The 72089-nt window shown below is 37.9% G+C and overlaps 1 protein-coding gene, 1 long non-coding RNA gene and 1 pseudogene across 2 annotated transcripts; 1 reads left to right on the top strand and 2 right to left on the bottom strand.

Annotated features, from left to right (window-relative positions):
- The first annotated feature begins 1477 nt into the window (after nucleotides 1-1477).
- Nucleotides 1478-3984, top strand: LOC110876338 (annotated as a pseudogene).
- A 14402-nt stretch (nucleotides 3985-18386) lies between these two features.
- Nucleotides 18387-28207, bottom strand: LOC110874663 (auxin efflux carrier component 5). The gene is made up of 5 exons (XM_022123177.2): nucleotides 27499-28207; nucleotides 24557-24642; nucleotides 24289-24446; nucleotides 19239-19315; nucleotides 18387-18601 (listed from the first exon to the last, which is right to left on the bottom strand). Exons 1-5 carry the CDS (start codon nucleotides 28155-28157, stop codon nucleotides 18526-18528), a joined length of 1056 nt encoding a protein of 351 aa, XP_021978869.2. The 5' UTR covers nucleotides 28158-28207; the 3' UTR covers nucleotides 18387-18525.
- A 16221-nt stretch (nucleotides 28208-44428) lies between these two features.
- LOC118482100 lies at nucleotides 44429-46062 on the bottom strand. The gene is made up of 4 exons (XR_004867229.1): nucleotides 45751-46062; nucleotides 45483-45518; nucleotides 45266-45334; nucleotides 44429-45012 (listed from the first exon to the last, which is right to left on the bottom strand). It is a non-coding gene; the product is annotated as an uncharacterized LOC118482100 (long non-coding RNA).
- Between the last annotated feature and the right edge of the window lie 26027 nt (nucleotides 46063-72089).

The following is a 72089-nucleotide window of genomic DNA, read 5'->3' on the forward strand; positions in this document are numbered from 1 at the left end:
CACACCGTCCATTTTAGCACCACACCACATTCTTACGGCAAGCAATGCCACATGGGGCACGGGCTCCAACCCACCATGGGCGGACCCAAGCCCAGCCCAAGGTGGGCGGGCGTACCCCCGGGGAAAAAAAATTTAGTGCTAAGTTCCGTCGAAAATCCCGTCCGCACCCCTTGGAATTTTTCGTCCGCACCCCTTGAAATTTTTCGACCACACCCTTGAAATTTTTCGTCCGCACCCCTTTGGTAAAAAGTGTTATCAATTTATATTTTAATTTTTTTTAGTAAACTTCTATTTAAAAAAAATACTACCTAAATTATATAACTTTTAATACCTAACTAACTAAACCCAAATACCCATACCTTTACCCACTTATAATTCCTAACTAGTAGCCCACTAAGTTTTAGCCCATTAACCAAACCCAAGTACCCAACAATATTTCAGACTATAATAAAATAATTAAAGCCCAAAACCTTTAGAAATTCTCTCCCGCTCTCTCTCTCTCTCTCGCGTCCCTGCTCTGCCAACGAACAACATCACCCAGCGACAACAGTCTAGCAGCCGGCGACCACCGTAATCAGCCACCATACCACCGTCGTTTGACACCAAATCTAACCGGAATCCGAACACGGGTAAGTTTCTTTGTTATTTTGATGATTTTGGTTGATATTATAGGAGAAAAAAGGGTAATAAAGTTGTTAAATATGTTTGAAATTTTGTGTGTTTTGACGTTGTTTATGGTTGTTTAGATGATTTTTAGGGTGATTATGTTGTTTATATATTTCTAGGGTGATTACAACTTACGCTATGATTTCTAGGGCTTGAATAGTTGAAAATAATTAAATTTGAAACATTATGTTATGGAGCGATGAACTTATGTTATATAGAGAAAGAATTGCTTAAGAAATTAGTTTTAGATGATGTTTTGGATAGATTTCAAAAAATGAAAACCCGTAGGGCGTCGATGTTTTAATTATGTTTGTAACAAGGTTTGACATGTTTTTGAAGATTATATAAATTTAGTTTGTTGTTCGTTTGTTTTACATGACCCGACCCGACCCGAAACGAACCGATTTTTTTACTTATATACCTAGGGGCCTAAAATTTTTAAAAATGTTCCGCACCCCCATGGAAAATTTCCTGGGTCCGCCACTGCAACCCACTAGCAGGGTTGGAGATATTCTTAGAGTGTTGGTAATCAGGCCCTAAGGATCAAACACAACTCACGTAATGCAACTCAAATTTACTGCTGGAACTTTCTTAATTGCAATTTTGAAAAGGGTACAAAAAAAGAACCTATCTACTGCCCTATTTATAATAAAACAAAACAAACACATGCTAAATTAAAACTCACTTTCTCCTACTTTCATGGAACAAACCCACGTATACTTTTCCACAGTCTTCCTTTCCACATAATTCGGTCAACCAAGACTCATTCTTTGTTGAAACTTTGGATCACAATCTAACCCGTATCCGCTTCTTAACCCGCCTTGACCCGTACTCGACCTGAAACAACCCAAACATCAAGATTATTCCAACATAGAGTTGTCTATAAATATTAAGATAGGTAACTAAGTGTTCAGCACAAATCCAATGGCCCTCCAACTCGGTCAGCTAGTATTTCCCAAACGTTTTTTCTCTGAGGTGTGTGAACCAAAGCCAAACATCCAACAAATTGTAGAAGTGAAGTGTAGGCAGCATCGGTTGATATTCTCTGGAGCCAAGCCTAACGTTTCTGAAACCATTTACCAGCCAACTATCTGGAGTCATGATTTTATCCAGTTGTTAGATGATAATTTCCCGGTGACTAACGCATGACGCTTACTGTTTTTGGTGTCTTTTTCTTTGATTTATTATGCTTTTGAGCTTAAAAACATCCCTTCTTTTATTCTACATAGAGTAACTCTAACATCCTATGATGAATGAACAAACACGTACAGATCAACTGCAAGGAGAAGCTGAGGGAGCTAGAGAAGAACGTAATAGCAATGAATGTTAATTTTGAGAATGGTAGTTTTAGTACGTTGGAAGTGCTTGAACACATAGATGATATCGACAGGTTGGGTCTTGGCTACCGGTTCCAAAACCATATAAGGAGAGCACTGGACACTATAATTACACCAATATATGAAGTTCATGTTGGGCATGAAGAGTCTCTTCATGAGGCATCTCTTAGATTCAGGATTCATAGACAACATGGTTATACTGTGTCCCAAGGTAATTGTTTAACTTTTTTTTTTGTAAGGTCCTAATTAAGCTACATATATTTCACGATTCAATTGTAATGTTTGGATACAGATTTTCTTGGGGGATTTAAGGAAAGTCAAGGTGGCTTCATTGGATCTCTACAGACAGATGTGAAGGGATTGCTTAGTCTATATGAAGCTTCACATCTTGGTTTTATGGAAGAAAGTGAATTGCATGAGGCCATGCTATTTGCCAGAGAACATTTGCTGAAACAACTTAAATGTCGAGAAAATGATGCGCAGGTCCTTGAACGCATAAACCGTGCTTTGGAAGTCCCTTTGTTTCATAGGATGCTTAGAGAAGAAGCAAGATATTACATTGATGCATACAATAAACGAGAAGATGCAAATCTACTTCTTCTAGAGCTTGCAACATTAGATTTCAATATGATTCAAGCAACACTCAAAACAGAACTTAAAGAAGTATCAAAGTATAAAACTTATGCTTAATTCCCGTGGTTTGATATATATATATATATATAAAAAAACCTTTCTCTCTTTATGCATAACAGGTGGTGGGAAAATATGGGCCTAGCACACAAGTTAGGCTTTGTTAGAGATCGACTCATGGAATGCTTCTTTTGTGCAGTTGGAATGGTGTTTGAACCTCAATATCGTTCTTGCCGTGTAGGGATAACGAAAGCCTACACGTTGGTTACTGTCATTGACGACATATATGACATTTATGGTTCTCTAGATGAACTCGAGATGTTCACGGATGCTGTCAAGAGGTTTGCAATTTTTAAGTGCAAGTCTCTCTAGTTCAACATTCACAAGTAACTTCCATCTTTTTTCAGGTGGGATATTAATGCAATAGAACACATGCCGGAGTATTTACAAGTGGCCTTCAAAGCTCTTTACAATACGACAACCGAAATGAGTTCTTATATACTTCAATTGGACAAGGAGAAGACATACTACCTATACTTGTAAAAGTGGTTAGTATTACAAGGATTAATATGGTATTTTGATACACAAGCTAAACATATTTTTTTTATTGTGGGAATGATAGTGGGTAGAGTTATTTGAAGCGTTCCTTTTGGAGGCAAAGTGGACTCACAACAAACACATTCCAACCCTTGAAGTGTATCTTGATAACGCATGGCGATCGGTATCGGGAGTGGTTTTACTTACTCATGGATACTTTTTATTCAATCAAGAAATCAATAGAGATGTAGTTGAGTCCTTGGACATGTATCATGATCTTATGAAATGGTCATCTGTGATTTTTCGACTTTATAACGATTGGGCTACATCATCAGTATGTTTTATTGTTCATTTTATTGATTAAACATTATATTGTTGCTCTTCTAGTTCTTTTGTATTTATTTTGTCACAGGATGAGATAGAACAAGGAAAAACTGCAAATGCAATATCATGTTACATGCACGAGAATGATGTAAGTGAGGAAGTTGCGCGTAAGCATATAAAAACACTAATTGACGAAGCATGGAGGAAACTAATCAAAGTACATTTGGCTTGTACTAAAGAGCTGGCAAATCCTTTCATTGATATGGCAATAAATCTTGCTCGAATTTCACTTTGTACCTACCAATATGGTGATGGACATGGAGCTCCGGACGCTCGAGCTCGTGATCAGGTCTCATCCGTGATTATTGAGCCTCTTATGTATAACTATGCTTAAGGTTGGGCAATATGTGCTTAAGGATGTTTGATGATGTTTTGGATTAATAACTTGTTGCACTTCCTAATAAGTTTCTTGGATTACACAAAATGGACTTTGGATAATCTATGAAGAAACATTTGAGTTTTTAGCGAACTTAAATTTCAGTGTTAATGTTTGTATGTGAATTGGGTTGAAGATATTGTCATCATATTCTATTATATTGTCACACCCCCAAAATCCACCATGCGGAGTATCACCGCTTGGAGGCGTGACATGACCAGGATCGAGCCACCAATCATAATCATATTGAACAACATAATTAAGTAAATAAAGCAAACCACAATACAATTGGTGACCAAAAGAAAGTTAACCAAGTTCAAATTAAACAGCGGAAGTATAAAACGTGAGACCAAACATGAGTTCATAGTTAATAAGTTTATAGACCAAAACATAAGTTCCATAAGTTCATAAAGTTTATTTATTAAGCACGGGACATAATAGTCCATATCCCACAACGACTTCCTCCTCATGCAAGCTCCATAGGCTTCTAACGACCTGTAAGGCATGTAACAACGAATTAACAACAAAGTTGAGTGAGTTCACGGTCGGTTGTTTAGTTTTAAGTTGTTTCCGAAAACATGGTTGTCTTTCGTTGGCTTATTTGCCATGGGGGTTACCCCATAGTTGAAAGTATGATTAACCAGTTCCTTCTTTATTACCCAAACCATATTCATAATCAGTGGGGGGCTTCCCCATGTGAACTACTAGACCATTAAGATATCAACAACTGACGAACAATAGTTGTGCCCTACATCAGTGTCTATCATCACTGACAGTTTGCCATAGTCCATTAGTACACGCCCGTCCGACTGGCACGGTGTGAGGTTTGTTAAACCTAATAGCGCTATTAACTAATGACCCGCTCGCCATTGGCCTCGGCGATTAAGTCGATATAAAATGAGGGACTTCATGATAGAGTTTTGTCTAGTAAGTTTTAAGGTTGTTGTCTTACCCAAGGAGGACGAACGTACGTATTCTACCCAATGAGAATACGCAGGATTAATATTGGCATCCTACCTATGGAGGATGGCCGTACATATCCTACCCAAGGATGATATGTAGATTCCGTTTTAAATTCTTTAACCCATTCCCAACCACCGGGAATCCCATGCCTTAGAAAGTGTGTGAACTCACATCGGTTTGCTCGGTTAGATTAATTACTCAAATAATCAGGAAATCAAGCACGTCCTAATAAGGTATAGATAAAAATCAGTTTCTCATGCATAACACGTATCCTACGTACGGTTTATCTACTCACTACTTCTATCACATACCACATAATTCCAGTGTCACGGTACTTTGTTAGGTTACATTATTTTACCCTACGATAATATAACTATCTCACCAAATAAACAAGTATCCACACAAGTGTTTTAGTATAAAATATATATATTCTAAACATATATATTTATCCATTTTACTTGTAAAATCAACCTCCGATACTTTGTGTTTTTGTAACAAAACTCATGGCGAAGTTTATTTTGAAAAGCAAGGTTAAAACGTATATGTTAGAAAAATAATTTCTAAGTGTTGGAAATTTTAGAAAATTTCGCCAGAGTTTCCTTTGTAAATGGAGGTGTCCATGCTAATAAGCATATCATTTTCTTTTCCGAAAACCAATCAACAATCATCAACAATAAATCTTTACACAATTTTTACATTACCAAGAGCAAAAATATATATGTTACACACTAATCATGAACTTGATATATTTCGAAAACGCGTAGTAACTTGGTAAAGCTCTTAGTGGACTTAGTTACCTTCCGAAGCCTAATTATTTCTTTAAAAATCATTCTCTTAAAATCATTTAGTGTTTACAACTTGTAAACAATTTTTGCAAAGATTAATCTTTTGAACTCTTCTTGTAAATAAAAGATTTCTACACTTATTTCATTCCCAAAAATGGTGTAAGTGTATGTAAATGTCATAATCTTTTTAAAATCGATTCTTGAACTTTGTTTGTTTAGAAAAGTCTTTTGTAGAACCCGGATCTACATGATCACCAACTTATTTTGTTTACTTATATTTCAAGAAAAATTATTTTCATCAAGTTCATATTTAACTGGAAGATGATTATTTCTCATATTAGTAATCACCTTCCTAGTCTTGTTAAATCATGTTTCTAAACATCATTTAACAAGCTCCATATGGTGATTAACATCGCATAACCAAGAATCAACATGCAATCGACAACATATTCATTACAATATCACATTAACAACATTTCATCTTTATGTAAACTCTATGTAAAGCTTTATGTTTAAATCTTTTTAGTTCATGTTCTTAGTGTTCTTGATATTCACCATACTTCAACCTTTAACTACACAAAATAGAAGTAAACTAAGGTAGATCAAAGACTTACAACTAGCTCAAGGCTAGGGAAGAATCTCTAGTGAAGAAAATGAAGAAAATGGATGATGAAAAGCAAGAACAAAGCTCCTTGAAGTTCCACAAGTTCAAGCACCTTTGATTCACCTTCAAGCACTTAGATGAAGCTTAAAAATGGAGGATGATGGTTGTGAAATGGTGGTGATGGTGGCGGATATGTGAGCCGAGAGGGAGGAAGGAGAGAGTGAGAGTGAGGGGTGTGAAGAAATGAAGGGATGGTGATGATCTTGAGGCCTTACTTATAATCATCCTTCCATATATCTTGCTAACCTCAACACGTAACAACCTAACAAAAAATGGAATTAAATCCAAGATCAAGATATGGAGCATGGTGCGGATTATTTGTGGGTCTCTTTGGGGACCGAATTCGGTTGGGGGGGGTTGGTTGTAAATTTTCTAACTAGGTTGGTAAACATAATTTAAAATTCAGGTATATACTTACATATATTAGTTACTTGATATTTAGTGGGTGTTAGGGTGTTCGGGGATCATGACTAGTCAAGAAATAATTAAACAATGTGTTTGGCAAAATTTTGGTGTCCCGGGTAGTGTTCAGTTGTTCGGTTGGATATCGTTCCGTTAATGTGTTTAATTATTCCGTAAAGTGTGTTTTATGTGTATTTTTGTAACACAATTAATTCCTAACACTTAGGAAAACATACAAGACCATTTAATCAATTTTCTGCACAAAACTAGTATGTTAACAAGCATATGTAAGTATGACGCAGTAATTAGAAAGCAGTTAAGTAATTCAACACAGTTATCAAGCACTTTAATTAACATTAATAAATTGTACGGATACATGTATCATGAGGGTTGTCACATTCTCCCCCTGTTAAGAAAATTTCGTCCCGAAATTTTGCACGTGGTTACTGAGGAAGCTAGTTAAGTTGCGTGGTTTTCCTGGTTTTCCTGGGGTGTCACATCATCCCCCCGTTGGTTTGGAATTTCGTCCCGAAATTCTGCAGTAACTTCAGCCTCAGTAGTGGATGCACTTTTCTTAAACAGTTGGGGATACTTGAGTTTCATTTGGTCTTCTCGTTCCCAGGTATACTCTGGGCCACGACGGGAATTCCAACGAACTCGAACAAGAGGTATCCTGGTACGCTTGAGAACCTTAACATCTCGATCAGTAATCTCTACTGGTTCCTCGACGAATCACAGCTGGTCGTCGATAGTGAGTTCCTTGAGAGGAACTATGAGGGTCTCATCTGACAGACACTTCTTCAGATTCGACACATGGAAAACATTATGAACTCCGCTGAGTTCTGCTGGAAGATTCAACTTGTATGCGACTTTGCCAATTCTCCCAATGACTTCGAACGGTCCAACATAACGCGGATTGAGTTTGCCTCGTTTGCCAAAACGAACTACACCTTTCCAAGTCGAGACTTTAAGTAGCACTCGATCCCCAACCTGGAACTCGAGTGGTTTCCTTCGCTTATCAGCATAGCTTTTCTGACAGTCACGAGCTGCCGCCATTCGCTGTCGTATCTGATCAATCCTTTCGGTTGTATCCACTACAAGTTCTGGGCCTGTGATTTGACTGTCGCCAACCTCTGCCCAACAAAGAGGTGATCGACACTTCCGTCTGTACAATGCGTCAAACGGAGCGGCCTGGATACTGGTGTGGTAACTGTTGTTATACGAAAACTCCACTAACGGGAAATGTTTTTCCCAGCCACTACCAAAATCAATTACACATGCCCTAAGCATGTCTTCAAGGGTTTGGATGGTGCGTTCAGACTGCCCATCTGTCTGTGGATGATATGCCGTGCTCATGTCTAAACGAGAACCAAAGGACTTGTGCATAGCTTGCCACAACTCAGATGTAAAACGTGAGTCACGATCAGAAATGATGGAGGTTGGCACTCCGTGCCTTGATACTACTTCCTTTAGGTAGATGTCTGCTAGAGTAGAAAACTTATCCGTTCCCTTGATAGCCAGAAAATGTGCAGACTTAGTTAGTCGATCCACGATCACCCAAATGGTATCATTTCCGCGTTGAGATCTAGGCAGGCCAGTAACGAAATCCATGGAAATTTGCTCCCATTTCCATGTCGGGATCTCTGATTGTTGGAATAGGCCTGATGGTTTCTGATATTCGGTCTTGACTCTCGCACAAGTCAAACATTTGCTGACGTAGGTTGCTATGTGGGCTTTTATGCTGGGCCACCAGTATGTAGTCTTGAGGTCATGGTACATCTTATCCGAACCAGGATGTACTGAGTAACGAGACTTGTGTGCTTCATCCATCACAAGTTCGCGTAAGTTTCCGTAAAGTGGAACCCAGATTCGCCCTGTTACATAGTAGGCGCCGTCTTCCTTTTGTTCTAGCCACTGTCTCGATCCTCGTAAGGACTCAGCCCTGATGTTCTCTGCTTTTAATGCTTCAACCTGGGCATCTCGTATCTGGGCGGGAAGACTAGAGTGAATGGTAAGCTGTAACGCACGTACACGCTTGGGTATAGTATCCTTTCGCCTGAGGGCGTCGGCCACAACATTGGCTTTGCCCGGATGATACTTGATCGCACATTCATAATCGTTCAAGAGCTCGATCCATCGGCGTTGTCGCATGTTTAATTCCTTTTGCTTGAAGATATGCTCGAGACTCCTGTGATCGGTGTAAATGGTGCACTTGGTACCGTACAGGTAATGTCTCCATATCTTAAGTGCAAAAACAATTGCTCCCAATTCCAAGTCGTGTGTAGTGTAATTCCTTTCATGAACCTTAAGTTGGCGTGATGCGTAGGCAATGACCTTGTCACATTGCATCAACACGCAACCAAGTCCTTGGATGGAAGCGTCGCAATAAACCACAAAATCATCTGTGCCTTCAGGCAATGAGAGGATAGGCGCGCTACAAAGTCTATCTTTTAAGTGCTGGAAAGCAGCTTCCTGTGCATCACCCCAACGGTAGGTGACACCCTTCTGAGTCAGTAAAGCGAGAAGTTGCACGATCTTTGAGAAATTCTTGATAAACCTTCTGTAATATCCTGCCAAACCCAAGAATTGGCGGATTTCTGTTGGTGTACGGGGTGCAGGCCAGTTCTTAATCGAATCAACCTTGGATGGATCAACATGAATCCCATCATTGTTTACCACATGGCCTAGAAAGTGGACTTCGCGAAGCCAGAAGTCACATTTCGAAAACTTGGCATACAACTGCTCTTTTCGAAGAAGTTCCAGAATAAGCCTCAGGTGTTGCTCGTGTTCCTCCTGACTCTTAGAATAGATCAGGATGTCGTCGATGAAGACTATGACAAATTTATCTAGGTAAGGTTTGCACACTCGGTTCATGAGGTCCATGAAGACCGCAGGTGCATTCGTTAATCCGAAAGGCATAACCAGAAACTCGTAATGGCCGTAACGAGTTCTGAATGCCGTTTTGGAGACGTCCTCCTCTCGGACTCTCAGCTGATGGTATCCCGATCTCATATCAATCTTAGAGTAATAACTCGACCCTTGCAACTGGTCGAACAAGTCATCAATGCGTGGAAGAGGATAACGACTCTTCACGGTCACCTTATTGAGTTCGCGGTAGTCAATACACATTCTGAAGGTACCGTCTTTCTTTTTCACGAATAACATTGGAGCTCCCCAGGGCGAAGAGCTAGGACGTATGAAACCCTTTTCTAAGAGTTCTTGTAGTTGCGTGGACAGTTCTTCAAGTTCTGATGGAGCTAGACGATAGGGTGCTCGAGCTATGGGCGCCGCTCCAGGGGCAAGCTTGATTTGAAACTCAACTTGACGATGAGGCGGAAGACCAGGTAATTCCTCAGGAAATACCTCAGGAAAATCACGTACAATAGGAATGTCTTCTATCTTCTTTTCTTACGAGGACGTATCAGAAACGAGGGTTAGAATAGCAGTGTGGCCCTTTCGCAAACACTTCTAGGCCTTAAGGAAAGAGATAATGCCCACAACAGCACCACTCTTGTCGCCACGAATTACGAGAGGTTCTTTACCAGAACGAGGGATGCGGGCAATCTTCTCGTTGCAAAGAATTTCTGCTTGCTGATGAGACAACCAATCCATCCCAGTAACAACGTCGAAACTACCCAAAACGATAGCAATAAGATCGATAGAGAAGGTCTGACCAGCTAGGACGAGGTTACAGCCCTTAACTATGTGTGTGGCTTCAAGACTTTTACCGTTTGCTAGTTCTACCGTGTGTTTGGTGTTCAGAAGTGTTGGAGTGTGCTTAAGCATTTGGCTAACTTTTAAGGACACATAACTAGTATCGGCACCCGAATCAAATAAAACAGTAACAAAGAAGTCGTCCAGAAGAAACTTACCCATCACAACGTTGGGATCGTTCCTTGCATCACCCTGACCAATCATGAAGGTACGACCTCGGGCGCCATTTCCATTATTGTTACCCCCGTTGTTGCCTCCAGTGTTGCCTCCATTGTTGTTCCCGTTCCCATGATTGTTGTTGTTGTTCTGATTCTGGTTCAGCTGGGGACAGTTCCTCTTAAAGTGGCCTTCAGCGCCACACTGAAAGCATCCTTTATTGCCCTGTTGTTGCTGCTGCTGGTGGTTCTGTGGAGCTTGTTGATGCTGTTGACGATTCTGATTCGCAGGATGTGGGCTCCTGCAATCCTTGGCTTCATGACCCAGCTTGTTACATCTCAGGCAATGACCCTTGTTGCACTGCCCGCTATGATGCTTGTTGCACCGATTGCACTTGGGGTGGTTCCCTCGGTGTCCACCCTGTCCTTGACTACCAGAAGATTGCTGACCAGGACTCTGGTGGTCATCAGTCTTTCGTTGTTGAGACTGAACTGAAGTAGAACCTTGCCCGAATTTCCATCCCACTTGCGCTTGTTATCACTGGGAGCATCAGAAGCAGTAGTAGCACTAATACGCTTGGGCAGCTTGTTCTGCTCAACTGCCTGATCAGTGAGACGGTAAGTTAGTCGTATAACTTGTTGAATGGTGCCCAGGTTAGCTGAAGTCACGTGACTCTCAATCTCTGGTACTAGACCCTTGAGGTACAGCTCAATACGTTTGATGGGAGGATCCGCCATAGTAGGACACAAGATAGCCAATTCGTTCGATCTCTTTGTGTATGCCTCAATTTCAGACCCCGTCATCTTCAGATTGAAAAATTCCACCTCTAGCTTGTGGATGTCGTCACGACTACAGTACTCTTCCTTGATCAGTTCTTTGAAGTCGTTCCATGGGGTGGCATTAGCAACCACCAGCCCAAGCAGTTGAACCTGTGCTTTCCACCAGGTTAACGCAGCACCTTCGAGTGTTCCAGTAGCAAATTTCACCCTACGATCTTCAGGGCATTCACACATCTCAAAAACAGACTCAAGTTTCTCGAACCAGTGAAGAAGGCCTACAGCTCCTTCTGTGCCGCTAAAAGTACTAGGTCGGCAATCCATGAATGTTTTGAACGTACATACGGGAGGTTGAGCATGTTGACCTGTGGCGCGAGAATAAAAGACAAGGTTAAGCACAAGAGTTGGTTCGCAAGGGTAGGCTCTAAACGTCCTAAAATGAGTTGATATGACAGGTTATACCTCCTGCAGGGACAACCGCGAGTGCCTCAGCAACTCGTTCATTGATCAAAGCCGTCAACTGGGCTTGAGTGAGGTTGATACGTCCTCCGCGTCCGTTCATGATCTTCACAACGAAGCAACGTAAGTGAGAAAGGTGTCGCGAAAGTGCGTAAGTGTGGGACGACGGAAGAGGGTAAACACACAAGGTTCAAATAGCAATTATCACATTAATTAATGCACAGTGTGAACTATCTAACCGTCAATATAACATAAATCATACCACCTATTGTGTCGAGTCTTGCACGTGGAGCAAAGCGTCGTTGTGGATCGTTTGAACACTGTACAGGTTATAGTCTGGTTTTATCAAAAGCCTTTTCCCCTTTTTAAAACCAAGTTCACTATAACCAATGGCTCTGATACCAATCTGTCACACCCCCAAAATCCACCATGCGGAGTATCACTGCTTGGAGGCGTGACATGACCAGGATCGAGCCACCAATCATATTGAACAACATAATTAAGTAAATAAAGCCAACCACAATACAATTGGTGACCAAAAGAAAGTTAACCAAGTTCAAATTAAACATCGGAAGTATAAAATGTGAGACCAAACATGAGTTCATAGTTCATAAGTTTATAGACCAAAACATAAGTTCCATAAGTTCATAAAGTTTATTTATTAATCACGGGACATAATAGTCCATATCCCACAACGACTTCCTCCTCGTGCAAGCTCCATAGGCTTCTAACGACCTGTAAGGCATGTAACAACGAGTCAACAACAAAGTTGAGTGAGTTCACGGTTGGTTGTTTAGTTTTAAGTTGTTTCCGAAAACATGGTTTGTCTTTCGTTGGCTTATTTGCCGTGGGGGTTACCCCATAGTTGAAAGTATGATTAACCAGTTCCTTCTTTATTACCCAAACCATATCCATAATCAGTGGGGGGCTTCCCCATGTGAACTACTAGACCATTAAGATATCGACAACTGACGAACAATAGTTGTGCCCTACATCAGTGTCTATCATCACTGACAGTTTGCCATAGTCCATTAGTACACGCCCGTCCGACTGGCACGGTGTGAGGTTTGTTAAACCTTATAGCGCTATTAACTAATGACCCGCTCGCCATTGGCCTCGGCGATTAAGTCGATATAAAATGAGGGACTTCATGATAGAGTTTTGTCTAGTAAGTTTTAAGGTTGTTGTCCTACCCAAGGAGAACGAACGTACGTATTCTACCAAAGGAGAATACGCGGGATTAATATTGGCATCCTACCTATGGAGGATGGCCGTACATATCCTACCCAAGGAAGATATGTAGATTCCGTTTTAAATTCTTTAACCCATTCCCAACCACCGAGAATCCCATGCCTTAGAAAGTGTGTGAACTCACCTCAGTTTGATCGGTTAGATTAATTACTCAAATAATCAGGAAATCAAGCACGTCCTAATAAGGTACAGATAACAATCAGTTTCTCATGCATAACATGTATCCTACCTACAGTTTATCTACTCACTACTTCTATCACATACCACATAATTCTAGTGTCACGGTACTTTGTTAGGTTACATTATTTTACCCTAAGATAATATAACTATCTCACCAAATAAACAAGTATCCACACAAGTGTTCTAGTATAAAATATATATATATTCTAAACATATATATTTATCCATTTTACTTGTAAAATCAACCTCCGATACTTTGTGTTTTTGTAACAAAACTCATGGCGAAGTTTATTTTGAAAAGCAAGGTTAAAACGTATATGTTAGGAAAATAATTTCTAAGTGTTGGAAATTTTAGAAAATTTCGCCAGAGTTTCCTTTGTAAATGGAGGTGTCCATGCTAATAAGCATATCATTTTCTTTTCCGAAAACCAATCAACAATCATCAACAATAAATCTTTACACAATTTTTACATTACCAAGAGCAAAAATATATATGTTACACACTAATCATGAACTTGATATATTTCGAAAACGCGTAGTAACTTGGTAAAGCTCTTAGTGGACTTAGTTACCTTCCGAAGCCTAATTATTTCTTTAAAAATCATTCTCTTAAAATCATTTAGTGTTTACAACTTGTAAACAATTTTTGCAAAGATTAATCTTTTGAACTCTTCTTGTAAATAAAAGATTTCTACACTTATTTCATTCCCAAAAATGGTGTAAGTGTGTGTAAATGTCATAATCTTTTTAAAATCGATTCTTGAACTTTGTTTGTTTAGAAAAGTCTTTTATAGAACCCGGATCTACATGATCACCAACTTATTTTGTTTACTTATATTTCAAGAAAAATTATTTTCATCAAGTTCATATTTAACTGGAAGATGATTATTTCTCATATTAGTAATCACCTTCCTAGTCTTGTTAAATCATGTTTCTAAACATCATTTAACAAGCTCCATAAGGTGATTAACATCACATAACCAAGAATCAACATGCAATCGACAACATATTCATTACAATATCATATTAACAACATTTCATCTTTATGTAAACTCTATGTAAAGCTTTATGTTTAAATCTTTTTAGTTCATGTTCTTAGTGTTCTTGATATTCACCATACTTCAACCTTTAACTACACAAAATAGAAGTAAACTAAGGTAGATCAAAGACTTACAACTAGCTCAAGGCTAGGGAAGAATCTCTAGTGAAGAAAATGAAGAAAATGGATGATGAAAAGCAAGAACAAAGCTCCTTGAAGTTCCACAAGTTCAAGCACCTTTGATTCACCTTCAAGCACTTAGATGAAGCTTAAAAGTGGAGGATGATGGTTGTGAAATGGTGGTGATGGTGGCGGATATGTGAGCTGAGAGGGAGGAAGGAGAGAGTGAGAGTGAGGGGTGTGAAGATATGAAGGGATAGTGATGATCTTGAGGCCTTACTTATAATCATCCTTCGATATATCTTGCTAACCTCAACAAGTAACAACCTAATAAAAAATGGAATTAAATCCAAGATCAAGATATGGAGCATGGTGTGGATAATTTGTGGGTCCCTTTGGGGACCGATTTCGGTTTAGGGGGGGCGGTTGGTTGTAAATTTTGTAACTAGGTTGGTAAACATAAGTTAAAATTCAAGTATATACTTACATATATTAGTTACTTGATATTTATTGGGTGTTAGGGTGTTCGGGGATCATGACTAGTCAAGAAATAATTAAACAATGTGTTTGGCAAAATTTTGGTGTCCCGGGTAGTGTCCGGTTGTTCGATTGGATATCGTTCCGTTAAAGTGTTTAATAATTTCGTAAAGTGTCTTTTATGTGTATTTTTGTAACACAAATAATTCCTAACACTTAGGAAAATATACAGGACCATTTAATCAATTTTCTGCACAAGACTAGTATGTTAACAAGCACATGTAAGTATGACGCAGTAATTAGAAAGCAGTTAAGTAATTCAACACAGTCATCAAGCACTTTAATTAACATTAATAAATCGTACGGATACATGTAATCATGAGGGTTGTCACATATATATCCAGACCAATAATTAGAATATGTACTTGTTGAGATGCATTTTTATTGTTGAGATGCGCTTTTATAATACATTACATCTTTTCATCAAAAAAAAAATAGCCGAATTTATATATAATGCAAGCTTTAGAGTAAAATAAGACCATTTCTTTTACAAGCGTTTATATATTATGAAAGAGTAAATTACGTTTTTGGCCCCTGTGGTTATATCAGTTTTACTATATTGGCCCAAAATAAGATTTTTTAACAGATCTGCCCCCATGGTCCCTATAACTAACTGTTTTGGTCCCTAAATCTAACCAACCCCCAACTCTGGTTAATTTAATGGTCACGTGAGTAGCACATGATGTCTAATTTGGTCATTTTACCTCCCCCTAATATGTCTGTATAAATAAAACCCTAAATCTTTTTTTTTTCACTTCAACTTCTTCATTTAATCATCTTCTCCTTCAAGCTTTTCAAATGTGTATCACAACTATGCAATCATACAACTGTACAAGATCGAATACATCTTATATACAAAAGATATTCATTTCTATACCAATTAATTGAAAACCATAAACAAAAAAAACAAAACTTTATCAACTCTCACTTCCTTCACATCTCAAACACACCACTCTCCTGCAGTTCTGCTCACCCTCTTCCTTCTCGATGAAGGCCAGCAACCGACCGGCGGTAAGCCGGCGACGGCTACCTGCGACTACACTCCTCCGACAACACTCACACCTCCCCCGTACCCCCGTTTTCCGCCGACAAAGATCGAAGAGAGAGGGCAACGAGATGATTAGGCGCTGCCGCTCACGGCGGCGGCAGTGGAGGCGACGGCGGTGGGTTGAGGCTCCTCCGACAAGATTCACGGTAAACACCCATCCCCCTTCCTCAGTTTCCTTTATTTTTTTCAGAAAAATTGATGATGATGGGAAATTATGAATGTCAGTTGTGGATTTGTGTTTGAAGATGAAAGTGGGTTTGAAGATCTGGGTTCTTCGATTGTTTAATTTCTTCGATTGTTGCTGAGTTCTGAATCGGTAGCTTTCAATTGCAGTTCTGGGTTTGAAGATGAAAGTGGGTTTGAAGTTCTGGGTTTGTTCAAGAAAGAGATGCAGATGATGATGATTTGTTCAAGATTTGGGTTTTATTTATAAAGTAGGGGAGGGGAAACTACAATTTTACCCATCATGTGCAACCCATGTGACCAAGAAATTAACCAGAGTTGTGGTTTGGTTAGAATTAGGGGCCAAAATGGTTAGATATAGGGACCATAGGGGCAGATATGTTAAAAATTCTTATTTTGGGCTAATATTGTAAAACTGACATAACCACAGGGGCCAAAAACGTAATTTAAGATTTCCCCTTCCACGCTTAGTCCTTTCATTTGTTGTGTCTCGAATTATAATTAGCTTTTATGATTGTGTACTTTGCACTTCCTAGTCTGTTTTAAAAAATAACTTAGATTCCACATGTATCAATAATAACATAACTTAACTTTTTCTTGCACAAACATTTTTTGATGTTAATGGGTTTGTAGCCTTCTAATGGTACCGAGATGTGCTAAAAGGTGTCCCTTCTCTGTGTAGTTGTGGGTTCAAGTGTCGCAACACAATGAACAAAAAATGTAGATTTAAGAGTATAAAAATATAGATTTAAGAGTATGAGGTGTACTTTGAGCTAACGTTCTAATATATCAAACATTTTTTGGTTTCATTGGTTAACTATTTACCACCAAAGAATGCTTTCTCTCTTTTTGCTCTCGCCCTTTAATTCTGGGCTCATGGATTATTTTGGAAAAAAAGTTGCAATAACACTATATATGCTGTCATGTTTGAGAAACATAATCAGAAGACATAGATTTAGTTGTGTATGTGCAAACTAGGAAGGTTTGCATGGAGCATAATTAAATAAATAGAGAATAATCTCAAAGGAAGAAAAGTGATACGGTATTGAACACTTGAACCATATATTTAGACTCCTTACAGAGCAGCTCTATTGTAGGCCATGCCAACAAACGGAAAACATAAATGACAACTTAATTACAAAATTAACTTCTTAAATAACGCACAAATTACTCAAATCAAAGATTTACGCGTTTTACTTGTATTGGAGATAAATCTTTGCCTCCGAAAATAAGGATTTAAATGATGAAATCCGGGTAAGAATGTTGGACAAATCATGCCCTTTTAAGATGGGTTCTTTGCCTCGTCTATAATAATTGTGTGCTAACTATTGAATCAACTCCCTAACAAAGATACTCTCAGGATTAAGATAAATGAGTGGTGGAAGATGCTATTTTTGGTGTGTTTTCTACGTCTAGTACGTGCTAATAAAATGATGACAATTCGAAGAGATCACGAGATTTGCTTTGACGTGCAGTGAATAGACTAATTGGTTGGCTAATGTTAGATGTTTTACTTCTAGTAGCTAGTGCTTCACCTTCAGTATATTCCATTAACTAATTCTGGATCATTTCTTTCAGTTTGAATTTACAATATGGTAGAAGGTCATTGACATACCAAGATTTATCTTTGAATCATAGTTTTGCTTGTAATGTATGTAGCTCGGATTATACTTTGTATTTCGCGTCCTGCCATAGCTTGATGTCAGTTATTGGTGGTTTTACTTGTATCAAGTAAAAAGGGGAGTGTATTTAGAAGCAACTTCAAAATATGAAAATTTATGACAAACATGTCAATCGAAAAGGACATCCATCGACTCAAGGTACATTGCATAAAATAATAGACACAAAAGTTGTTTCTTTTTTTCAAAAAGAAACAAACTTGACATAAACTATTATAAATCATAGGCAAAAATTATAGACCCAAAAGATATGTTTCTTTTTCCAAAAAGAAACAAACTTGACAAAGGATCATAAATCATACAGTTAATGTGAATAACCTCTTTATTTAGTAGCATATTGTAACTTCTAACTCTCATACTAAACTACATTTTCTCCTTTAGAGTTTGATTTTTGCTTACCCAATTAGAAATTACATAAAACATGTTTCACTAAAGAGTTTTTATTGATCCAATTAAACCATCACAAACGCGTTGATAATAGTGAGACAGGAGATTTCTGATGAGCCAACCTATGATGTGGATTTTATTAGGTTTCACACAAATGAAAACGAGATATTTACTAACAACATTACAATACAAATATTAATTTACTAATTATGAGTAGATAAGCGTTAAATAAAAAACCATAAATAATGGATATCATACATGTAAAAGGTCCAGAACAGCATAATATGCAACAAGCACCGGTATGGACACAATTGTGCCAAAGATGACCCTGAAAACAGAAGATAATCGATCATGAGAGTAAGAAAAAGCCCAATAAAAATCACCTCAGAGAAAATATCTAGACTCCTAGCTAACTGTGTTATGTAGCGTTATATTTTATAAAGGGAAAATTACCAAAATGTCACTTGACCAACTCAACTTATCAAAATGTCACCCTCCTGCGTCTATGGGCGGACTCGTCCGGTATGGGAAGCGTCTAGCAGTAAATTTGAAGAGTCCATGAATGAGGTAGTTACATGTGTCTATCAAAGCCAAAAAGGCAGCTCATGCGTCAGTGGACTCTTCCGAAGCGTCAGTGGACTGTGTGAACTCTTCCGAAGCGCCAGTGAACTCTTCCGAAGCGTCAGTGGGCATCACCTTTGTTGGACACATGTAACCACCTCATTCATAGACTCTTCAACTTTACTGTCAGACGCTTCCCATACCGGATGAGTCCGCCCATGAACGCAAGAGGTTGACATTTTGATAAGTTGAGTTGGTCAAGTGACATTTTGGCAATTTTCCCTTTTATAAATCATTGTAGCATATAATCATTCTTTAAATACTTTTTTTACACTATAAAGACCAAAGACGTTCAACTTGACATAAAATAGCAAAAGCAATACAATGAAAGATAATGATCTTACGCGGTACTAAGGACGTTTACATGCAGACCATATTCCTTTGCGTATATGAAAGATACAATGGCTTGTGGTAGAGCAGCCTGTAAACCGATTGAAACATTCAGCACAAACAAGTATTGTGAACTCAGATCAACACATTAAAACCGGTCAAAATACACCTAACAGTTTTATTATCTACCAACACGAGCACTCATAAATAATGTTACACGTATATATAGATAGTCTCCTTGTCATGGACACACATTGTCGGATCGGTACGTAGAGAAACATTGCTATCCTTTTACAAAAGGATAACGGGAAAATTAACTAATTTTTTAAGTAAGAAGAAGAAGCAGTTAATTAAATTTGTAATTCTAAAATGTATAATTTTTTATTTTAAGGTCTGTATATGTCTATAAAAATTGTGTTTTGAGGTATAGTTGTAATGGGCAAAGATCTACCTTTTTAAGGAGCAAAAAGATGTTCCTAAACGCCAAAATGTTCTTTCAACTTTTCATGTTGCACGTCTACTCATGCATACTCAGAACTATTTAAACGTCATTTGTTTAGTTATTTAATTCCCCACTTTGTAAATTTGTTTTTATTGTACTATGGATATATGTTCATTCCTATGGTTGTTTTAAGCATTCTAATTCTTATATCTAGTTCTTTTAATCCCCCGTGTTGCTAATTAAACTTTAGTATCTAATGGGCATAAATCTTGCAATATTCGCAGTTAAAAATAAAACTATTCAAAAACCACACCTAGTAGGAGGTGATGATTTAAACAGCTAAATCATTTAACTACAATAGACTTAAAAATTTAGGGGTTCTTTCAAAGTGGGGTTCCTAAGCCTTTGCTTTATCTAGGCAAAGTGGCGGAACTACCCCATTGAATCAGGGGTATGCCAAAATCTTTTTTTACCGTCCAACTGCTAAGCATAACCTTTAGATTCGTAACCTTAAGTGTAACCTTTTAGATTCGTAATCCGTTAGTGTACACCCGTTACTTTTTTTATTACAACGACTGTTAAGCGTAACCTTAAGTGTAACCCTTAGATTCCAGGTCCCGTATCTTGAAACCGATGTGAACACTTGCAAAAACGCCACGGAAGTTTTAGGGGAAATTCAATTTTTCGGTTAACAAGGCCCTTTCTTTATGTAATCGGATAATTATAACTTGTCGAATATTAATCAATAACTCAACATATGTCTCCTTACTTTCTCTAGAATAGTAATATAATAATTCAAACTTGTCGAGTTATCAACATTTTCATCTTCCGATAATTCAACTTTTTTTTTTATTATTACTTTATTTGGTATTTAATAATTTGATTGATTAGAGTCTCAGATGTAAATTTGGATTTTTTTTTAACCAAAGTACATCTTTGAATAAATGTTTCTATACAAAATAAATTAAAATTTCTTATGACAAACTAGTATATCAAATCCTAATCCTACGTTAATGATATATATTAACCAATAAATAATCTGACGATGTAAAATCAAACGATAAAACAAACTTCATATATTACTAACATATTAAATAAATAAATAAATGATCAAATCGTAAAGAAAACTTCATATATTACTAATTTACTAATATATTAATAAATAATAATCGTAAATGATTATTAATAAAATAAAGAGTAAACTGTCATTTTGGTACCTGTGATTTGGGCACTTTTTTCATTTTATTACAAATCTCAAACTTTTTAAATTTAGGTCCCTGTGGTTTCACTTTTATTGCCATTTTAGTCCAAAAATTAAATTTGGCTAGATTCCCCAACTTAAAACCTGATATTTTGTCTTTATCCTTAGGGGTATTTTAGTCATTTTGGTCATTAAAAAAATTATATAAATAAAATCTCAAACACCACTGCACTCTCTCTCAACACCCCCTTTCTCTCTCTTCTCTCTCTCTCCCCCCTTCTCACCATCACTTCCATTTTCCACAGTCAACACCACTTCTCTAAATAATCAAAACTCTCTCTCTCTCTCTAAAACTCCATTCTAGAGAGAGAAAAACCCCAAAACAATGTCACTCGTCCAATAACCAACAACATAAGCCCCAAAACCCCACATTCCCTCTCGACGATCATCTTTTATGCGACGAACACGAATCAGACTTCAGTTTTGACCATGAAAATCAAATCTCGAAGCAAAACGATCATCTTTTCACATTGTGAGCACGATTTATCATGGGATGAAGATGAGTTTTCGTGTCTTTTGTCAAAAGAGAAGAATTGTTATTCAGAAGGGGGTTTGATAGATTTGAGGAAAGAATCGGTTGATTGGATGATTAGGGTTTGTAATTGTTATGGGTTTGTTGCAATGACGACTGTTTTGGCTGTTGATTATTTTAAGAGGGGTGTAAGTATAAGTATGACGTGGATGAATCAGCTTGCTGCGGTGGTGGGGGTGGTTAGAGAGAGAAAGAGAGGTAAAAGCGAGGGTTTTAGAGAGAGAGGGGGAAAGAATGGGGGTGGTTTCACAAGCAGCGGCGGCGGAGGAGGAGGTGGTTGGGGCAGTGGTGGTGGTGATGAGACCCGGAACTGTAACATCATCTTCTCCAAAACCCCATCTCCTTGGGCTGAGCCGGTGGTTATGGAAATGCGATGGTGTTTCGTGGTTAGAGAGAGAAAGAGAGGGTAAAAGCTAGGGTTTTAGAGGGAGATGGGGGAAAGAACGGGGGTGGTTGTGCTCTGAAGGGGTGGTGCTTGTGGGGTGGGTGTTGATGGTGGCGGTGGTGAGAAGGGGGAGGAGGTGGCGGTGGTGGTGGTGCTATAGAGAGAGAGAGAGAGTCAGGTGTGTTTAGAGAGAGAGAGAGAGAGAGAGAGAGAGGGGAGGTGCAGAGCTTCCAACAAATTTCTGAATTTTGGACTATTTATTTTAAAATCAAGATTAAAATGACCAGATGTTATAAATAAAATTAAAATGACCCAAATGCCCCTGAACAAAAAGACAAAATAGGCAGGTTGCAACAGTCAAAAAAGGGGTTTTTGAATTTTGGACTAAAATGGCAATAAAAATGAAACCATAGGGACCCAGATTTAAAAAGTTTGAGATTTGGACTAAAATGGCAAAAGTGCCCAAACCAGGGGGGACCAAAATGGCAGTTTACTCTAAAATAAAACTAACAAGTTACTCACATACCATGAAAATTGAATAGAGAGGATAAGATGAACAAAGTAGCCGAACTATGCGAAAGTAGACTATCAAGGGTGTGTGTCGCCAGTCAGCAGCCAGTAAATAGTAGGTTAAGGGGCTGTTTGTTTAGCTCTTAATGAGGTTCTTAATAGTTCAGAACTCTTATCGGTTCAGCACTTAATGGTTCAGGCTGTTTGTTTCGAAAGAAGATGTCTGAATGATTCAAACATTTGCCTCTGAATGGTTAAATATTTATACAGAGTCCGAATGGTTAATACCTCTTATCTGAATTGGTCAGATATTTGCCTCTGAATGGTTAAGCATTATACTGGCTCTTAATGGTTCAGACATCTTACTGGTTTAGCACTTAATGGTTCAGACCTCACCTCTTACTGGTTCAGAACTTATCCATTCAGAAGTTGCCAAACAGCCCCTAAGAAAAGAAATATTAATAAAATATAATAGATTTTATATTGGGTTAGGAGGGCCTAAAGAAAAACCCATAAACCATTGTGTAAATAAAATAAGGTGGGCCTAACTAATACTCAAGTCAACACTATCTTCTTCTCTGTTGTATCTGCTGCATCTAACCAGTCACTAAACAATTTCGCCGGACAATCACTACTCGCCGAAAAATCATCAAATATAGTAACTATATATTTCTCTTGTAACTTTAACTACTCTATTTGACATAATCTAGAGGTTCAAGCTTAGTTTATTTTTTTTCGCTGAATACTATGTTACATAGTAGATTTTACCGGTCGGATGGTCAACGGACCCTCTGGACCCTCCTGTAGATCGGTCGATTCAATGTATAAAATCGAAAAAAGAAAAAAATTACACTGCGAATACGGGGTTGAGCCGTAGCCCGTGCTACGGCTCGTTCTAGATTGGTTTCGCCCCTGCCTAGGCATATGGTAGATCCGGCTTTGGGGTACAATTAAAGAATCATATTAGGTTGGATGGATCATTAGAACCTTCGGAAGAGTAGCCTCTCCATCCTCATGGACGGATGTAAGGTTTGCCCTCATCCCCATCCTCTATAGACCCTACCAATAGTCATGCTACAAGTGGTATTCTACTGGGACATTTGTTTGTTTATATCAGGTTTGATGGATCAATGAAGTTGTAGTTGAAGATATATATCACCTCCTATATGCTAATGACTATGTTATGTGTGGTAGTGTTTTGGAGCCATGCATGTCCGGCGTGGATGGCAGGGTGGATAATGTGGAGGAGAGAGGGAGGAGTCTGTGGGGACGAATTTCCTTAGACGGATCCTATTACAAGGTAGGATAGAGGGAGAATGGGAGAGGGGCATTTGTGCACTTCCGTGGAGTAACCCAAGCAGGTGTACGTTATGTAGCTTTGTTTTTGGTGATTCCCATTGGCAATGCTCTAAAGATAAAAGAAACTGATACAAATATATTTTTTGGCAATATTTTCAATACACACACTAAAATATTGGTTGATGAAGTCAGTTTAGGTGGTTTATTGAGGTTTCTTTTCAAAGGTATTATTTGCTATCTCTGTTGCTATACTGCAGACTTGTGGTTATTTGCAATGATATTCAGCAATATCAAAACCCAACTGAAGCTTGAAGCATCTACATATTATATCCTGAAGCTTGGGTAGTTGAGGCAAAGCTACAAATAACTCCAATAACAATATATATAGGAATGCACACCACCAACTTGTTATCAGGCATTCGATTCAATAGCATGCATGTGCATGCCCAATTTTCATAGTAGGACGCTCCACAAATAAAAAACAATCTTGTGGCTATTATGTCTTTGCCTTTCAGTTTGTGTTTATTGTTTTGTGGATTAAAGTGATGATGGAATGCTGCCAAGTCTTTGTGATTTTATAAGATGATTAGGACTACACTGTTTTGTTATAAATTATACAAAACTTGTATGCTTACTTGAATGATGGCAACGCGAAGAACATCACCTCTCAAACCCATAGAAAAAGAACCAACTGCCAACAACAATGGTGCTGCCACAAACCTCAACACCATCCCATATATGGTTAGTCTAAGACTACAATGAACTATCTTCTCTTGTAAAGCCATGAATAATCCTGCATGCACCACTTTTTGTTTCAGATTTCCATGAAACTATGAAAGAACAATTTTACGCAAGGAAGAAATGTTTCAGTTTATGTTAAAAGCAAGAGGCTAAACTTCTCACCAATGCAAAACATGGCAACCCCTGCACCAGCTCTTGACATGATCTGTATAGATCCTTCTAAGATCAGTGGCATTTTTAGATTCCACCTGAATCAATACAGAACACTAATTACAATGAAAACTATGTAAATTTTGCAATTAAGTGGTGGAATCAGTACTTATTAGTCAAGGTTTTCTTTACATTTGTGATTTTTTTCAAAATAAAAAAATGGTTGAGATGTCAGAATTTCCTAGGTTTTCTCAATAACTATAGGTTTCATGCATAATCTTTTCCAAGGGGAGTAATAGAAAGAAAAGAAAACTCATATTAGTTAAGAAAACTAAGAAACCCAAATGAATGGATCTCATTTTGCCACGTGTTACACCTTTTTGTAGAATGTGTTACGTGTAACAACCAAAGGCTGCACGTGTTACCTGTAACAGCTTTTGCAGACTTTCAGCTTTTTCTGATTAAGTAAAAGTTGTTACATAACACGTGGCAGCCTTTGGTTGTTACACGTAATATGTCTGCAAAAAGGTGTAACACGTGGCAAAGGGAGATCCCTTCATTTGGGTTTCTTAATTTTCTTAACTAAAATGGGATTTTTTCATATATTTGCCCTCTTTTCCAATATATATATATATATATATATATATGTGTGTGTGTGTGTGTGTGTGTGTAGTCTAGAATACTTCTCAAGTTTCACAGATAGTGTGGACTTCTTTTAGGATCCCTATTATATATGTATATATATACATATATATATTGAGAAGCATTCGGGACCACACAGTTCCTAAGCTTTTTGTAATATACACGTATGTATATAGTCAATTTTAAACTATACATATGTATATGTTACGAAAAGCTTAGGGAAAATGTATGGTTCAAAATTTTTCTCAAGTTTCTCAATTAGCCTACTGCTTCTCACACGATCCTATATATATATACACACACACACACATTAGCGGGATGCCTGCGCGATGCGGCGAGAGCAACACATTGCATTGCAATACTCGTTTTTTGATAGTTTTCTTATTCATATAATATTTATTGTAGCGTCATTGTGATATATATACATCAAAAGCAAAGTAATCGGGTAATTCATTTCATTGTGTTGTGCATGGTTCGGTCGGTTCGGTTATTATCCTCAACCGAAGCCAATACCAAAGTCATTGGTTAGTCTATTTTATTAACCAATCGGTTTTCGCTAATCACTTCGATTTATTCGGTTAGATTGACGGTTCTTGGTTTGGTTTATTTAATTTCAGTTAATAGCAAAAACCAAACTTGGGCTAAAACTTTCGCTTAAAAATATATTAAATTAAGGTATAAATACATGAAAATAAAAGTATAAACGTATGAAATGGAGATATAAACTATGAAATATATGAACTTGAGGTATAAAGGCTAGAAATATATGAAAATATGAATGATTCGTTTCAGATAATTTTGGTTAAACGAGAGGTAAAAAAAATTGATAACCAGTTTTTGGTTAATTCGGTTTTCAGTTAATTCAATTTTTGTTTGATTTCGGTTTGGTTTTATCTGTTTTCGGTTTGGTGTAAGTTAGCGATTTAGTTATTGCTCACCGATAACTGGTTTTGGTTAATAACCGATAGATGCGCTCGACGCGGCGGGAAACACAGACATTGCCACGGTGTGCGTTGTTCGGTTGGTTAGATTATTATCCTAAACCGAAATCGATATCATCAATTAGTCTATTTTATTAAGCAATCTGTTTTTAGTTAATCGGTTTAGTTTATTCAGTTGGATTGACGATTTTAGTTTTATTCATTTAATTTCGGTTAATAGACAAAACCAAACTTGAACTAAAACTTTTGATTAGAAATATATAAAATTTAGGCATAAATACATGGAAAGAATGCATAGGTACATAAAATGGAGTTACAAATACATAAAATGGGGGTCTAAATATGAAATACGTAAACTGAAGGTATGAAAGCTAGAAATATATGAAAATATCAATGGTTTGATTCAGTCAATTTTAGTTAAATGAGGGTACAAAAAATCGATAACCGTTTTTTGGTTAATTCGGGTTTCAGTTAATCAGTTTGCAGTTAATTCAGTTTTTGATTGATTTCGGGTTAGTTTCAGTTAATGATTCAGTTATTTCTCACCCTTATACATTGTTAATCACGTAATATCAATTTTTTTAATTAAAAAAACTATTACAATACTATACTCAAATTAAAGAGAATAAAATACTAGTTTATATGGTGTAATTTTTTTTTAAATATTTACGTATAAAAAAGTTATGACAGTTTAAAAATCGAGAGGGAGTTAGTTTTTTATAAGTGGATAAAGCGTAACTACTAGCTAATTATCATTAATTTTGTTAAAGATGAGTGATTAAAGTACTAGATGGGGGGGATTGACATTTTGTTGCTATTAAACATTGTAGGATAATGACTAAGTACGTTGGGCTTAAATCACTTGTACACTAAGGAATCATCTCCTTATATCTTTTAATCCACACGTAAATACTGACCAAGACAACTATCGAAACGTCGACAAAAATGAGTAGGTCGTCACGGTACTTTTGGATTTTTTTAAAGGATTATAGTTTATAAGATATGGCAAAAATACATAAAAGAATTATAAGTTTGTTGTTGAGTGGAAAAAATGTAACTAATTACTCATAATTATGTTAAAACTCAGGTATTTAAGTGTAGTAAGATGAGGGGCTAAAATATAATTATTGTTTAAAAGAAACAATTTTACTCTCATTTTAAAGGTGTATTTATAAATTAAGGGGAACAAAAATTTTATTTTTTAATATTTTAAAATATCACTCTCTCATATATTATTATAATATATAGTGTAGATATATTGATCATATTCTAGTGACTGGGTCAACGGGCTTCTAATTAATTCCCTTTGGCTCTGCCCCCTACATATTTTTAGATTCCACTGGTGAACTAATTTGCATTAAGAAGGCATACCTAATTGCAACAAGTGCCCACATAAATCCCAAAAAGCATGCATAAGAGTTGGGGTTCTTAGCAACCTTTAGCCCAACTGTTTTCATCACAATCAATACAGAAGGCCTTCTACTTGTGTCACCATTGTCACTGGTCTCAATATCGACAGCTGAACTTTTTGGAACAGCCTCCAAATCCAACCGCTGCTTCGTGTGTTCAAACTCTAGCATGAACAACAAGAACATATTCCATAGCAAGGATTGCAAGATCGAAGACTGAATGACGAGATTTTCTCCAAAGCTCCCATACATTGCTCGCATAAGCGGAACCCCTACAACAAGAGTATTATTCAAGCTAGATAAAGAGAAGCTTGTAACTGACCACTGATAGCTGCCTTTACTACTACAATTAGCCCATAAGGATATTGTTACAAGAATGATGACTTTAGAGATTGCATCCGCAGCTATGAACCGGTGATTCATTTTGTAGGGATTGATGCGGCTTGTGAAATCAAATGTGAAAAGAGGCATGATGAAGTAGCAATTGAGCTTGTTTATTGCATCACAATGGTCTGGCTTGAACACGTGCCACCACTTCACCGAGCCATAGCCTAAAACTAGTGCCACATAGAGGGGAAACATCGCGGAAATTACATCGTAAATGTCTTCCCACCCTATCATTTTTATACGTATATGTATGTGAATATTTGTTTGGGTTGTTTAGAAGCAACTAAGTGTGTGTTTTTGGAGCTATAAAAGGATCAAATACATAGTTTATATAGAATAAAAACCACGGTGCCAGCTTTTGGAGCTTCCTTATGACAAGTTACATGATAACGTATATTAAAAAGTTGTGTGGCGAATGAGCAGGGTATGCTTTTTGATGACGGAATAGCTGACTTAAAAAGAGTTTTGTGAGCCGTTGAAATAAAAAGAGTTTTGTCAGGAGTGCTTATTGTAATCATCTCTACCAATAGTAGTAAGGTCTTTTGTCATTATCCTAATTATATTTTAATTAGGTTTCATTTCTTACTATTATCATAAACTCCTATAAATACAAATCATAAATTATGTTAAAAAAAATCATAAACTCCTGTAAATACAAAATATCTCACGAGTTTTCATTATTATTCTTTATTATTATGTAAGGTCTATCATAAAATTTAAGATAGTATGATAACATGCTTCGGTAGACATAACTTTCCAAATTCCACTCAATATATTAAAAGTTGGTGCATGTCTAATAAAGCATTGATCATAACGCAGGTTAGAAGCACACTAGCTTTTTTCTATAAAACTATTAGATAAACCCACCTTTTACGCAGCATACCACCAATTGTGTATGGTTTAGATCAGCTAGCAGAAATGTATAAACTTGTTCGCACTATGTGTAGGGTTTTTTATATATAGTAGACAATATATAAATGAAAGTGTTTTTAGGTCATATGTTCTTTACCTAGATAATGACCTGGAGCCCTTCACATCTATGCTCAAAGTTAAAATGATGCATGTCGATTCACATCTTTACAACAAAAAGTTCTATTCTTATACCTTTTTCTTCATATTATACATGGAGGAGATTAAGCATGCATCCACACACATCTTAAAATTGAAACCTAAAAGTAAAAGGTTGCCATTTAAAAGGATTAAATACAATTTTGGAAACTTATTATCAACAGACTGATATTTACAAAGATTGTGATATCACCGGTCATTTTTTAGGTTTAAAATTTTAAATCAAATAAAAAGGGTATAATAATAAATATGAGTTTTCTCTATCCAACTATTTTTCTTCTAATTGGTGTTATCGGAATTGAAATACAGAAAAGATGGTCATGTAATCCGCAAAATTGTATGTTGGTTGTCATTTCTTAAACAAAAACCCATAATGGTGGTCTTTGACAGAGCCGGCCCTGAAGGAGGGCGGGGAGGACAACCGAACAGGGCCTGTGATTTCGTAGGGCACGTAATTTTTTTTAAAAAATCGATATTATTTATGTAAAAAAAATTTAATAGGGTATAACCAAAAAAATATTAACATAGGCCCACTTAAAAAAATCATATTGTTTAAACTAATTAGCCCATTACGTTAATGAGCCCAATACCCAAATATTTTCTAAAACTTGGTAGGTTGGCGATGATTGCTATCGAGAACGAAGTCTTATATGATATAAATTGTGAAGAGTTGATTCACCAATTTGCTATCAAGAATGCAAGGAGAGCTTCATGAATCATTGGTTAGCTATTAGCTTATTAGTTTTTATGGTATGTCATTCATTCGAATGCTATATTTTGTATTTTGTTAATTGCATTCACTACAAGAAAAAGAGTTAATAGCGGCGACATTATTAGCGGCGACATCCAATGTGTCGCCGCTATTGGTCCAATCCGCAATCCGGTGTCCCATCACGATTGTCATCATCATCCAACGGCTGCGGTTCAATCTAATTAATAGCGGCGACAATATGGACTATTAGCGGCGACTTTTGTCGCCGCTATTAATCGACTTTCTTGTAGTGATTGTTTATCGAATGCTATATTTTTGTCAACGGTTCAAAGTTGTATGAAAAACTAGTGTAAATTTTTTATTTAGTTAAGACCTAAGGGCACGTTTTTTCAAGCTTGAACATGGTACATGAATTCTCAGGGTCGGCCCTGGTCTTGGAATCCTGATCTTTTATAAGCAACGCCTTCATTTATATGCACGGTAGATCACGTGGGGGTCCAGATATACTTATGGGACGAGGCTTCAAATTGAATAGTGTTGAAGGCTAACTCATTTATTTTGGATGGTATACATACATGGTAATGCATAGGTTACTGATGTATGATGCGTAGGTTACTTGTAGCATGATCAGTGATTATTATAATTTGTAGCATGAGTGATTATTATAATTTGTAATATTTGAAAATTAGTTTATTTGTAACATGTGAAAACTTAATCGTGTGGTTAATGACTTTTTATGACCTAATATGGTCCATTAAGTTCCATTAATGTACTTTTTTCATAAGCATGCGTCCCTAAGACCAAAACAACTCACTATCACATTAATAGACCCGTTAATGTACTAGTCATCATACACGTGCCTCTGACACCAAAACCAACTATGATCATGCAAACTATATAGCTCACTAACACATTACAAGAACCATTGGTATACATGTATGTGCTAAACAACACAATGGCGTGTTATGGTCTTTTATGACTCGCCGAATAAAAAACTAACTCACTAACACATTACAAGATCATCAATGCCCAATTAAAATAGAGTCAATATAGTAATCCATCAATAATCACGGATGAAACCTGTTGACAAATTGTTGAAATACATTTTTTATTAAACTTATTATATAATAAAATGTTATGAATTACAATAACAGTATAATAATTGTTACTGTAATATAATAGCAAATGTAGTATTTTTAATTACAAAAATACCAACATAATCCATCAATGAATTTAGGGCACACAGTCCGCAACTCTTGCTCACTTTCTTCCTTTTTTATCTCTCTCTCTATCTTCCCCCAATTTCCCGTTACCACAAGAACATTAAGTGTTTGCCACCACCACTGTCGCACGCTGCGTCCACCAACACTCATGAGCATTTTATTTTGTCCACTACCACTGTCAGTTCCACCACCACTATTGCATGAACATCACAAGCAATTCTGATGAGTAGATCCCTTTGGTTTTTGTGTATTTGAATGTGTAGTTAATTTAAGTTAGGTTTCACTTTTTGAATGTTTATTAAGACTTGTATAAATGACTAGTACGTTTAGGACATGGATTTGGGAATCAGGAACTTGTATGTATGTTGGATTATGACTTGTTGGAAGCATGTGTATTAGGACTTGTGCAAATGGGCAATACATTTAGGACTTAGATTTGTGAATTAGTAACTTGTTCGTGTGTTGGATTGTGACTTGGAAGTAGGCGTATTAGGACTCGTGCAAATGACCAATATATCTGGGACGTGGAGTTATGAATTAATAGCTTATTCGTTTTTTGGATTGTGATTTGTTAGGGTAGGTTTGCTAAGACTTATGCAAATGCAAGTATATATAAGACTTGGATTTATAAGTTAGTAACTTGACAATTTGTTGGATGTGACTTATTGGAAGCATGTGTACCAGGACGGTGTGACTAGCTTATAGTAAGTTTAGGACTTGGGTTAGTGAATTGACAACTTTTTTTGTTTGTTGGATTAGGACTTACGTAATTGACTAATGCGTTGAAGAGATGGATTTGTGAATTAGTAACTTGACATTTTGCACAATCTATACTCTCTGTTAAAGGAGCTTAGATGATGACCTCACTTTGCTTACGTGTCAACTTCTCAGGTATGCCACATTGGCGTCGCTGACATCATAATTCCGATTTATATTTAGATTATTAATTATTAATCTGTTTTTTAATATATACAAACTAAATTGTTTAGGAGGCAAATTTGAATTGCATGGAGAGTTGTATGGCCATTTAATGCACATCAAAGCTAATCAAATCAATTCTTTCTTTCTTCTCAATTCAAATTAAGAGCTTCATTTCTCTCTTTCTTCTCTCTTCAAGAAGCTTGAAGTTGTTTTCTATGTTGGTGCACTTGTGTCTGTACTTTGTCTGTATTTTGTCATGATATAAAACGATGTCTTTTGTTAGTCTTGTAAGTTTGACCAAGTCAACCATCCTCCTGGTTTGACTTGGCCAAACAGTTAGAACCTGATTGTAATATGTTTGTGTCGAAGGATGAGTTGTCGGAGGATGAGTCATCGAAGGATTGTTTAGATCCTTCGATGAGCTCGAAGGATAAGCCTTCGATGGATGTTGATGGACCTCGAAGGATATCATCCTTCGAGGTATATGTGGATCCTTCGATAGGTTTCAGATCGATAGATGATCCTTCGATCAGTCTACCTGATCCTTCGACCAGACGAGCTGTGATGAGTATATATATACTCATGTAATGTGTTCTCTTTAGAGAGTCTGTGTGAGTGAACTTAGTCTTGTAGAGAGCGTATTTTCAGTTTGGTCAAGGGCTGTAACCGTGTCCACTGAAATACAAGAGAAAACTTTGATATCTCGTGTGTCTACCTTTCTCTTTGTAGCTTGTGTTCTCATATAAACTACCGGTTTGCATTCTAGCTTGGATTCCGCACTTGCTAGTGTGTTAAACATAACAAGGATAAGGTTTAACCTCAACCTCCGGGGGACCTACAAGTGGTATCAGAGCCGTGGCTCTTTTCCTTGTTAAAAACCGAGTTTATACAAGACTTTGGAGTGTTTGAACAAAAACTCACATGGTTTAGCACCCGTTTTTAGTGTTTTTCTCGCATATCTAGACGTAAAAACGTGTTCTAAACTAACCGGGTGTGTTAAAGGACGGGTTGGGTAACTTAAAAACTTGTTTTTAAGAAGTTTGGTAATTTCTGGCCAAATTCCGGCTTACTCCGGTGACCGGTTGTCTGGATAAGAACCTTCCTTTTTAAGTAATATTTTATTAGGTCAAATCTGGTTTGGTAAAAGGTATGGTTTGAACATACTTTCTGCCGAAAGCTTTCTACCAACCAATCACCTTTTCACCAACCTGTCACTTTTTGTCAACTGTGTCAGTACAGATCGAAGGATATCCTTCGAAGTCGAAAGATCATCTTTCGATCAAAGGAAGTTCGATAGATAATCATCCTTCGAACATCCTTCGAAGTCTGTGACTTATCCTTCGATCCAAGGAATCTTTTCGAAGGATATATCTTTCGATCTACAGTAATTATTCGAAAGATAAGGATCTTTCGATTGGAGAATCTTTCGAAATCATTGTTCGAAATTCAACAGTGATCTTTCGAACACTGTTGATCCTTCGAACAAGTATTGATCCTTCGATCCTAGTCTGTTTAGGTTTAACAAGTTTGTGTTTTTCAGGTCTTTCGATCAGGGATCCTTCGGCTGGTTGTTATCATTCGAGATATTAACATAGAATTCATTTTATCACATCAAAGATGAACCCAAGTTGGTGGGGAACTCCGGCTCCAGATAGTGGAAAGTACACAAATACAAGTTTATCTCCATCATGGGCCGAATCTCCGGTGTCGACATCTTCACAAACTAATGCCATATCAACCGGTCAATGGGCATTCGTATCGAATCAAACTCCAAGTATTCAAAGTATTCTCTTAAGCGAAAGCGAAACCGGAAGTTTGAATCGACCTCCAAAGTTGATGCACTTAAACGAGTATCCGGGTTGGGTTGACAGATTCCGTACATACGTTCTTGGTCAAAACACCGAACTGTGGATACGTTTCACCACAGATTTCGATCAAGCTATAGAGGTTGCTGCTTCATCTACTGCTACGTTTGCTGATCTTCCAGAAGATCAAAAGAAAACGTATGATTTGGAAAAGAAAGCATACGCCATTCTCACTCAGGCGTTAAGCAAGGATATTTACCACCAGTTTGTCAGTTTCAAGACAACGAAGAAACTGTGGGACGCGTTGAAGACCAGAGGGGTAGGGAATGAAGCAACACGTCAATTGCGTCATGATCTTCTCAAGAAAGAATTTGACGGTTTCACGTGTATGGATAAGGAGTCTTTGGGAGATATGACAAGCCGGTTTTATCACTTGCTTACAGAGTTGAACAATTTTGGAGTAGTGACAACTACAGCAGAGGTGGTGAAGAAGTTTGCTGATGCATTGCCTCCCCAATGGAATAGTTTCTTGGAGATCTTGAAGTATAATGGAGTTTTGGGTACTACAAACATCAACGACTTCGTGCAGCTTTTAGAAAACAAGGATCAGGAGGAAACCTTAAAGGCAAAAAGAGTTCCAGTGCCACAAAATCCAGAAATGTATTATGGAACTCCTAGTACCTCTGTTGCAAAATCCATTGTGCCATGCAACCCAGAGATGTATTATGGAACTTCCAGTTCTTCGTCTGCAAGAACCGGTCCACATGCTCCACTTCAAACGGCGTTTGTCACAAGCACGGATATGTATGGCAATCCAGTACAAGTTCCTGTTAAGCCGGCTCCCACCACAGACATGTATGGAAATCCACTACAACCACCACAACCACCTCCTCCTGCTCAACAAGAAGCATGTTATGGAGGGACATCATCTGCTGGTCAGCAATCAAAACCAAATACAGTACGGCTCGACACTTCAAGCTTCTCTAAGGTCAGTGTAGAAGTAGCAAGGGAACACATGGAGCTGCTTAACACTTTAGTGAGCGCGTACTGTGGGTTAGTGGAAGGTCAGATTGGCAACATTAATCTGACACAAGAAGACTATCAGCAGATTGACAAGGAAGAGATGGAGTTGATGGACATCAAGTGGGCCTTTGCTAGTGCTGTAAGAAGGGCAAAGGATTTCATGGAAAGAACTGTCAGAACCAGCTTGGAGAGTAAGAAAGACACCAAGTATGGGTTCGATAAACAGGCAGTAAAGTGTTTCAATTGTGGTGAACGGGGTCACTTTAAAAGGGAATGCACAAGGCCAGCACAGCATGGGAACCAGAATCCCTTCAGAGGTCAAGGCAACAGGGCAAATCAGAACCAAGTGAGGAACAACGAGCGTACAATGGTACCTATTAACAACCAGAGCCAAGCGGGACCATCAAATGCCAACCAGGCACTTGTGGTTCAAGTTGATGAAGGTTGTGATTGGTCAATACAACTGAGTGGTGATGCTCCAGATGGAACAGCATGTTTTGCTAAGGTTGTAAAGGATTTAGTTCACACCAGTGGTGGAGAATCTTCCGCCAATGGTGGTGAATCTTCTGAGGATGAAGACTCTTCGGGATATAGCAGGAGTTCAGCTGAAGAATCCTCAAGTTCAGGCGATGATCATGTGGGTGAGACATCAAATGCGTCAGTCGATGCAGATATTGATGAGCTTTTGGAGGAAGCTGCAGCAGGAACTCAAAGAAGATCTATCTTGGTGGATCAAGCTACTTATTCTTCGTCTTCTCTCCATTCAGCCTTTATGGCTAATGTCGACAGTTCATCAAGTCAAGTATGTGTCGATGAACCCACTGCTATTAATTGTGATAATTGTGATAGTTTGCATGTTAAATGTGCTGATTTAGAGGCAAACATGTCTGAGTTGCAAGGCAAACATGATGCTTTACAAGCTAGTTTTTTTGACTTGCAAGACAAACATGTTTCTTTGAATGCCAAGTGGTGTGAATTGCAAAGCAAACACGAGGCTTTGCAAGAGAAGTATGATGTGACATTCATCCACAATCAAAAGTTGACCGTGGATCTTTCAAAATGCACTGAAGCCAATATGTTTTATGAAAACCATGAAAAGGAGTTTAAATCGGTAATTGAAAAGTTAAAGAAAGATAAAACCGAGCTAAGTAAAATGGTTTCCAGAAAACAAACTGACATTAATTTGTATATATCTCGCCTTGAGATTATGCAAAAAGAGATGGCTTGTGTGAAAACCGAAAGTGAGGCGATCCAACTTAAGCTAGACAGTTATTTGAGCTCTAGCTATGTGTTGGATCACATCATTGACGTTCAGAAAGAGAAACGGGATGTCACATGCATAGGTTACAAGAAATGTCCACCACCAGTGAGACACAATTATGATGCAATGCCTGACGAGGAAGATAGAGTGTTCTTTGAACCATCTGTTCCTCTAGATGTAAAGGAGTTTGCTACAGGGCTCGGATACAAGAAAGAAGTATCATCAGATTCAGATGTATCAGCAGATACATGTGTGTCTTCTGCTGAACTGAATCAGGATCCTCCAGTCATTACTGAGGATGCTGATTCTTCTGATGATGAATCTGATGATGCTGTCCCAGCAAAGTCTGATGCGGTAGTCAAAGATGAGGACATACCTCTCGAGAATTACATTCTATGTGATCCTCCTGCAAAACCCGCTAAGACTGTTGCAATCGAGTCCTCGTCTGCAAAAGAGTCGGAGAGTGTGAACTTGCTGTACACTCTTGTTGGTGATGATAAAATCTACTCTGACAAAGATTTTCCTATTAAGAATGTTAATCAATCTTTAATAAGTAAAGTCTTTGAAAATTCGACAAGTAAGTTTTTAGGAAAGACAGGACCACGTGTTACAGTTACACAGTGTCCTCCTATTCCAAAGGCCGAAATTCGAAAACAATATGGCAATAAGAAATTACCAACAGTGCAAAAACAGCAAAATCACACCAAGCCAAAAGGAAAATCACCGGCTCAAGCACAAAACAAAAGAAGCCGAATCAAAAGAAGAACAAAAATGTAAACTTTGTGAAATCGACGGGAACGGACAAAATCGAAATGTTTGAAAACAAATCTAACTTAGATTTTGTTAAGAAAGCAACTGTACAGAAAAGAAATGAACCAAATAGTTCAAAACCTAGTACCTCGGGATCACAAAGTTCATCATCATCGGCAAGACGATCACATGATACTTCGGGGTTTGTTGAACGAAGATCATGTTTTGAGTGTGGAACAATTGGACATATAATTCGAAATTATCCATATCTTCATAAACAAAAAGGAAAAGTTGATGTTCCCCGTGACCAAACTGACCGCAGGCAAACTGTTTCGGTAAAACAAGATCCCCGCCTTGTAAAAGAAAGGGAAATGAAACAGAGACGCCAACAGGTCAAGAAAATCGAAAGGGCAATCAAAACCGATGTGGTTAACAAAACATCTGTTTCTGTCAAACCAGACAATTCAAAAACTTCAGACAACCATGAAGTTAACATTTTAAATAACAACACCGGTAAAACAAAACAGACCTGTAAACCAAAAACGGTTACTGAATCAGGGGGACCATCACAATTTACCAATCATCAAAGACAAGAAGTTATTGTTATTGATGAAAATGGAAGACCCAAGACCACAATGGCTTGGGTCCCCATCTCCAACTAATCAATTAAGTTCATGTGCAGGGTGTTCCAGGAGGAACTATCAGTAGTCATTGGATTGTTGATAGTGGGGCATCCAGGCACATGACAAGCGACATGAAGCTTCTCTACGACGTCAAATCTATTAGAGGAGGTTATGTTGCATTTGCTGGAGATAAGGGTGGTTATATTACGGGTGAAGGAATGATATCCAACGGGATTGTCAGCTTTGACAAGATCAACTTTGTGCAACAACTTGATCACAATCTTCTTAGTGTTTCTCAAATTTGTGACAAGCAATTCTCAGTACACTTTGATGCTAATGGATGTTATGTGCTGAAACCCGGCTTCAAAATTCCAAAAGAATGGATTCTCTTGTCAGCTCCAAGGATAAATGATTTGTACGTCCTTGATATGAGCCAAGCTATTACTACGTCTGCACAAGCAACTTGTTTCGTTTCCAAAGCCACAGAAAAGACTCTATCTCTTGGCACAGACGAATGGGTCACATTCACTTACGCAAAATGAATCATTTGGTTTCAAATGAATTGGTGAATGGTGTTCCTCTTAAAAACTTCCATCTTCAAGACGTCTGTGTTTCATGCCAGAAAGGAAAACAAACGAAGAAACGACATCCTACTAAGAAGATCAACACGGTGGCAGTTCCTCTTGAACGTTTGCACATGGATTTGTTCGGTCCTGTCAAGCACAAAAGTATTCAGAATGATCAATACTGTCTCGTGATTACTGATGACTATTCAAGATTTTCTTGGGTGGCATTCATGGCACACAAGAGTGAAACCTTTGGTATTATCAAAAACTTGATCATTCAGATTGAGAATTTGTATAAGTTGAAGGTTAGGCGGATACGTAGCGACAATGGTACTGAATTTAAAAATCATGCCATGGCGGAGTTTTGCACTTCAAAGGGTATTCTTCATGAGTTTAGTGCAGCTTATACTCCTCAACAGAATAGCGTCGCTGAACGTAAGAACCGCACACTGATCGAGACTGCTAGGACAATGTTGGTAGAGTCGCAGTTGCCCATTCCATTCTGGACTGAAGCTGTGGCCTCTGCATGTTACACATTGAACCGAGTCCTTACAGTAAAAAGGCACAACAAGACCTGCTTTGAGCTTCTTCACAAACGGAAACCAGATTTGTCTTATCTTGAACCGTTTGGAGCTCCATGTACAATCATCGATCCTAATGGAAAGTTTGGGGCAAAAGCAATTGAGGGATACTTTCTTGGGTATGCCACCCCAAACTTACGAGTCTGGAATCTAGAGACTAAAAGGGTCGAGGAATGGTCTGAGGTCAGAGTACAAAGGCACACTTTGCCAGTCAAATGTCCTGGTCAGCCTTGGATGTTTGAGTACGATGACTTTTTCAATTCGATCAATGTTGAAGCCGTTGAAGAAAGTGTTGCGGCAAGGATGTTTTTCGAGAGTGACAATGCAACAGTTTCACCGGTGGTGCGTCCAATTCTTGTCAATCAAGAACCATCTTCGGTGAACAATAATACTCTCGACAATGAGGATTTTCATGATGCAACCGAATTGAACGAATCTTCAGAGGATGATGAATTTCTAGATGCAGATCAAGAAGCTCCAACAACAGCAGTTCATGGTACTTCAGAGGGTACTCCTCCAGTGGATGCCCATAGAATAGCTGAAGCTACTGCATCATCCTCTTCGTCAATTCCGGGCATTGATTTAGTTGTTGATCTCAATTTCAACAATCTGGGTATAAATATTCCAGTTCCAGATAATCCAGAAACAAGGATTCATAATACCCATCCTCAACAAAACATCATCGGAAATGTGCAAAGTGGCATTCAAACAAGAAACATGTTGCGAAACAACAACAATGCAGGCCTGTATGCAGCTATTCAAGAATCCCGGCAACAAAACGATTGGTCTTTCGCGTGTTACGTTTCACAGGAAGAGCCAAGAACTTGGAAAGAAGCCATGAAAGATAACTCTTGGGTTGAAGCAATGTAGGAAGAACTGCAACAATTCCAGAAGCTTGGTGTCTGGAAACTCGTAGAGAAACCTGCTGGCTACAAGAAGATTGGTACCCGTTGGGTGTTTAAATGCAAAAAGGATGACCGCCGAGTTGTTATCCGGAACAAAGCACGTTTAGTCGTTCAAGGTTTTCGTCAGATAGAAGGAATCGACTACAACGAAGTCTATGCACCTGTTGCACGTCTGGAAGCAATTCGGATCTTTCTGGCTTATGCCTCATTCAAAGGATTCAAGGTTTACCAGATGGACGTCAAAAGTGCATTCTTACATGGTGTGGTTGAAGAAGAGGTGTACGTCGAACAGCCTCCAGGTTTTGAAGATCCTATCCATCCCGATCGGGTTTGGTTGCTCAACAAAGCTCTCTATGGTCTACATCAAGCACCGCGAGCTTGGTATGCAACCTTATCTAACTATCTGCTGGAGAACGGTTTTCGAAGAGGTCTTATTGACTGTACTCTTTTCATCAAAGAACAAGATGGAGATCTTCTTCTGGTACAGGTATACGTTGATGATATTATTTTTGGTTCTACTAATGATGTCTTGTGTAGGAATTTCGAGCGCATTATGCAGGATAAATTCGAGATGAGTGCTATGGGGGAAATAACCTTCTTCTTGGGCCTACAAGTGCAACAAACTGAGTCTGGGATATTCATCCATCAGACTAAATATGTTGGTGACATCTTGAGCCGGTTTCAGATGTCTGATGCAACGCCCATTGGTACCCCACTGCCACAAAATCACGGAATTACTCCAGACTTGAAGGGTGAAGCTGTTAACCCCTCATACTACCGCGCAATGATCGGATCTCTTATGTACCTCACAGCATCAAGGCCAGACATAATGTACCCAACGTGCCTGCTTGCCAGATATCAAGTCAACCCGAAGGCCTCACATCTTGCAGCTGTCAAAAGGATTTTTCGTTATTTGAAGGGTTACCCTGACACCGGTCTATGGTACCCTAGGGATAATAACTTTGAATTGGTCGCTTTCAGTGATTCTGATTTTGGCGGATGCAAAATCGACGGCAAATCCACAACGGCTGGATGTCAGTTTTTAGGAAATCGCCTAGTCACATGGCAGTGCAAGAAGCAGACGTGCGTCGCTACATCAACATGCGAAGCTAAATACATTGTTGCCTCAAGTTGTTGCTCCCAAGTTCTTTGGATCCAACAACAATTACGCGACTACGGTTTTGAATTCCTAACTACTCCTATTTACGTTGATAATTCTGCTGCATTACAGATCACTAGAAATCCTGTGCAGCACTCAAAGACCAAACACATCGAAATCAAATATCACTTCATACGTGATTGCTTTGAGAAAAGGCTAATCGATGTTGTTAAGGTCCACACCGATGACCAACGTGCCGACCTTTTTACCAAAGCATTTGACAAATCAAGATTTGGCTTTTTATTATTGGTAAACGGCATTAAGGTCAAGCAAGAGTAAACCAACATCGGAAAATCATTTTTGTAAATACCGTTGTGTTTTTTTAAATTTTATCTTAGTTTGTTGATTTTAGGGGAATAAATCCAAAATTTAATAAAAATCCAAAAACATCGAAAAATTTCAAAAACACAAAAATAATAGAAAAACAAAAATGAGTTTCCTGGCGAGCAAAAGAGAAAATGATAGTACATCAGTGGTCTATCCAAACTTCTTTAAATCTTAAATGAAAAACGATAAGCAGCTCTATATAAGATGTATCGGTAGGCTCACAATCATTTTAAAGTGTGCAGGGTGATATAAATCTTAATCGACTGAAGACCAGGTGGGAACCATTCATTGGCATATGGTCTTAGTACCGAAATTTCGTTTGATAGATTGCCGAGGTTCTGAGATATTCGGTCTTTATGCTGCTTATCATCTGGGTATCATGGTTGTTTCTTCTAACGAAAAATAACGGGGACGCAAGTCTAGATCTTCCATGATTCCATACATACGTGTACATACTGCATTCGACCTCAATAAGTGATAAACAATCACATGTCCAAACAAATAAGTGATAAAATATCACATTTATCCGGGAGTCAAGTTCGTCTCTCTGCTGTACGAAAGTATTGACCTGTTCACGGACTTGCTCCTGTTCCTTCATGCATATGAAAATCAAGTTCCTCATCAATAAGTGATTCTATCACATAGGGCTTGTTTTCAAATCAAAATAAGTGAGAATCTCACATCATATACGGTCAAACAGATGATAATCGGTATACTCACCGGTAAGATGAACCCTCGTGCATACCTTGATACGGGAATGTGTCGTGATGTGGATGAACACCGGTCGGTAAGTATAAATCATACCTTAACGTATCCCCTCGCCATGATTACATCTGATAAGTTGAGCTTAAGTGGACAACAATACCGATAATTGTTATAGGATGCTTATCTTAATGTTAACTAATTGAACAACAAGAGCGTTTTGGCATGACCGTACACTAATATGATTCTCTTACCCTCGAAACTCGCAAAAAGTATGTCTGTAAATATTTATTTACTGCTTTCAGTCTTTGCATTTCGAAATATTAAAAATACCAAAAAGATTTTAGGTGTGTTTTAATATAAACTTTATAAATACCAAAAAGATTTTAGGTGTGTTTTAATATAAACTTTATAAAAGCCAAAAAGATTTTATTTCTATTTTTTTCGATCGTACGATGTTGGATCTCGAGTCTTCGTTACCTGAAACCTGACTGAAAACCGAATTGACTAAATCTTCATAAAGGGTCGAAATTTGCAAGTTTTGAAAGTTAGAAACTAAAACTGACAAATTTATTAAACTTTCAAACTGTCGGACGGTGTTTGATTGTGACATGGTCATTCGTGTGTCATTTGTTTATATAAACTATATTTCAAGCAGTTGTTCTCATTACGCGTTTAGAGTTCTTGCATGTGCAGATTCTAAAGGCAAGGAGAACATGGTCGATGACAAGCTTCGGAATGAAGACACGACATGAAGGCCCTCAAAAGATGAAAATGATCGAGTTGCCGCTGACCATCATCAACACCACAAGGATCTCAAGGTATAAGGATCAAGTCTTTCACGAGCATAACTCAAGGGGGAGCTTATGTTAAGGGGGAGTTTGTCAACACACTTCCTACATGAAACAGGGAGTTTGTTGATACACTTTCTGCTTTCAAGACGTGAAGACTTTGAAGATCCTCCGACATTGAAGACTTGAAAGGACGTCAGAGACTTGAAGACACGAAGATCGAGACAAAGCTACAGCCAAGGGGGAGTTTGTTGGTGCACTTGTGTCTGTACTTTGTCTGTATTTTGTCATGATATAAAACGATGTCTTTTGTTAGTCTTGTAAGTTTGACCAAGTCAACCATCCTCCTGGTTTGACTTGGCCAAACAGTTAGAACCTGATTGTAATATGTTTGTGTCGAAGGATGAGTTGTCGAAGGATGAGTCATCTAAGGATGAGTCATCGAAGGATTGTTTAGATCATTCGATGAGCTCGAAGGATAAGCCTTCGATGGATGTTGATGGACCTCGAAGGATATCATCCTTCGAGGTATATGTGGATCCTTCGATAGGTTTCAGATCGATAGATGATCCTTCGATCAGTCTACCTGATCCTTCGACCAGACGAGCTGTGATGAGTATATATATACTCATGTAATGTGTTCTCTTTAGAGAGTGTGTGTGAGTGAACTTAGTCTTGTAGAGAGCGTATTTTCAGTTTGGTCAAGGGCTGTAACCGTGTCCACTGAAATACAAGAGAAAACTTTGATATCTCGTGTGTCTACCTTTCTCTTTGTAGCTTGTGTTCTCATATAAACTACCGGTTTGCATTCTAGCTTGGATTCCGCACTTGCTAGTGTGTTAAACATAACAAGGATAAGGTTTAACCTCAACCTCCGGGGGACCTACATTCTAGAAGCTTGAAGTTGATCTCAATCCACACTTTTGTACTTAAAAACTTTTGATGTTAATGAATTTTTTTGTTCTATCACAAAGAGTCTTCTTATTCTTAACTCATTTATGCCATATCAATCTTATTTCTGAATGCACATAGGCTGAACCAAATACATATAAAATTTTCGAACATCTTAGGATATATGGTAAGCTCAGGTTAGAGCGAGAGGCAACATCTGTTGAGAATAATCTTGATCGGGTCGGATACGGGTCAAGTCGGCAACAGGTTACTGTTTTAGAACTAGAGGTTGAAGGAATTTGTTGGAAACAAATTAGAAAATGGATGTTGGAAGTAGTTGCTGAATAATAGAGAATAGGTTGAAGATTTCTTTTTGCACATGCTTAATTTATTTGTTTTCTTATAAATAGGATAACAATAGTATTTTGTAAACTCATTTTTCTGAATTAAAGTTTGCAAGTAGAAAAGCTATGTGTTCAAATTGTTTGTGAGTTTTTCTTGAGTGTTTAATTGGGGCCTCAACCAACAACATCGTCGGGCTGAAGTGAATCCATATCACCTTTTCCCCATAATCATTTCTTTATTTCTTTTTGTTATTTGTTATTTATTCGACTTGATGATCTGTCATGTTATGCATAGACTGCGTATGAGAAGGATAAAAAGGAAGAAAAAGCATATTTAAGTGAAAGAGCTGGAGGTATGTACTGCTGATTTTGTTTGAGTGCAGAGTTGATGGATATTCAACCTGTCATCAGTCATAATCCGGTTGGTTTTCGTGTGTTCTTTCTTTTTGATTGAATTTGTTTCAGTTTATATTTTGACACTAGGTTATATACCCGTGAGATTCACGAGTTATGGGTTGTGTTAAAAAAAAATTATATTTACAAAATAATTTTTTTATATGATTTCTTAGAATAACATGCAAACTCTCCTGCAAAGCATAATATAAACATGTAACGGAAAAAACAAAAATATAAAACCTTTTTTTTCTAAATAGTTAAACGGGTCACCCCAAACCCGGACCTGTTTTCAATACGGGTCAACCCGAACCTGACACGTATTTTTAAAACGGGTTGTGTTAATTGACCCAAACCTGTTTCTTTCGTGTCGGGATCGTGGCTCGTGTCAAGAATTGCCGCCCCTAAAACACCTATATGTGACACAACCAAAAAACTAAAAGCATTTAAATGGGTAAGAAGCAAATGCAAATCTATATAGGCTACAAGTCAACCTAAAATCAATACAACCAACCAAACACAATTACAAAAAGACCAACATTTTAACACAACCTTCCAAATCTCCACCCGTCATTAGGGGTTTTATATATGTTGGTTGGTCTGGTATTGTAAACATACCTCCTACACAGTCATCTCTTTTGTTAACAAATCTTCAGCTCAAGCCAATGATGCTTTATCACCACCAGAAACTACTCATGGAAACAAATTAGTGGGTCGACACACCAAGAAATTTCCAATATTTGATTTTAGTGAAAATCGTTTTTAAAATCTTTACTAAATTATCAAATGGGGGCAACAATAGAAGCAACTTCCAACATTTAGATCAACCTAAGATGAACCACAACTTGTGTTCCGCAATAGAAAGTCGCAGTTTATGTGCTTAAGAGACAATAGAAAAGAAGGAAAACAGTCAAATGGGGGAATAGACAAAAGTATAGAAAACTACCTTCATTTATGATGGCATATGTTTTAGTTCGACTTCAAAAACCGAGACTGGCCAGATAAGGATATTCCCATTGAGGCTAAACCAACCCATATCCACTCCTATATACATACATGAATAATAATAATAACAATAGAGTTTTAATAACTAAAATTAAAATTTGACAATCTGTATCCTCCAAAATTTAACCTTAATCCGATTAGAATTAAAACTCATCTATACCGAATTATGATTCTGTTTTTGGCAGGAACGGTAGGGCCGCTAAACATCCAGCAATTACAGTTCTTGCTTCAAGATTCTTGAAAAATCATAAATAAATAAACAAACAAACAAATAAATATATAAAAAATATACCTGGCCTCTAACAGGCTTATGAAATTCCAATCCTCCATCCTTAGATTTCTGTATAACCCATGCCCACATCTGCAAATTCATTTTACTTTAATAAACTTCAAACTCAAAAAAAAAATAAAAAAATAAAAAAATAAAAACCACGAAATGTTTGTGTGTGTGTGTCGGTGGTTAATCTATTAACATGTGTACTGTACTACTGTTTATCATCAACACTTACATCTGGTGTACTATCAACTGTGCTCATCATCCCATCCTGCATATAGATATAGGATATCAAATTTCAAGTAAACCCAAAAATTAGAAAAAACAAAATCATACTAAAAAAACTTACAGCCCACGATACTAAAGAAACCCTAGACTTTTTTTCAAGCAATTAAATCAAATTCATCTTCACTATCTCTTTGGAACCGATTAAACCCTACATTTTTTCAAAAAAACACAAAGGGATGTAACTGAATGAAGATAACAAAGTGAATCGACCTTACATTTTCACCAGATACAATGAAACGCCGATGATTGCGAATCGAGTGAAAGCACCATTGTTGATTATCTTTAAACACCAACTCTTCGAAAACGACAACCAGACTGCAATTAAAACCAAATCGGATCCGAATGAGTAGATTAAAACCAAATCGCCTGAATCCCTTCAACTTTCATCTCTTCTCTCTCTGGGTTTTGGAGATCTGTTTTGGGGAAATAATGAATTTGAATTTTGAATGAGATAAGTTGTTTGAGGAAAACTGGAAAAGCAGAGATGTCTGTGGTTTGAATCAGATAAGCTGGTTTGGGAAAGAAAAGAGAAGATACGTAGGGAACGATTTTGACTATGGTTTTTTTAAGAATTGACTTTGGGTTTAAATTAAAAAAAAAAAGAAAATTTTATAAAAATTACACATAGGATGATATGGCTTGAGAGTGTGACACATAGGATGATATTAACATGGGGGCTTGAGAGAGTGACACATAGGCTTTGATCACTTTGCTTTATTATAGTAGTAAGATTATCTAAATCCATACATACTTAAATTACATTGTTTTTAAGTGTTATATTTTTATACATTGAACTTGATCATACCATCATGTTTTAGTGGTATAAATGTTGTACCGTACCACCCATAATGCGCATAGAGAACTTTTTCTAATTGACCTTCAGTAAAGTTTTTGACAGTAGCTGATAGTTGTGAATGACATTCCACAAATCACTACAAGATGTCTTGATAAATATTTTTGTTCTTTTCAAAAATACTCTTTTTTAAACCAACACGACCCGGACCGACCTGAAACCCGTTTCGACCCAGACCGGTAACCCGTTCTGACCCGAACAAAAACAACCCTTTTTTGGAAAGACCCATTCATCTTTCTATATATTTATATGTACTGATTTTGGTTTCTAAAATTACATATTGATGGATCTTCTACTAATGCTATAACAAATGCTAAACCACAGATGGTGTTGCAGTAGTGTTAAAAGACGAAGATGATGATAATGTTGATCCGCATCTTGAGCGAATAAAGAATGAAGCTATTGGTGAGTTAGTGACAAAGAGAATAAAGTCTAATCTTAACTTTGTTGTATGTTTTTCATTTTTTTTATCTTAAATTTGTTTGAATTATGTAGGATGAGGATTTTGTTGCTGACAAGGAAGATGGAGCGTTACCTACTGATGACTTGGGGAGAGATGATTCTGATGGTAGTTTGAGTGAAGGTGACAAGGAGGTTAGTAGTTGGGGGTTCTTTTACATCATATTATAACTTTCTTTTTAGTTTCTAACATATTATATTTCAGAAACCTGTAAAGAAGGAACCAAAGAAAGAACCTACTACTTCTCTAAGGTTGTTTCAAGTCGGAAAAGAACCAAAAGGGGTGAAGATGATGTATCGAAGAAGAAAAAGCCCAAGAAAAAAACAAAGACCCGAATGCACCGAAGAGAGCCAAGTGCTTTTATGCTTTTCTCACAATTTAAAACAGATATGTAACTAAACGCGCATAATTTATAAAGATATGTAACTAAACGAATTGAAATAATATATTATAATATGTTTGTTTAATATATGTACCTAAACACAAAGAATTGAAATAATATATTATAATATGTTTTTTAGTATTTGATTTCCATCGTTTTTTTTATTAAACAACCCCGTGTATTCACACGGGTGTACAACTAGTTGTAACTTATTATAAATATATGTTTAAGACTTTTTCGAATGACTAGTATATAGTTAATATGGAGTTGGACATTGCTTGCATGTTATGTGTTTAGCTTAGAATGTAACTTCCTTGCATACAATGGTTTGTGAATGTTATGTTATGTGACATATGATGGGACACACCTTGGGTAGCACCGACAAGAGGACTCCCCTTTAGTAAAAGTCGAGAGGCAACACAGAAGAGAGTACTCCCCCTCTACTTGAGGTCGAAGGGTAGTATCAGCGAGAGGACTACCTTTGATGCACATCTTTCACACAACATCAATCACATGTTTGGTGACTAATGGGTCGGTGGACCTCAAAGAGGCAGTAGCAGTGTCGCCAAGCATGGTGACTGATTGGCAGATGAGCGTGAGACGAACACGTGCAAGATATTGATTTTAAGGACTTTGATTTTTTGATGTTGATGTTGGTCTAATTGTAGCACACGTCCATACATGGATGGGTCAGGTTTGGCCCCTATGTTCAAGGGCCCACTTTCAAAGCATCTTATCACTTAAAGGAGATAGGATAGGTGCAAATGGCAGGTATGATATTTATTATTTATTATGTTACATTGTATTGTATTAACTATTAATCTATCTATTCTTATGCCACATTAATCTCAATTTTGCACATTTAATAACAGCAACCATATATTGAAGAGTTGCTTTGCTAGTCCAGTAGTCCATGTATTGTGAGAGCTTGACTGCAACATGATCCATCACATCATACCTTCAAAATGAATATAACTGATCGATTGGCACAAGACGATAGAGACAGTATGTATTATTCTAACTTTAATTTAATATATTTATTTTTTATACTAATTTTTTGGAAAGGTGTGGATCACTGAAAACTCGCGACAAAGTCGAGGTCTAGCAAGGCAAATCTTGATACTCAGTATAGGGGACGTCGTCTAGACAAGCAGGGTCGATACCTACATAACAACACCATAGGATCTTGGTAATTAAGCTTTTTTTCCTTAATTTCTATAATATTTGTATTTGTTTAATAGCTAACAGTTTTACCTATTTTTGTAGGTCACGAAGAAGGTTACGCAACCCACTTTGGGACACAAACACACTCACAAAGATGAGTGATCAACGGTCAATGTCCGAACCGCATTTCTTATATTCGAAGCTGGAGGGTCGATGTCCGAACTAGATTTCATATATTCGAAGGCGGGCAAAGTTATGATAAAAAAAATATATAAAAACAACCATTTTTTGAGTTGTTATGATTTTTTTCATAAACTAACACGTATGCTTTTTGTTTTATTAAACTATACTAAAGGAATAATAAGCTATTTGATGGTAAATACACATATGTGGATCATAGTACACCAAGTGTTATAACCCACAATTGGGGAAGCAGAGTGAGCCCAAGACTTCCGGCATTCGAAGATTGTAATTTGCTCATCCTAATCAATACGATTCTGAGATCTGAAACCACCCCGAGAACCTCATCCTACATATAACAAACTAGTTTTTGTCTTTTTTCTATATCTATTAAACATTTATTGTATTTTATTTTATTATATTAACATTTAAAAACTAAAATAAAATATTAGAATAGAATAATTAATTTTAAAAATATCACTATATGTCATAAATTCCACCATAAAATAAATATTAAAACTATATAATATCCTTTGTGCATAATCTGTCGCTAAGTTGTTTGTCGGTAATACGACCAGTGATCTGGTGATCTACTGGAAATCGAATTTCCAACGGAATAATTTGTCACTTAATACTCACTTGTTTGGTAGTGCGTAGTCCATGAAAGTAAATCACCGCTGAGATTAGAAAGACAAAAGACCACTCAAAAATCACTCCCTCTCAACTGCATGGTGAGTTAAGGAACCTTGAGTTCGAGGTTAAGCATCATATGTAGATGGAACATGAATTGAGATTAAGTTAACCATACACAGTTGATGTTGCTGCTCTAGCTTCATCATCCACTCCTCAATTGTCGTAGTTAACCAGATCTGTTGAACAAGTGTCAGTATCAATCAACATGTGGTTCTCTATAGAGTTTAACAACACAACTATTGAAAACCTAGATCAGGTCCATCTATATATTCCATTGTCAAATGGTCTTTTGTGTCATTCAGGATAACAATGAGAACAAAAAGAAACTTCCAAGACACTGTGAAGAAATTGATGAATTAATAGCTTTAACAAGTTCAAGTTTAAGTTCTACAACTACCAAAAGCATAGCATAGGTACATTGCATCATAGTTGTAGAACACCTAAGTCCTTCCCAACATAAGCCTTGATTGAATTCTATTTAGAATCTACAATAAGAATAAAGCTTTTTAACTAGTGAAACTTATGATTAGAGCTTTTTGAATCAAGAAGAACAGCTTATGCTCTCATGGCAAATGTAAATGAGGTAAATTTGATTCCTTACCCTCCAGGTTATGTAGAAAAAACGACAAGTAAGTCCAATTATATATTAGAGCCAACTGGTAGTTTTGAGTTCTAGATCGGAATGGTTACAAAATAGCAATCAATAACTAGTTAACGGGGTGTTGAACCGAAGTAGGATTGAAGGAAAGGGCTGATTTAATTGATCCATGGTGCTACAAAAGATTAGAAGTTGTTTCGGATTAAAAGGAGATCAGTTGTGATCGAGTTTTATAAGAATCGTGGCGGCTGATGGGTGTATACCGAAACCAAGAACAAGATTTAAGATTCCATACAAGTCTCTTAATTTCAAGTTTATCTTTCTCAATTTGAAACTTGGAATTACTGTATATATAGTATAGTTTTAAAATTTGAAAACCATAGGCCGTTAGGAATATAAGAATCTTCAAAAGTGATGATCATTCAAAAGGAAAGTGTGTCTGACTGACTGAGGTAGTGGTCCAAATAATACTGTGACAAACAAGGAAGTAGGTTCTCTATCACATTACCAATGTTCAAAATTAAAATCAACATACTATACGATTTGGTCCACTTGTATCAAGACGATGTTAATTTGGGAAACGATAGCACCAAATGAAGGAACATGACTGGACTTCAAGAAAGATATGGCTACGATAGCATATCTATTCCAAGCAATACCAGAGGAAGTGGTGTTGCAAATGGCCAACTATAAGAGAAACAAAGCTATTTGGAACACACTGAAGACAAGGCATGCTGGAAAAGATCATGTGTAGAAGGTGTTGGTATCAGGACTTTCGGGTTCCCAAGATCATCGAGCGCGGGAACGAGTATGATGGCAATCATACACATAATCGAAACACACTTCGCACCAAGTTGTCTTCATAATAACAATTGAATAAAAACAAACTGAATTGCAGAATTATACTAACTGTAACCGAACTTGAAACAACCGAACTTGAATAATCAGAACTTGCATAAACTTGAATATGAAACTATACAGACGCAGATGTTTGCAGCCCTATTTATATGTGTTGAAGAGGTATGTTGTGAAGGGATATGTCGATCACCAAGGGGTGTGTCGATTCTTGTTGGCGACCTCGACGATGATAACCAAATCAGGTTCATCTTCGCTCTCGATCACATTGATCTCTTTGTCATCTTTTGCATCACTTGAACCCGCTTCAAACTTGTTGCTTCCACTCTTCTCGCGCTTGATTTTCATAACTTCATAGTACCATTCCACTAACTCGATGTATCGAACATATGCAACCTTCACTTCAAAATCATCATCACAATCGAAACCGCATTGAAGTGCAATCTTGTCCCATGCATCATCTTGTACTACTTTCTTGAAACCTCCATACTTGTTGATACATATTATGTGGTCGCGACTCAGTTCGGTTCAACTTGGTTTTGACACGGTTAGGTTAGGTTCGGCTCAAGCCCGACGTCACGACATTCCTCCGTCGTGCGCCCCAGAGTTTGACACGCGAAGCACGGAGAGCCGCAGCCAATTCCCGTTTATACATCATCATGACATCATCAGGATGATGTCATGATGATGTCACCAAGTTGACTATTCTTACAATTTGATGAATACAAGAACATGGACGTGCATGTGACTTGTCTTTGGGCCAATCAGAAAACAATGCATGGTCCTTAAACTGTTTGGCGAAACAACTATGGGCCCAAGCCCATGGTTGGCGAAACTGAAGGGATCTTGATGAAACAACTTTGTTTCGTTAAACATGATCCAATTTCGTCAATATTAGGCTTGTTTCGTCAAGTTGATTTGTGATTCGCCAAGCCTGTTCAGTTTCGTTATGTCTGGTGCTATAAATAGACAAGTCTCAGACAGAAAATGAAGAGAACACAGGAGAGAACACATTGTAGAGAGCGCACACACACGAGAGTTAGAGAGAGTTTGCAAAATACATTTGTAAACATTGAGCTTGTAACCGAACCTTTCATACGTATTAATACAGTGGTGTTAATCGGTGAATATTGCGTGTCGTGTTTGTGCATGTTCTATCTCGGTTTGCCTTTCCGGTTGGATTCCGCACAACCGGGTTGGTTAGTATACAAGGATTTGGCGACTAGATCCTCCTAGCCGGACCTACAAGTGGTATCAGAGCCTTGGCTCTTCTCCTTGTTAAAACCGAGTGTTTTCGGGTGTTTTCCGGGTATTTGAAGGTTTTATTTTTCTTGAAAAATCTTGTCAAATCTTCAAATATCTTGTTGTTTTGCTAAGAATTCTTATAAAAACCTTGTTATTTGTCATTTTTACATGTTAAAAGTGGGTTTTTATTGAAGTTTTAAGCATTTACTCGTGTTCGGAAAGTATCGGTTCACCGGAAACTTCATAAAGTTCATGGTGTTCTTCATATTTTCAAAGTTGTTCTTCAATATTCACACTTTTTGATCTTTGAAAAATATTTGTGAAAGTTGTTGGTGTGTTGGAAAGAGTAAAAAGATTAAAAAAATACTCACCATACTTGTTTGGTGAAACAAGCATGTTGTGAGCCGAAAGCAGGCCTGTTGTGTGTCAGAAAAGGATAAAGCTCAAACAGTTCACCAACCCCTCACATCTTTTTCGACGAATCAGACATTTGACGAAACAAGTCTGATTCGCCAAAAAAAAAAGGGAAACGACGAAACAGAAAATTCTTTTCATCAAATTAAGTTGACGAAACACATTGATTGGGCCTCCAGTTTGTATTTCGTCAAGCGCATTAACACCTTAATTAGTTTTGTCAAAATTAAAAGGTTCAAAGGGATATTTTTTTTTTGTTTCGTCAAGCATAATACTAGACAATTAAGAGATTTGGTTTCGTCAAAGCATCCTTGTTCGAAATCTGTTTCGTCAAATTAAAGGCCCAAATATTCACTTCTGTTTCGTCAAACCAAAGCCCAAATCAAAAAAAAAAAAAAATCCTGTTGCACCAAAAAGTGGGCTTTGTTTTCATAAATTGTAAAGACCAAAACAAAAGAAATAATAATAATATTCTGTTTCACCGATTAACAGTGGGCTTGTTGAACGATTAGTGGGTGAATATTGTTTTAAAATTGGTTTCGTTGACTGAAAACAATTTTCATCAACAGTGGGCCGTTATCAACAGTGGGCTTGTTGAGTTTGGGCCGTTTGTTTAAGTGGGTAATTATAGGCCTTTTTTAAAAATTTGTTTCGTTGACAAAGACTAGTCTTTTGTTTCGACGACACATTTAGGCCCAAAGCAAATATTTGTTTCGTCATTAAAGTGTTGGGGCAGTTTCTTTGTCTTCGGCTCGTTTCAGTTTCGTCGAATTGGGCCATTATTATTTGTTTCATCATTGGAAGCCCAAGGCAAACAAGTTTATAAATTCTGTTTCGTAAAAATAACAACATCTAAATCTGTTTCGTGGAAGTTTGGTTTTGTCGAAACACTTGGAATTTTTAAACAGAAGGTTTACCAAAGGGATTAAATTGTTTGATTTGAGTGTGATTTTCAGGTAATCATTTTTGGTGATCAAACATGAATCCAAGTTGGTGGGGTACCTTAAAGGCAAAAACAGTTCCAGTGCCACAAAATCCTGAAATGTATTATGGAACTTCAAGTACTTCTTCTGCAAAATCCATTGTGCCATGCAATCCTGAGATGTATTATGGAACTTCCAGTTCTTCGTCTGCAAGACCCGGTTCACATGCTCCACTTCAAACGACGTTTGTCACAAGCACGGATTTGTATGGCAATCCAATACAAGTTCCTGTTAAGCCAGCTCCCACCACAGACTTGTATGGAAATCCATTACCCCCAGTTGCTTTACAACACCATCGTTCTACTGTAGAACCATCAGAACCATCATCTCTTGATCCAAGGAACAGTAGTGAGACAAAAACGGCGTTGTATGCTGAAATTGTCAAAGATGCAAGCAATGGTGAATCCTCGGGAAATAATGACAGTTCTGAACATGACAGAAGTTCAGATGAAGATGTTTCAACTTCAGTTGAGGATGATACAACTTCAAGTTCAAGAGAGGATAGATCTGAATGTGAATCATCAAGGGAGGTTATTAATTCTGATGCAGAAAGGCCAACATCTGAGAGTGATTCCAGTCAGGTATGTGTCGATGAACCCACTGCTGTAGATTGTGATAATTGTGCTAGATTAAGAGTTAAGTGTGTTGATTTAGAAGCAAACATGTCTGAGTTGCAAGGCAAACATGATGCTTTACAAGCCAGTTTGTTTGACTTGCAAGACAAACATGTTTCATTAAATGCCAAGTGGTGTGAATTGCAAAGCAAACACGAAGCTTTGCAAGAGAAATATGATGTGACGTTTATCCACAACCAGAAGTTGACCGTGGATCTTTCAAAGTGCACTGAAGCCAACATGTTTTATGAGAACCATGAAAAAGAGTTTAAATTGGTAATTGAGAACTTGAAGAAAGATAAAACCGAATTAACAAAAATGGTTTCCAGAAAACAAACTGACATTAATTTGTATATAACTCGCCTTGAGATTATGCAAAAGGAAATGGCTTGTGTGAAAACCGAAAGTGAGGCGATCCAACTTAAGCTAGACAGTTATTTGAGCTCTAGCTATGTGTTGGATCACATCATTGACGTTCAGAAAGAAAAACGGGATGTCACATGCATTGGCTATAAGAAATGTCCACCACCAGTGAGACACAATTATGATGCAATACCTGATGAGGAAAACAGAACTTTCTTTGAACCATCTGTCCCTCTGGATGTTAAGGAGTTTGCAACAGGACTCTGATACAAGAAAGAAGTATCATCTGATTCAGATGTGTCAGCAGATACATGTGTGTCTTCTGCTGAACTGAATCAGGATCCTCCAGTTATCATTGAGGATGCTGATTCTTCTGATGATGAATCCGATGATACTAACCCAACAAAGTCTGATGCGGAAATCAAAGAAGAGGATATACCTCTTGAGAATCATTTTTTATGTGATCCTCCTGCAAAACCCGCTAAGACTATTGCAATCGAGTCTTCGTCTGCAAAAGAGTCGGAGAGTGTGAATTTGCTATACACTCTTGTTGGTGACGATAAAATTTATTCGGACAAAGATTTTCCTATCAAGAATGTTAATCAATCTTTAATAAGTAAAGTCTTTGAAAATTCGACAAGTAAGTTTTTGGGAAAGACAGGACCACATGTTACAGTAACACAGTGTCCTCCTATTCGAAAGGCCGAAGTTCGAAAACAATTTGGCAATAAGAAATTACCAACAATGCAAAAACAACAAAATCACACCAAGCCAAAAGGAAAATGACCGGCTCAAGGTCAAAAGAAGCCGAATCAGAAAAAGAACAAGAATGTGAACTTTGTGAAATCTAAGGGAACGGACAAAATCGAAACGTTTGAAAACAAATCTAACTTGGATTTTGTTAAGAAAGCAACTGTGTTGAAAAGAAATGAATCAAACAGTTCGAAACCTAGTACCTCGGGATCACAAAGTTCATCATCTTCGGCAAGACGATCACATGATGCTTCGGGGATTGTTGAACGAAGATCATGTTTTGAATGTGGTACAATTGGACATATAATTCGAAATTGTCCATATCTTCATAAGTTGAAAGAAAAGGTTGATGATCCCCGTGAACAAAATCATGCCGCCCAAGAGAATGGAAAAGGCAAACAGGGCGAAAACAAGAAAAAGGTTCGGAAGATAAACTTCGTGAAATCAAGAGGGACTGATAAAATTGATACTTTCGAAAACAAATCCAACAAGGATTCTGTTAAACAAAGTAAAATTTTGAAAAGAAACAGTCAAAATAACTATACACAACAAACAAACGGTTGTGATGTAGGACCAAGTACCTCAAGATCACGAAGTTCATCATCCAGCTATTACAGTTATGATACTCCAAGGTTTGTTGAGCGGAGATCATGCTTTGAATGCTGTGAGTATGGCCACATCATTAAGAATTGTCCATATCTCACCAAGGGAAAGTCAAAAGTTGATGCCCCTCATGGTAACAATTACCATAAAAGATCTGTTTCACCAAAACAGGACCCTCGTCTTGTTAAACAACGAGAAAAGAAACAGAAAAAGAAACAAAGAAAAGAAGTTGAAAAGGTTTTAAAACCGGAGGTCATCCAAACAAAATCTGTTAAATCGGATGTTAAACATGAAAAACAGAAACAAATTTGGATACCAAAACCGGTAACTGTTTCAGGGGGAGCTACATCAATTCCGAATCATCGGGAAATGGATGTTACAATTCTCGATGATGACGGACGACCCAAGTCTGTGAAGGCTTGGGTCCCCCTCTCCAACTAATCTCTGAATGAGTGTGAAGGATGTTCCAGGAGGAACTATTGATAGTCTTAGGATTGTTGATAGTGGAGCGTCCATGCACAAGATTGGCGACATAAGGCTCCGAAATATTGTTACAAACTAGGAGAATGTTGTTGCCATTGATGGAGAGAGAGGAAAGAAAAAGAAAAAGAAGAAGAATATGTTGGTGAAAGAATGTGGTTGAATGAAGTTGCAAAATTCGACCAGATGAAAAATGTACCAAAATTTGGTTGTTATGGTTTTTGATCGGGTCCTCAGGAAAGATTCCAATGAGATGTGTGTGGATGCCTTGGCATGGATTGAACAACCGCACACTACTTCTCAAGAAGAAGACAAAGACCTTCGCTGGTGCAATGTGGAAGACCAGCCGGACCCGGAGGTGTTTGATCTTGTTGCTGTGAAGAGATTTCTCAGTAGCTACAAAAATCGGCTTTGAAGTCCACACCGGGTGGATATCCAGTTTGGGAGAGCACTCAGGTTCCTTGCAATGCACGAAGCAGTTGCAGGATACGGTTTTGAATTCTTAATCTCTCCTATACTTGTCGATATTTAAGCTGCTTTATGAATTTATTATCATCTCATACAGCACTCTTTGACCTGACACGTTGAACTCGAATATCACCTCACACGTGATTGTTTCACTATGAAACTCGTCAATGTTGCCATGGTCCACACCGATGACCAACGTGCCGACCCTTTTACCAAAGCATTTGGCAAATCAAGATTTGACTTTTTATTATTGGTAAACGGCATTAAGGTCAAGCAAGAGTAAAACCAACATCGGAAAATCATTTTTGTAAATACCTTTGTGTTTTAAATTTGTCTTAGTTTATTGATTTTAGGGGGAGTAAATCAAAATTTGAAAATCCAAAAACATCGAAAAATTTCAAAAACACAAAAACAATAGAAAAACAAAAATGAGTTTCCTGGCGAGAAAAAGAGAAAATGATAGTACATCAGTGGTCTATCCAAACCTCTTTAAACCTTAAATGAAAAACGATAAGCAGCTCTATATAAGATGTATCGGTAGGCTCACAATCATTTTAAAGTGTGCAGGGTGATATAAATCTTAATCGACTGAAGACCAGGTGGGAACCATTCATTGGCATATGGTCTTAGTACCGAAATTTCATTTGATAGATTGCCGAGGTTCTGAGATATTCGGTCTTTATGCTGCTTATCATCTGGGTATCATGGTTTTATCTTTTACCGAAAAATAACGGGGACGCAAGTCTAGATCTTCCATGATACTATACATAAGTGTACATATTGCATTCGACCTCAATAAGTGATAAACAATCACATGTCCCTCAAATAAGTGATAAAATATCACATTTATCCGGGAGTCAAGTTCGTCTCTCTGCTGTACGAAAGTACTGACCTGTTCGTGGACTTGCTCCTGTGCCCTGATGCATCGAAAATCAAGTTCCTCATCAATAAGTGATTTTATCACATAGGGCTTGTTTTCAAATCAAAATAAGTGAGAATCTCACATCATATACGGTCAAACAGATGATAATCGGTATACTCACCGGTAAGATGAACCCTCGTGCATACCTTGATACGGGAATGTGTCGTGATGTGGATGAACACCGGTTGGTAAGTATAAATCATACCTTAACGTATCCGCTCGCCATGATTACATCTGATAAGTTGAGCTTAAGTGGACAAGAATACCGATAATTGTTATAGGATGCTTATCTTAATGTTAACTAATTGAACAACAAGAGCGTTTTGGCATGACCGTACACTGATATGATTCTCTTACCCTCGAAACTCACAAAAAGAATGTCTGTATATATTTATTTACTGCTTTCAGTCTTTACATTTCAATTACTCAAAAATACCAAAAAGATTTTAGGTGTGTTTTAATATAAACTTTCTAAAAGCCAAAAAGATTTTATTTCTATTTTATTTTCGATCGTACGATGTTGGAGCTCGAGTCTTCGTTGCCTGAAACCTGAACGAAAACCGAATTGACTAAATCTTCATAAACGGTCGAAATTTGCAAGTTTTGAAAGTTAAAGACTAAAATTGACAAATTTTTAAACTTTCAAACTGTCGGACGGTGTTTGATTGGAACATGGCCATTCGTGTCTCATTTGTTTATACTAACTATATTCCAAGCAGTTGTTCTCATTACGCGTTTAGATTTCTTGCATGTGCAGATTCTAAAGGCAAGGAGAACATGGTCGATGACAAGCTTCGGAATGAAGACACGACGTGAAGGCACTCAAAAGATGAAGATGATCAAGTTGCCGCTGACCATCATCAACACCACAAGGATCTCAATTCATAAAGATCAAGTCATTCACGAGCATAACTCAAGAAGGAGCTTATGTTAAGGGGGAGTTTGTCAACACACTTCCTACATGATACGGGGAGTTTGTTGATACACTCTCTGCTTTCAAGACGTGAAGACTTTGAAGATCCTCCGACATGGAAGACATGGAAGATGAACCTCACGAGTAGCGTCCAAGGGGGATTTTGTTGATACATATTATGTGGTCGCGACTCAGTTCGGTTCAACTTGGTTTTGACACGGTTAGGTTCGGCTCAAGCCCGACGTCACGACATTCCTCCGTCGTGCGCCCCAGAGTTTGACACGCGAAGCACGGAGAGCCGCAGCCAATTCCCGTTTATACATCATCATGACATCATCAGGATGATGTCATGATGATGTCACCAAGTTGACTATTCTTACAATTTGATGAATACAAGAACATGGACGTGCATGTGACTTGTCTTTGGGCCAATCAGAAAACAATGCATGGTCCTTAAACTGTTTGGCGAAAAAACTATGGGCCCAAGCCCATGGTTGGCGAAACTGAAGGGATCTTGATGAAACAACTTTGTTTCGTTAAACATGATCCAATTTCGTCAATATTATGCTTGTTTCGTCAAGCTGATTTGTGATTCGCCAAGCCTGTTCAGTTTCGTTGTGTCTGGTGCTATAAATAGACAAGTCTCAGACAGAAAATGAAGAGAACACAGGATAGAACACATTGTAGAGAGCACGCACACACGAGAGTTAGAGAGAGTTTGCAAAATACATTTGTAAACATTGAGCTTGTAACCGAACCTTTCATACGTATTAATACAGTGGTGTTAATCGGTGAATATTGCGTGTCGTGTTTGTGCGTGTTCTATCTCGGTTTGCCTTTCCGGTTGGATTCCGCACAACCGGGTTGGTTAGTATACAAGGATTTGGCGACTAGATCCTCCTAGCCGGACCTACAATACTCTTTAACAACTTTGTAAAGTGTGATCAACTCAACGGGTTTCCCGTTTAGAAGTGTCGGTGGCATCTCGCCCTCTTTGCATATACCAAGAAAACATGGTATGAACCAATTTATCACGTCTTCCATGCTACCTTCATAGAAAAATTCATGCCCTGCTAACTCCTCATGCAATATGATCAAATCAAGTACATCCAGGCAACTTTTGACTATGAGATCATTTTCTATCACATCTTCCTCATCTTGCGCAATCATCACAGCCCTCTTTCGTATCGCTTCTCGTGGTTCTTGGGGATTTTCTTCTATATCGTCCATGTAAGTCATCAAACCTAACTTTGCCCTTTTGGAATATTCAACCTCATCCTTCTTTGTACCTAAAATGCCTTCTCCGAACCTTTCTTTATTTTTTTCCCTCTCAACTTCAAATTCTTTTTCATAAAAATCTTCAACGTATTCTTGCAATTTTTCTTTCTCGTTGAGATATCCATTTTCAACATCTAAGTTCTCGTAGAACTTATCTAAGTATTCTTGTTCTAAATCTACTTCGGATTTATTTTCGAATATATCAAAACCTTTCGCCCTATCACCAAACATCTTTTTCAACGTGCGCCCGAAGTAACTACTTCAATCCCTTGGTACAACAATTGTTCTAGACTAAAAACATTACGTTTCATTTTTGGCACGTAATTCACACAAGGGATTTTCTTATCCTTTCCACCACCCGGAACTTTAACTTCACCGATGCCGTGTATGAACGAGAACTCCTTCCGTTTCTCATTGGTTATAATCCCAAAGTGACTTTTAAACACTTTAAACAAATTTCGGTTTCCTGTCATGTGTGTTTTAAAAGTGGGATCAACTACCCATATTGCTTCCCATTCCCCTCCGCAAGTATCCTTTAATAAATAATCACCGTTTTCCGGTAAAGGACTAAGATTGATATACTTACTTGGGCAAATGGATGCAATATGACCGAATTGCATACACGTAAAAACAGTATCCCTGCTTTCCTCGGTCTTCCCACTGGTCGCGTGTTTTTCCAACTTGTTTTCATGAAGAAATCTTTTGAAATCATCTTCTTGGGGAACTTGTTGATTGGCGACTTCCAAGAACGAGTGGATGGCTTCCCCTGCGCGTACTTGCTCTTCCTTCCGCTGCCCTGGCTGCACTTTCCCTCGTTCTTTCCGGTGTCATGAGAATCGGCACCAACCGATTTAGCCTTGTTCACCCTCAGACAATCTCCGAACCCGTCATCCTCATTCCCTGCCCTCGCAGAACCTTCAGCTCTGATACCAATGTTAGTATCAGGACTTTCGGGTTCACAGGATCGTTGAGCGCGGGAACGAGTGTGATGGCAATCATACACGTAATCGAAACACACTTCGCACCAAGTTGTCTTCATAATAACCATTGAATAAAAACAAATTGAATTACAGAATTATACTAACCGTAACCGAACTTGAATAATCAGAACTTGCATAAACTTAAATATGAAATTGTACAGACGCAGATGTTTGCAGCCCTATTTATATGTGTTGAAGAGGTATGTTGTGAAGGGATGTGTCGATCACCAAGGGGTGTGTCGATTCTTCATAACTGTACATGCAGTTATCCCATACACATACACACACCTCTTCAAAATAGGCCAAACATGACAACCCTAATTGACTTCTAAAGATAAGTATTGACCCAGTACATAATATGGCCTCAGGCCCAAAACAGAAAATAAACATAAAACAGTAACTTGTTCTTGACTCATTAAACTATTAAATAACATAAATGTTGCTGCTGCGTTTTTCTTTGTGGCTTGGCTGAACTCGGGTGATGTTGATCATCGGACATCAGAAGGATTGTATGCAAACATTCTTATAGAATTTGAGTAATTACAAGTCAAGGAAGAAGATACAATAGATATGTTTTCTACAAAGATTAATAATGTTGTTACAAGGGTAAGCGAGTTTGGAAGGACTTTGAACGAATAAACCCTAGGACGAAAACTTCTAAATATTGTACCATGTAAGTTTATTCAGATCGTCACTTCAATAGAACAATACTCTGATTTTAACAAAAATGACAATTTGCGAAATAATCGGTAGACTCAAGACATTTGAGAAAAGGATAAAACTCAGAAAAGAGAGCCTAGGAGAAAGTTAAGACAAGTTTTTGTTAGGGGTGCAAACGAGCCGAGCCGAGCCAGAGCTTTGTTTTCAAAGCTTGAGCTCAGCTCGTTGGTAGTTTCTCAAGCTCGAGCTCGGCTTGGGCTCGACTCGCTTATTATATATTAATTAATATATTAAATATAAATAAGAGACTCCTTTAGGCTCGCAAGCTCGATAAGTGAAGCTCGGGCTCGTTTATTAAACAAGCTTATTTAAAGGTTCGGGCTTGGCTCGTAAACATGTTTAAATAAGCTCGGCTCGTTTACTAGACAACTTTAAATAATGCGTAAATGTTATCAAATATAAATAAAAACTAATAAGGCTCGACGAGCCTGTTGAGCTTCACATGCTGAGCTCGGGATCGATAAATAAATAAATAAATAAATGAGCTTTATTTTAGGCTCAAGCTCAGCTCGGGCTCGATAAGGTCGGGCTCTTGTAGAGCTTTTTTTTCGAGTCGATCTTAAGCAACTCGCGAGCCACTCTAGCTCGTTTGCACCTCTAGTTGTTGTATAAACGCTAAGACAACAAATCTGGAAGAGACAGACGATGTGAAAACCGTGGACGTGGAAGGTCTAATCCATCGTGACGAAACTGGCAGGATAACAAAGATAAGCAAAGTATAAAGTCGAAGGCTTTTCCTAGAGACCCAAATCAACAAATAAGAAATGGAAAAAATATAAAAGAGACGCAAGCAAGATTTAATGCTTTAAGTGTTAAAATTGACACTATAAGAAAGATTTCACGGAGAGGGATTTCGTGCAAGAATGGTTAAATCTTATAAAAGAGGATAAAGAACCAAAGTTGCGAGGAGTTATGCAAGAGGATGGTAATCATCATGAAATCCTCCTAAACGAAGGTCAGATATAAACAGGAAGGTATGCTACAAAGGATGAAAGTTTATTATATTTAAACAATGGTGCAAGTAACCATATGGCTTAGGGGTGTGCAAATGGTGGTTCGGTTTGGTTATTATCTTTAACCATACCTATAACTGCTAGCTTCGGTTATGGAATTTCCTTAACCATATCCATAATGGAACTTCGGTTGGTTAATCGATTATGAGACTCGGTTATGGTTCGGTTTCAGTTAATTAACCAATCTAAGTTTGAACTAAAATTTAAACTAAATGAACTTAGTAGATAATTATTCTTTCAATTACACTTGTTTCTATTAAAAAAATAATATGCACATGCATAAAATGAGTCAAATTTTATACAACAATTATTTTTTAAACATTTTAAAACTAATTATATAACATAAAAAGCTTTTGTATATGTTTTTGTATGTATATAGAGTTTGATTCCTTGGACATGTATATTTTAAATACAAATATATTTTAAAAGCATGTCTTAATTCATTTTGGTTTGGTTCGGTTCGGTTAACGTTTGGTTATGAGACACCTTTAACCATATCCATAACCATCGGTTGTTATTGGTTAATTCGGTTCGATGCCGGTTTGGTTGTTGGTTAATTTTGGTGGGTCGGCCACGCCCCCACTATGTTGTGCCCCTGAACCTGTAGATACAAAGAGCTTTCCTCATGTCTCCATATGAGGCAACTATTTTCTATGTATATTCAAATGGTGCATCTTATGAGTTTATAACAAATTCTGCTTTTTTTTTTTTTTTTGTACTTTGAAAGACGCATGAATTACTTAAGTAGCTTCAAATGTTTATTGCCATTAAAACATTAAGTGGAATCAAAGATAAGTAGACAATAGTATGGCATACTCACCTTGCACAGGGTTTTGATGCGTGAGGTTGGAAAATGGTGTAAGAAGGTGCCTGATGAAACAAAACAACCACAAAATAAATTCTTTTTATAAATAACACCCATCCACTTTTACCCTACAGCTTGATTCTCCTCTATTGTTTCCACCCTTTGTTTTTATCATTCAACCTTGAGAGATTGCTTTGAAAATCATCAACAATGGTATTACGAATCAATCAATACTCATCAGATTTACAAGATTGAAACTCAAAATGCAAATTACCAAACCGTCCCACGTGAAAACCCGCAAGAGACACAAGGTCACAGGCGATTGAAAACAATTCATGGAAACCCTAAACTGAAACCTTCAAATTTAATATTGTTATCCAAACTGAAACATCCAAACACAAATTAAACCTTCCAATTTAATATTACTAGCTAGTTGATGAACATCACAAGCAATTCTGATGAGTAGATGATTTTTGTGTATTTGAATGTGTAGTTAATTTAAGTTAGGTTTCAGTTTCTGAATGTTTATTAAGTCATGTGTAAATGACTAGTACGTTTAGGACATGGATTTGGGAATCAGGAACTTGTATGTATCTTGGATTATGACTTGTTAGAAGTATGTATCTTAGGACTTGTGCAAATGGGCAATACATTTAGGACTTAGATTTGTGAATTAGTAACTTGTTCGTGTGTTGGATTGTGACTTGGAAGTAGGCGTATTAGGACTCGTGCAAATGACCAATATATCTAGGATGTGGAGTTATGAATTAATAGCTTATTCGTTTTTTAGATTGTGATTTGTTAGGGCAGGTTTGCTAAGACTTATGCAAATGCAAGTATATATAAGGCTTGGATTGTAAGTTAGTAACTTGACAATTTGTTGGATGTGACTTATTGGAAGCATGTGTACCAGGCCTAGGCCTGTGAAAATGACAAGCTTATAGTAAGTTTAGGACTTGGGTTAGTGAATTGACAACTAATTTTTTGTTTGTTGGATTGTGACTTGTTGGAAGTATGTGTATTAGGACTTACGTAATTGACTAATACGTTGAAGACATGGATTTGTGAATTAGTAACTTGACATTTTGCACAATTGTAACTTATTATAAATATATGTTTAAGACTTTGTCAAATGACTAGTATATAGTTAATCTGGAGTTGGACATGGCTTGCATGTTATGTGTTTAGCTTAGAATGTAACTTCCTTGCATACAATGGTTTGTGAATGTTATGTTATGTTACGTATGATGGTACACACCTTGGGTAGCACCGACAAGAGGACTCCCCTTTACTAAAAGTCGAGAGGCAACACAGAAGATAGTACCCCCCCCCCCCTCTACTTGAGGTCAAAGGGTAGTAGCAGTGAGAGGACTACCTTTGATGCACATCTTTCACACAATATCAATCACATGTTTGGTGACTAATGGGTCGGTGGACCTCAAAGAGGCAGTAGCAGCGTCGCCAAGCATGGTGACTGATTGGCAGATGAGCGTGAGACGAACACGTGCAAGATATTGATTTTAAGGACTTTGATTTTAATGTTGATGTTGGTCTAATTGTAGCACATGTCCATACATGGACGGGTCAGGTTTGGCCCCTATGTTCAAGGGTGTTGATACATATTATGTGGACGCGACTTAGCTCGGTTCAACTCAGTTCGGTTCGACCCGGTTAGCTTTGGCTCAAGCCCGACGTCACGACATTCCTCCGTCGTGCATCCCAGAGTTCGAAACGCGAAGCACGGAGCGCCGCGAGCCGGTTCCCGCCGCCACATCATCATGACATCACCATGATGATGTCATGATGATGTCATAAGTTGGGTAATCTATACAAACTACATAGTTGAGAACTTATGTACGTGCATGTACATGGTTTTGGACCAATCAACATCTTGGGCCAATAAGAAACCTCACATGGGCTGAAACCTTGCACCTGGGCCGAACCCCATATTAAACTACATGTGCAGAACACATATATATACCGATATCAAGTGTTTTCGGTAGTGTGGTGGACACAAGGAAGAACCCGAGAGAATAGAGAGAATCGAGAGTTTTGGTTGTAGTTCTTATGATATATTTCTGTAACAAAACTCTGTCGGTTTGAATATACGATTGTGTTAAACGGTATACGTGTCTTGTATCTCGTGTTCTTGTTCATCTCTATCTCGGTTTGCTATCTCGGTTGGATTCCGCACAACCGGGTTGGTTTGTAACAAGGAGTAGGCGACTAGATCCTCCCCTAGCCGGACCTACAAGTGGTATCAGAGCCTTGGCTCTTCTCCTTGTTAAAACCGAGTTGTTTTCGGGTTGTTTTTCGAGTTTTTAAAGTTCATATTTTTCTGAAAAATTTGCCTTAAACCTCGAAAATTTCTGGTATTTTGCTGAAAGTTCTTGTAAAAACCTCTTTATTTCTCATTTTCACATGTCAAAAATTGGTTTTTAGTGAAGTTTCAAGCAAAAATTTATGTTCGGAAATTTGTCGGTTCACCGGAAAACTCATAAGGTTACCGAAAAACTCATATTTCTGGGTTGTGTTCTTCATATATTCAAGAAACATTCAAAGTGTTCTTGAATATTCATTGGCTTTAACATCAAAATTAACCTTTTTAATCCTTTGAAATTTGAATACTCAAGTGTTTGTGCATTGGAAATGGTTAAAGATTAAAAAAAAAATTGTATGGCATATGGTTGGTGAATTGGAAACAGTGAGCCGAAAGTTGAGTTGACAAAGTAGCTTACTTTGTGTCAGATGATGGAAAGATAAGATATTGACCTCTACAAGATTGGATAGTCGCACAAGTTAGTTGGATCACACAAGTTTCATTTAGTCGCACAAGACATTGGAATCGCACAAGAATTAGTTTCAATTTGGGCTTCTGATTATATCAGACCTTAAAGTGAGCTTCTGTTGGATTTCTTTTTGGGCTTCAGTCGCACAAAGTCAACTATGTGCACAAGATATATAATCGCACAAGAACTGGATTTCTAATTGGGCTTCTGTTTATGGCGGATCACTATTTAATTTATATTTGGGCTTCTGATTGAATCGCACAAGATTATTAGTTGCACAACATATTCAATCGCACAACAGTTTTATTCGCACAAGATTGATTGGCTCGCACAAGACTTGTCTACTCGCACAAGATTTGGGAATCTGATTCATCGATCAACTTTGGGTCTAAATCTGTTTCACCTATCAAGTGGGCCTTAAGCTGAACTGGGCCCGTTTCGTCGACTTCAACGATCATCTTTGTTTCGTGGGATTTTGTTAAACATTGTCAATATTGTTAAAAATTTTACATAAGTTTTTAACCGTCTGTTTCAAGTGTGTTGATTAGGTATTCATCATCAAGCAGTTAAAATGAATCCAAGTTGGTGGGGAACTCCGTCTCTGGATGAGGGAAAGTACAGGAATACTAGTTCATCTCCCTCGTGGGCCGAATCTCCCGTATCAACTTCTTCGCAAGCAAATGCTATAACAACCGGTCAATGGGCTTTTGTATCAAATCAGACGCCCAGTATTCAAAGCATTTTATTAAGCGAGAGCGAAACCGGAAGTTTGAATCGACCTCCAAAGTTGATGCATTTAATTGAGTATCCGGGATGGGTTGATAGGTTCTACACATACGTGTTGGGTCAAAATACAGAGTTGTGGTTACGGTTCACCACAGATTTCAATCAAACGATAGAGGTTGCCGCTTCATCTGCTGCTACGTTTGCCGATCTTCCTGAAGATCAAAAGAAGACGTATGATCTGGAAAAGAAAGCATACGCCATTCTTACTCAGGCGTTAAGCAAAGATATTTACCATCAGTTTGTTAGTTTCAAAACAACGAAGAAATTATGGGATGCGTTGAAGACCAGAGGGGTAGGAAATGAAGCAACACGTCAATTGCGACACGATCTACTCAAGAAAGAATCTGATGGCTTCACATGTATGGATAAGGAATCGTTGGGAGATATGACAAGTCGGTTCTATCATTTGCTAACTGAGTTAGGCAACTTTGGGGTTGTGACGACTCCAGTTGAGGTGGTGAAGAAGTTTGCTGATGCGTTGCCTCCCCAATGGAATAGTTTCTTGGAAATTCTGAAATACAACGGGGTTTTGGCTACTACCAACATCAATGACTTCGTGCAGCTTTTAGAGAACAAGGATCAGGAAGAAACTTTAAAGGCAAAGAAGGTTCCAGTTCTACAGAATCCGGATATGTATTATGGAACCTCCAGCACCTCTTCTGCAAGACCAGTGTCTCATGCTCCTCTTCAGACGACATTTGTCACGAGCACAGACTTATATGGCAATCAGATACAGGTTCCTGTCAATCCAGCTCCAACAACAGATCTGTATGGGAATCCTCTTCAGCCAGTTCCTCAACAGCAAGTCTATCGGCCACCTCCTGTAGCAACCGATCTTTATGGGAATCCACTTCCTGCTCAACAACAAGCTTGTTATGGAAGCTCGCCATCGGCTGGTCAGCAATCAAAGCCAAATACAGTACGTCTCGACACTTCAAGCTTTTCAAAGGTCAGTGTGGAAGTAGCGAAGGAACACATGGAGCTGCTTAACACTTTAGTGAGTGCGTACTGTGGGTTAGTGGAAGGTCAGATTGGCAACATTAATCTGACACAAGAAGATTATCAGCAGATTGACAAGGAAGAGATGGACTTGATGGACATCAAGTGGGCCTTTGCTAGTGCTGTGAGGAGGGCAAAGGATTTCATGGAAAGAACTGGCAGAACCAGCTTGGAAAGCAAGAAAGACACCAAGTATGGTTTCGATAAACAGGCAGTGAAGTGCTTCAACTGTGGTGAACGGGGTCATTTTAAAAGGGAATGCACAAAGCCAGCACAGCATGGGAACCAGAATCCCTTCAGAAACCAAGGCAACCAGCAGAATCAAAACAGGAACAATGAGCGTACATTGATACCTGTCAACAACCAAAGCCAAGCAGGACCATCAAATGCCAACCAGGCACTTGTGGTTCAAGTAGATGAAGGTTGTGATTGGTCAATCCAGTTGAGTGGTGATGCTCCAGATGGCACAGCATGTTTTGCTGAAGTTGTAAAGGATTTAATTCACACCAGTGGTGGAGAATCTTCCGCCAGTGGTGGTGAATCTTCTGAGGATGAAGACTCTTCTGGTTACAGTAGAAGTTCTGATGAAGAATCCTCGAGTTCAGGCGATGATCATGTGGGTGAGACATCTAGTGCGTCAGCTGATGCAGATATTGATGCAGATATTGATGAGCTTTTGGAGGAAGCTGCAGCAGGAACAAACAGAAGATCTATTTTGGTGGATCAAGCTGCTTATTCTTCGTCTTCTCTCCATTCAGCCTTTATGGCGAATGTCGACAGTTCATCAAGTCAGGTATGTGTCGATGAACCCACTGCTGGTAATTGTGATAACTGTGATAGTTTGCGTGTTAAATGTGCTGGTTTAGAAGCAAACATGTCTGAGTTGCAAGGCAAACATGATGCTTTACAAGCTAGTTTGTTTGACTTGCAAGACAAACATGTTTCATTGAATGCCAAGTGGTGTGAATTGCAAAGCAAACACGAGGCTTTGCAAGAGAAATATGATGTGACGTTTATCCACAACCAGAAGTTGACCGTGGATCTTTCAAAGTGCACTGAAGCCAACATGTTTTACGAAAACCATGAAAAGGAGTTTAAGTCGGTAATTGAAAAATTAAAGAAAGATAAGACCGAGCTGACAAAAATGGTTTCGAGAAAACAAACTGACATTAATTTGTATATAACTCGCCTTGAGATAATGCAAAAAGAAATGGCTTGTGTCAAAACCGAAAGTGAGGCGATCCAACTTAAGCTAGACAGTTATTTGAGCTCTAGCTATGTGTTGGATCACATCATTGACGTTCAGAAAGAGAAACGGGATGTCACATGCATAGGCTACAAGAAATGTCCACCACCAGTGAGACACAATTATGATGCAATGCCTGACGAGGAAGATAGAACTTTCTTTGAACCATCTGTTCCTCTAGACATTAAGGAGTTTGCAACAGGACTCGGATATAGGAAAGAAGTATCATCAGTTTCAGATGTATCAGCGGATACATGTGTGTCTTCTGCTGAACTGAATCAGGATCCTCCAGTTATCATTGAGGATGCTGATTCTTCTGATGATGAATCCGATGATACTATCCCAGCAAAGTCTGATGCGGACATCAAAGAAGAGGACATACCTCTTGAGAATCATATTCTATGTGATCCTCCTGCAAAACCCGCTAAGACTGTTGCAATCAAGTCCTCATCTGCAGAAGGGTCGGAGAGTGTGAATTTGATGTACACTCTTGTTGGTGATGATAAAATTTATTCAGACAAAGATTTTCCTATTAAGAATGTTAATCAATCCTTAATCAGTAGAGTCTTTGAAAATTCGATAAGTAAGTTTTTGGGAAAGACAGGACCACGTGTTACAGTAACACAATGCCCTCCTATTCCAAAGGCCGAAGTTCGAAAACAATTTGGCAATAAGAAATTACCAACAGTGCAAAAACAGCAAAATCACACCAAGCAAAAAGGAAAATTACCGGCTCAAGGTCAAAAGATGCCGAATCAAAAGAAGAACAAGAATGTGAACTTTGTGAAATCAAAGGGAACGGACAAAATTGAAACGTTTGAAAACAAATCTAACTTAGATTTTGTTAAGAAAGCAACTGTACAGAAAAGAAATGAATCAAACAGTTCGAAACCTAGTACCTCAGGATCACAAAGTTCATTATCATCAGCAAGACGATCACATGATACTTCGGGGTTTGTTGAACGAAGATCATGTTTTGAATGCGGGACAATTGGACACATAATTCGAGATTGTCCATATCTTCATAAGTTGAAAGCAAAGGTTGATGCTCCCCGTGACCAAACTGACCGTAAGCGATCTGTTTCTTTAAAACAAGATTCCCGCCTTGTAAAAGAAAGGGAAAAGAAACAGAAACGCCAACAGGTCAAGAAAATTGAAAAGCCATTAAAACCGATGTGGTTAACAAAACATCTGTTTCTGTAAAACCAGACAATTCAAAAACTTTGGACAACCATGAAGTTAAAAGTTTAAAGAATAACACTGGTAAAACAAAACAGACCTGGAAACCAAAAACGGTTACTGAATCAAGGGGGCCATCACAATTTCCGAATCATCAAAAAGTGGAAGTTATTGTTGTAGATGAAAATGGAAGACCCAAGACCACAATGGCTTGGGTCCCCATCTCCAACTAATCAATTGAGTTCATGTGCAGGGTGTTCCAGGAGGAACTATCAGTAGTCATTGGATTGTTGATAGTGGAGCATCCAGGCACGTGACAGGCGACATGAAGCTTCTCTACGACGTCAAATCTATTAGAGGAGGTTATGTTGCTTTTGCTGGAGATAAGGGCGGATATATTACGGGTGAAGGAATGATATCCAACGGGATTGTCAGCTTTGACAAGATCAACTTTGTGCAACAGCTTGATCACAATCTTCTTAGCGTTTCTCAAATCTATGACAAGCAATTTTCAGTTCACTTTGATGCTAATGGATGTTATGTGCTGAAGCCCGACTTCAAAATTCCAAAAGAATGGATTCTTTTATCTGCTCCAAGGATAAATGATCTGTATGTCCTTGATATGAGCCAAGCTATTACTACGTCTGCACAAGCAACATGTTTCGTTTCCAAAGCCACAGAAAAAGACTCAATCTCTTGGCACAGGCGAATGGGTCACATTCACTTACGCAAAATGAATCATTTGGTGTCAAATGAATTGGTGAATGGTGTTCCTCTTAAAAATTTCCATCTTCAAGACGTCTGTGTTTCGTGCCAGAATGGAAAACAAACGAAGAAGCGACATCCTACTAAGAAGATCAACACAGTGGCTGTTCCGCTAGAACGTTTGCACATGGATTTGTTCGGTCCTGTCAAGCATAAAAGCATTCGGAACGATCAATATTGCCTCGTGATAACTGATGATTATTCAAGATTTTCTTGGGTGGCGTTCATGGCACACAAGAGTGAAACCTTTGGTATTATCAAAAACTTGATCATTCAGATTGAGAACTTGTATAAGCTGAAGGTTAGGCGGATACGTAGCGACAATGGTACTGAATTTAAAAATCATGCCATGGCGGAGTTTTGCGCTTCAAAAGGTATTCTTCATGAGTTTAGTGCAGCTTATACTCCTCAACAGAATGGTGTCGCTGAACGTAAGAACCGCACATGATCGAGACTGCTAGGACTATGTTGGTAGAGTCGCAGCTGCCCATTCCATTCTGGACTGAAGCTGTGGCCTCTGCTTGTTACACATTGAACCGAGTCCTTACAGTAAAAAGGCACAACAAGACCTGCTTTGAGCTTCTTCACAAACGGAAACCAGATTTGTCTTACCTCGAACCGTTTGGAGCTCCATGCACAATTATCGATCCTAATGGAAAGTTTGGGGCAAAAGCAATTGAGGGATACTTTCTTGGGTATGCCACCCCGAATTTACGAGTCTGGAATCTAGAGACTAAAAGGGTCGAGGAATGGTCTGAGGTCAAAGTACAACGGCACACCTTGCCAGTCAAATGTCCTGGTCAGCCTTGGATGTTTGAGTACGATGACTTTTTCAATTCGATTAATGTTGAAGCCGTTGAAGAAAATGCTGCGGCAAGGATGTTTTTCGAGAGTGACAATGCAACAGTTTCACCGGTGGTTCGTCCGATTCTTGTCAATCACGAACCATCTTCAGTGAACAACAATGCTCTCGACAATGAGGATTTTCACGATGCAACCGAATTGAACGAATCTTCAGAGGATGATGAATTTCTAGATGCAGATCAAGAAG

This window comes from Helianthus annuus, chromosome 9 (assembly GCF_002127325.2).
Source record: "Helianthus annuus cultivar XRQ/B chromosome 9, HanXRQr2.0-SUNRISE, whole genome shotgun sequence".
NCBI lineage: Eukaryota > Viridiplantae > Streptophyta > Magnoliopsida > Asterales > Asteraceae > Helianthus > Helianthus annuus.

Coding starts and splice junctions, on each gene's coding strand:
- LOC110874663 (XM_022123177.2), bottom strand. CDS start 28,157: ATGATAGGGTGGGAAGACATTTACGATGTAATTTCCGCGATGTTTCCC. Junction 24,643..27,498: donor TGGGCACTTGTTGCAATTAG/GTATGCCTTCTT, acceptor GTATTGATTCAG/GTGGAATCTAAAAATGCCAC. Junction 24,447..24,556: donor GGTTGCCATGTTTTGCATTG/GTGAGAAGTTTA, acceptor TGGTGCATGCAG/GATTATTCATGGCTTTACAA.